This window comes from Rutidosis leptorrhynchoides, chromosome 8 (genome assembly GCF_046630445.1).
Source record: "Rutidosis leptorrhynchoides isolate AG116_Rl617_1_P2 chromosome 8, CSIRO_AGI_Rlap_v1, whole genome shotgun sequence".
Lineage (NCBI taxonomy): Eukaryota > Viridiplantae > Streptophyta > Magnoliopsida > Asterales > Asteraceae > Rutidosis > Rutidosis leptorrhynchoides.
Window position 1 is genome coordinate 140,300,818 of NC_092340.1, and position 72,089 is coordinate 140,372,906.

General features: G+C 34.1%; 1 protein-coding gene across 1 annotated transcript; it reads right to left on the minus strand.

The window, feature by feature from the left end:
- Nucleotides 1-20,849: 20,849 nt before the first annotated feature.
- Nucleotides 20,850-21,302, minus strand: LOC139863853 (uncharacterized mitochondrial protein AtMg01250-like). The gene is made up of 2 exons (XM_071852454.1): nt 21,002-21,302; nt 20,850-20,866 (listed from the first exon to the last, which is right to left on the minus strand). The coding sequence occupies exons 1-2, from the start codon at nt 21,300-21,302 to the stop codon at nt 20,850-20,852; spliced, it is 318 nt and encodes a 105-aa protein (XP_071708555.1).
- Nucleotides 21,303-72,089: the final 50,787 nt, after the last annotated feature.

The window sequence follows — 72,089 nt, forward strand, 5'->3', positions numbered from 1 at the left end:
CACACTTTGAAAACTTAGCGTACAATTCTTCCTTCCTCAATACTTCTAACACCTTTCTCAAATGTTCACCGTGTTCTTGGTCATTCTTTGAGTAAATAAGTATGTCATCAATGAAAACAATGACAAACTTGTCAAGGTATGGTCCACACACTCGGTTCATAAGGTCCATGAACACAGCTGGTGCATTAGTTAAACCAAACGGCATGACCATAAACTCGTAATGACCGTAACGTGTTCTGAAAGCAGTCTTTGGAATATCATCTTCTTTCACCCGCAATTGATGATACCCGGAACGTAAGTCAATCTTTGAATAAACAGACGAGCCTTGTAGTTGATCAAATAAGTCGTCGATTCTCGGTAGTGGGTAGCGGTTCTTGATGGTAAGTTTGTTCAACTCTCGGTAGTCGATACACAACCTGAATGTACCATCTTTCTTCTTGACAAACAAAACAGGAGCTCCCCACGGTGATGTGCTTGGTCGAATGAAACCACGCTCTAAAAGTTCTTGTAATTGGCTTTGCAGTTCTTTCATCTCGCTGGGTGCGAGTCTGTAAGGAGCACGAGCTATTGGTGCAGCTCCTGGTACAAGATCTATTTGAAATTCAACGGATCGATGTGGGGGTAATCCCGGTAATTCTTTCGGAAATACATCGGGAAATTCTTTTGCAATGGGAACATCATTGATGCTCTTTTCTTCAGTTTGTACTTTCTCGACGTGTGCTAGAACAGCATAGCAACCTTTTCTTATTAGTTTTTGTGCCTTCAAATTACTAATAAGATGTAGCTTCGTGTTGCCCTTTTCTCCGTACACCATTAAGGGTTTTCCTTTTTCTCGTATAATGCGAATTGCATTTTTGTAACAAACGATCTCCGCTTTCACTTCTTTCAACCAGTCCATACCGATTATCACATCAAAACTCCCTAACTCTACTGGTATCAAATCAATCTTAAATGTTTCGCTAACCAGTTTAATTTCTCGATTCCGACATATATTATCTGCTGAAATTAATTTACCATTTGCTAATTCGAGTAAAAATTTACTATCCAAAGGCGTCAATGGACAACTTAATTTAGCACAAAAATCTCTACTCATATAGCTTCTATCCGCACCCGAATCAAATAAAACGTAAGCAGATTTATTGTCAATAAGAAACGTACCCGTAACAAGCTCCGGGTCTTCCTGTGCCTCTACCGCATTAATATTGAAAACTCTTCCACGGCCTTGTCCATTCGTGTTCTCCTGGTTCGGGCAATTTCTAATAATCTGGCCTGGTTTTCCACATTTATAACAAACTACATTGGCATAACTTGCTCCGACACTACTTGCTCCGCCATTACTCGTTCCGACACCATTTGTTCCTTTCGTTCTATTAACCCCTGGTCCGTAGACCTCACACTTCGCCGCGCTATGACCATTTCTTTTACACTTGTTGCAAAATTTGGTGCAGAACCCCGAGTGATTCTTTTCACACCTTTGGCATAGTTGCTTCTGATTGTTGTTGTTGTTGCGGTTATTATTGTTGTTGGGATGATTGTTGTAGTTGCTGTTGTTGTTGTTGTTGTTGTTGTTGTTGGACCGTTTGTTGTAGTTGCGATTGATATTGCGATTGTTGGGATAATTGTTGCGATTATTGTTGTAATTGCTGTTGTTGTTGTATTGGTGATTCTTATCACCGTTTTCCTCCCACTTTCTTTTGACTTGTTTCACATTGGCCTCTTCAGCAGTCTGTTCTTTAATTCTTTCTTCAATCTGGTTCACTAGTTTGTGAGCCATTCTACATGCCTGTTGTATGGAGGCGGGCTCGTGTGAACTTATATCTTCTTGGATTCTTTCCGGTAATCCTTTCACAAACGCGTCGATCTTCTCTTCCTCATCTTCGAATGCTCCCGGACACAATAGGCACAATTCTGTGAATCGTCTTTCGTACGTGGTAATATCAAATCCTTGGGTTCGTAACCCTCTAAGTTCTGTCTTGAGCTTATTGACCTCGGTTCTGGGACGGTACTTCTCATTCATCAAGTGCTTGAATGCTGACCACGGTAGTGCGTACGCATCATCTTGTCCCACTTGCTCTAGATAGGTATTCCACCATGTTAACGCAGAACCTGTGAAGGTATGCGTAGCGTACTTCACTTTGTCCTCTTCAGTACACTTACTTATGGCAAACACCGATTCAACCTTCTCGGTCCACCGTTTCAATCCGATCGGTCCTTCGGTTCCATCAAATTCCAAAGGTTTGCAGGCAGTGAATTCTTTGTAGGTGCATCCTACACGATTTCCTGTACTGCTAGATCCAAGGTTATTGTTGGTATGTAGCGCAGCCTGTACTGCGGCTATGTTTGAAGCTAGAAAAGTACGGAATTCCTCTTCATTCATATTCACGGTGTGTCGAGTAGTCGGTGCCATTTCCTTCAAAATAGTTAAATGGAACAAGTTAATCATACAGAATATTAAGAGTAGTTAATAGTATTTCGTAGCATAATATGAACTCATTTATAAAAGCTTTTTCTTCATATTAGCGTTTTATAAGTTTAAATTCGGGTAGTACCTACCCGTTAAGTTCATACTTAGTAGCTAATATACAATTCAACTACTACAATTCTATATGAAAAACTGATTATAATAATATTTCGCGTTCAAACTTTTATACAATATTTTACAAACTTACAATACCGCTTATTTTACATAAAGCATGAAATATAGCACACAATAACTTTGATACAAGATAGTTGTGAAGACAATTCTAGCTAGTACACAAGTCGTTCAGCAAAGGCAATAAAGACACGTAATTCATACGTCCAGAAACAAGTCATGCATTCTGGTTTTACTAGGACTACTTCCCATCCTTGGTCTTGTGCAACATAACCGTTATGGCCGTTGATAAGACAGCGTGTTGTAACGTCATCAAAGGGACGAGGGTTACGTAATGTCCAACAGTCCCGTAATAATCTAAAAACCTCATTTCTTACCCCAATTACCGACTCCGTCACTTGTGGAAACGTTTTGTTTAATAGTTGTAGCCCGATGTTCTGGTTCTCACTTTGGTGAGAAGCGAACATTACTAATCCGTAAGCATAACATGCTTCTTTATGTTGCATGTTAGCCGCTTTTTCTAAATCACGAAGTCCAATATTCGGATATATTGAGTCAAAATAATTTCTTAACCCGTTGCGTAAAATAGCATTTGGGTTCCCCGCAATATATGCGTCAAAGTAAACACATCGTAACTTATGGGTTTCCCAATGTGATATCCCCCATCTTTCAAATGAAAGTCTCTTATAAACCAAGACATTCTTGGAACGTTCTTCGAATGTCTTACAAACTGATCTCGCCTTAAATAGTTGTGCCGAAGAATTCTGGCCGACTCTAGACAAGATTTCATCAATCATGTCTCCGGGTAGGTCTCTTAAAATATTGGGTTGTCTATCCATTTTGTGTTTTTAAACTGTAAAATAGACAAGAGTTAGATTCATAAAAAAATACTTATTAATACAAGCAATTTTTACATATATCATAAAGCATAAGAACACTATATTCCATATATTACACCACACGAATACAACTATCTTATTCCGACTCGCTCGTTTCTTCTTCTTCGGTTTTGGTTCGTTTTGCCAAGTTTCTAGGGATATATGATGTTCCCCTAATACGAGCCGTCGTTGTCCACATTGGTTTAGAAAAACCTGGTGGTCTAGAGGTTCCCGGGTCATTGTTACAACTTAAGGACTTCGGGGGTTGACGATACATATAAAGTTCATCGGGGTTGGAATTAGATTTCTCTATTTTTATGCCCTTTCCCTTATTATTTTCTTTTGCCTTTTTAAATTCAGTTGGGGTAATTTCTATAACATCATCGGAATCCGATTCATCGGAGAATTGGTAATCCTCCCAATATTTTGCTTCCTTGGCGGAAACACCATTGACCATAATTAACTTTGGTCGGTTGGTTGAGGATTTTCTTTTACTTAACCGTTTTATTATTTCCCCCACCGGTTCTATTTCTTCATCCGGTTCCGATTCTTCTTCCGGTTCCGATTCTTCTTCCGGTTCCGACTCTTCTTCCGGTTCCTCTTCGGGAACTTGTGAATCAGTCCACAAATCATTCCAATTTACATTTGACTCTTCATTATTATTAGGTGAGTCAATGGGACTTGTTCTAGAGGTAGACATCTATCACATAATATCAAACACGTTAAGAGATTAATATATCACATAATATTCATATGTTAAAAATATATAGTTTCCAACAAAAATGTTAAGCAATCATTTTTAAAGAAAACACGGTCGAAGTCCAGACTCACTAATGCATCCTAACAAACTCGATAAGACACACTAATGCAAATTTTCTGGTTCTCTAAGACCAACGCTCTGATACCAACTGAAATGTCCCGTTCTTATTGATTAAAAACGTTCCATATTAATTGATTTCGTTGCGAGGTTTTGACCTCTATATGAGACGTTTTTCAAAGACTGCATTCATTTTTAAACAAACCATAACCTTTATTTCATCAATAAAGGTTTAAAAAGCTTTACGTAGATTATCAAATAATGATAATCTAAAATATCCTGTTTACACACGACCATTACATAATGGTTTACAATACAAATATGTTACAACAAAATAAGTTTCTTGAATGCAGTTTTTACACAATATCATACAAGCATGGACTCCAAATCTTGTCCTTATTTAAGTATGCGACAGCGGAAGCTCTTAATAATCACCTGAGAATAAACATGCTTAAAACGTCAACAAAAATGTTGGTGAGTTATAGGTTTAACCTATATATATCAAATCGTAACAATAGACCACAAGATTTCATATTTCAATACACATCCCATACATAGAGATAAAAATCATTCATATGGTGAACACCTGGTAACCGACAATAACAAGATGCATATATAAGAATATCCCCATCATTCCGGGACACCCTTCGGACATGATATAAATTTCGAAGTACTAAAGCATCCGGTACTTTGGATGGGGTTTGTTAGGCCCAATAGATCTATCTTTAGGATTCGCGTCAATTAGGGTGTCTGTTCCCTAATTCTTAGATTACCAGACTTAATAAAAAGGGGCATATTCGATTTCGATAATTCAACCATAGAATGTAGTTTCACGTACTTGTATCTATTTTGTAAATCATTTATAAAACCTGCATGTATTCTCATCCCAAAAATATTAGATTTTAAAAGTGGGACTATAACTCACTTTCACAGATTTTTACTTCGTCGGGAAGTAAGACTTGGCCACTGGTTGATTCACGAACCTATAACAATATATACATATATATCAAAGTATGTTCAAAATATATTTACAACACTTTTAATATATTTTGATGTTTTAAGTTTATTAAGTCAGCTGTCCTCGTTAGTAACCTACAACTAGTTGTCCACAGTTAGATGTACAGAAATAAATCGATAAATATTATCTTGAATCAATCCACGACCCAGTGTATACGTATCTCAGTATTGATCACAACTCAAACTATATATATTTTGGAATCAGCCTCAACCCTGTATAGCTAACTCCAACATTCACATATAGAGTGTCTATGGTTGTTCCGAAATATATATAGATGTGTCGACATGATAGGTCGAAACATTGTATACGTGTCTATGGTATCTCAAGATTATATAATACAAGTTGATTAAGTTATGGTTGGAATAGATTTGTTACCAATTTTCACGTAGCTAAAATGAGAAAAATTATCCAATCTTGTTTTACCCATAACTTCTTCATTTTAAATCCGTTTTGAGTGAATCAAATTGCTATGGTTTCATATTGAACTCTATTTTATGAATCTAAACAAAAAAAGTATAGGTTTCTAGTCGGAAAAATAAGTTACAAGTCGTTTTTGTAAAGGTAGTCATTTCAGTCGAAAGAACGACGTCTAGATGACCATTTTAGAAAACATACTTCCCCTTTGATTTTAACCATAATTTTTGGATATAGTTTCATGTTCATAATAAAAATCATTTTCTCAGAATAACAACTTTTAAATCAAAGTTTATCATAGTTTTTAATTAACTAACCCAAAACAGCCCGCGGTGTTACTACGACGGCGTAAATCCGGTTTTACGGTGTTTTTCGTGTTTCCAGGTTTTAAATCATTAAGTTAGCATATCATATAGATATAGAACATGTGTTTAGTTGATTTTAAAAGACAAGTTAGAAGGATTAACTTTTGTTTGCGAACAAGTTTAGAATTAACTAAACTATGTTCTAGTGATTACAAGTTTAAACCTTCGAATAAGATAGCTTTATATGTATGAATCGAATGATGTTATGAACATCATTACTACCTTAAGTTCCTTGGATGAACCTACTGGAAAAGAGAAAAATGGATCTAGCTTCAATGGATCCTTGGATGGCTCAAAGTTCTTGAAGCAAAATCATGACACGAAAACAAGTTCAAGTAAGATCATCACTTGGAATAAGATTGTTATAGTTATAGAAATTGAACCAAAGTTTGAATATGATTATTACCTTGTATTAGAATGATAACCTACTGTAAGAAACAAAGATTTCTTGAGGTTGGATGATCACCTTACAAGATTGGAAGTGAGCTAGCAAACTTGAAAGTATTCTTGATTTTATGAAACTAGAACTTTTGGAATTTATGAAGAACACTTAGAACTTGAAGATAGAACTTGAGAGAGTTCAATTAGATGAAGAAAATTGAAGAATGAAAGTGTTTGTAGGTGTTTTTGGTCGTTGGTGTATGGATTAGATATAAAGGATATGTAATTTTGTTTTCATGTAAATAAGTCATGAATGATTACTCATATTTTTGTAATCTTATGAGATATTTCATGCTAGTTGCCAAATGATGGTTCCCACATGTGTTAGGTGACTCACATGGGCTGCTAAGAGCTGATCATTGGAGTGTATATACCAATAGTACATACATCTAAAAGCTGTGTATTGTACGAGTACGAATACGGGTGCATACGAGTAGAATTGTTGATGAAACTGAACGAGAATGTAATTGTAAGCATTTTTGTTAAGTAGAAGTATTTTGATAAGTGTATTGAAATCTTTCAAAAGTGTATAAATACATATTAAAACACTACATGTATATACATTTTAACTGAGTCGTTAAGTCATCGTTAGTCGTTACATGTAAGTGTTGTTTTGAAACCTTTAGGTTAACGATCTTGTTAAATGTTGTTAACCCAATGTTTATAATAACAAAAGAGATTTTAAATTATTATATTATCATGATATTATGATGTACGAATATCTCTTAATATGATATATATACATTAAATGTCGTTACAACGATAAACGTTACATATATGTCTCGTTTCAAAATCATTAAGTTAGTAGTCTTGTTTTTACATATGTAGTTCATTGTTAATATAATTAATGATATGTTTACTTATCATAATATCATGTTAACTATATATATAACCATATATATGTCATCATATAGTTTTTTACAAGTTTTAACGTTCGTGAATCACCGGTCAACTTGGGTGGTCAATTGTCTATATGAAACCTATTTCAATTAATCAAGTCTTAACAAGTTTGATTGCTTAACATGTTGGAAACATTTAATCATGTAAACATCAATCTCAATTAATATATATAAACATGGAAAAGTTCGGGTCACTACAACTTGGACCTGCAAATAAGAATGGCGTATAAAAACTTAAAGTCCAATTTCAATAAAAGGTCAGATGGTAAAAATTAATACCTTCATCAAGTAACCTCTTGTGGTTACCCAAGCTTCTGGCATCAGGAGTTTGATATAGTGAAGGTATCGTATCGGAGCTACTGACCGGTGACGAACTAGTAAGGTTACCGGAATCGATGGCAGGAATGGGTGCATATGATTCCATCTTCATCTACAAAATAAAAATCAGAACAACATATGAGTAATATGTAAAATATGTAACTAAGGTTACATAGTATAACGCAAAGTATAAGAGTATGATACATACCTTTTTTACAATAAGGTACAAGGTTTGGCAGAGAAGATGAACAGGGTTGAATGACTTCAAATGGAAAAGATTGTGAGATACGAAAGAGCCAAAATCCTATTTATAGAGAAAATACGAGAGTCAAAAAGTAATAAGGGTATAATCATAGCCGTACACGTGTATAAATCTTAGGCTAAACACTTTGTTAAGATGTCCGGTGCACGTTAGCATCAACAGGCGGTTGCATAATTACAATGATTACCTTTTCGGTAAACAGTGACAGTTGTCACCTCGGGTTCAGGAAATGCAGTCGAAAAGACAGTTTGGTGACTGCACGCATACATTGCATTTAATGCTAATACAGTATCCGGTTACGCATATATATTTAAATACTCTTATGCACTGTCCAGTTACATTTGGAATCCAACTAGGATTTCTAGCGGAAATATTAAGCATGCTAATTTGGTTCAAGTGTATTGTTGTGGTTCATTATGTGTACGTTTTCTTACTAGTTCGATGTCATACACTAATTTTCATTGTATATAACATCGAACTGGGGGGACTTAATGATACGCATATCCGCATGACTATGCGAATTACGCATCCAAAGCCCTGAACTGCACACAAATTGCCATGAAAGACATATGGCACGGGTATAGTCGCACTCTATGCACCTATACCATCTGATGCGAGTTTCGTATACTTGCATAATTGTCCAGTATATTCTAGAAGAATTTACGGTATAATCAATTCGGATTCTTTTCCTTTAATACGAGAGTTAGTTGGGGATAAGATTACATTTAATTAGGGAAGAGATTCTATCGAAACCCTAATTCGTGAGCCTATAAATACATAGCTCATAAACCCTAAAAACAGGTTCGGTTACTCATACGTAACAGAAAGCATACATCATTATCGTACGAACAAAGCTTCATACGATCCAAATACGTAAAGACTTTCAGGTATGTCTCGAACAATAAAACCTTCATGTCTTTGGGCCACTCAACCCCGTATGATGGGTTGTTGGTGGACTCTTAAATCGGCCACCCTGTCGGAATCGAAACGATACCGATGTGGGTTATCCATAACTAAGCGTCGGAGGTCCGAATGTTGTTAGTCCTTAAACTCTATCATGCACTCAATCGTAGGTTCACATTGACCTCGTAAAAATATGCTTGATCAGCTGGAATGGTAACCTTTTCGACTTCCTTTTTTCACCTTGGTCAATGCTTCCTGCGCCTCTCCTGTTGGGCATATTTCTTTGGCGATGTCAGCAGGAAGTGGCTGGGAAAGGTTACCAAGTTGACAAAGCAGGTCATACCACTCACAACGAGTGGCAAGCTTAGATGCTTGAGTATATGCCTTGAACTTTTCGGTCACCGGCGCGGAGTCCATAACTTTGTCGCCAAACTCGGGCAGATACTTGACAAGCTGTGAAAACTGATTTTCAGCAAATTCTGCTCTATTTTTTAGTGCGAAAGCTTCATCTTACGACTGTTTAAGCGCATCTTCAGTTTTCTTCAGTTGAAGCTCTAGTTTTTGAATCTTCTTGCGTTGAGATTGAATAGTTGCTCATTTCTTGTCATAGTGTCCCGAGATAGTGTTAAACCGTTCGACATTATCTACGGTTAAGCAAATGGTGTTAAATATGTTTTTTATTCGCTATCTTTCAGCTTTCGTGAATGTAAGTTCACTATATTTCGCGAGCACACTTCTTGGGACAAATTTGCAGAGTTTCTGTAGAGGTTGTTGGCATACTTTTCCTCTGCGACTTCCGTGGCATCTTCATCGCGATTTGATGTCTCAGCTTCAGAGGGAAGGGTCAAATCTTCATTGCCAGGAGTTTCAAAAATACCTTCAGGGATATCCCCACCTATGTTGAATACTTCCTCTGGATCCTCCGAAGAACATGAAATAACAACTAAAAGCGGATAAGCAAAAGAGAATTAAAAAATGAAATCATAATATCAACAGAAAATGCGCAGTTATGTAGAATAAAGCTAACTTACTTACTTCATGCTCCCCTATCGTGCGTAGGCGTCTCTTGCGTGGCGTGGTAACCTCATCGATTGTGGCTTTACGCTTTTCCTGGTCTTCGCCACCAGGAATGATAAAGGTATTCAGAATTGGTGCATCAATAGGGATGATTGCACCGTCACCTTCTTTTGGGCGGCGTGTAGGCTTAATAGATCGAACATCCGTTGTTCTCATTAATTGGTCAAGACCAATTTCTGTAAAATCATGTGTGCGTTAATTTTTACAAATATAACATAAGATAAAATAAAGTTTCACGTAAAAGTAAAGTATAAGCGTTATACCATTATTTGATGCGTCAATAAGTAACGCGTTGTGATCACCCCATAACCAGTATATGGAGACTCTGCCGATGTAAAGTGGAACATAGCTATACGATCGCATTATTAGGCCAGCACCTTTGATCAAGTTGAGGATCCCCTTTTCAAAATTGTCTGGGGTAATTTTATCATCTACGTGTGCATCAAGCTCAGTACACCAAGTTTTAGCGATGTTGCTGGTGCCATGAGCAGTGTTATTAATAAAGAAAAAAAGAACTACACCAGTTCCCAATCGAATCTTTGGGAGTGGTCATCACGCCATGGCGGTCGCGAAACGAAAACCACCCCGAATCGTGTGGAGTGATGCTATTGAAAGAACGAAACACGTTGAGCAGTGGCTGCTTGTTCAGCGCGTTGCAGTACATCTCAAAAAGGATGATTTTGTTAATGACGTTTAGATGCAATTGTGCAATTGCAACCTTGTAATATTCGCACACGCTAAGAAAAAAAGATGTCAATGGAAGTCATTGGTTTCCATGAGAGATAGAGGCTTCATAGATTGTGATCATATTTTTGGGTGGGGCATTGTCCCTATCTTCTGCCGATGGCGCGGTAGGAGAAAATTGAGCCAACAATGGGTAGTGTTGTTTTAGAGTTTCGATCTTTTCAGCCGTCATGTATGAAATGAAAGCAATTGGTGTGTTTGCAGATGATGATGATGATGATGATGATGATGCTATTTTGATTATGTGAGTAGATGTGATAATGAATTTGAATTAAGCAAAGTATGAAACGCTAAATTGAAGTTGGTGGATATTGGATTCGATAAAGCTGGATTGCAAAGAAATTGATTATGAAAGCATAAACTTTGCAATGCGAATCACTTTGCTATTTATAATTAAAATTGGGACGAGAAAGTTGTAAGGGTAATGATTAATTTTCAACGGTTAGAAATATACCACAACGCGTCAACGGTAATTAAATAGCCGTTACAGCATTGCTCGATTTGACAGCTTATTCAGAATTACAGCTGGTATTACGCGTTATCATTGCGAAGGTTAACGGTAATAAATTAACGGTCAAAATTATTAAAACTTGCTGCAAAGGTATTTTTTAAAACAGCAAACTTTATTTTTAGAGTTTATCATGCTACATATTTTATGCAAAATGTACCATAATAAACTGGGGGGTACTCGATCATATACATAGCATTGTATATGCATATTTTAAGTGCTAAAGGCTAAAAACAAATGTTACACGAAGTATACTTAAAGGATTTGGAAGATCCGCTGAAAATTAAGACTGCGGATCAAATTACACGTTAATATAGATTGCGGATTCTTTTCGCTAAGTCAATACGGATAATAAGATAATCCGCACACTGCGGATATTCTAAAAACTATAAATAGGGAGCTTGGCCTCTCATTTATAGGTTGTTGATTTTCTGCCATTTGCCCTATCCCTTGTAATTTTCACTTGTGACTTTGCCCAAGGAACTTTTACATTGTGTTAAGGTGAATTATGCTAATTAACAATCAAGACCGGGTCGGAGTGGTTGATCACTTGATTGATAAAGTGAAATACGATCATCAGGGCCCAAAACAATCATCAAACATCTCATTCCACCACTTTAATCTCATTGCACTCAATCCTAAATTAAGTATCTTCAATATAGGATCGATCAGTATCCCGTGAGCAACTTGGATGTTGGTGGTAAACTTGATTACATTTACATAAGTTCAATCGAGTGCACAAAGAAACAATCCAAGGTAAAGAAGCTACTGAAAGGGATATTGAGGTCATTTGTGTGTGGATCAAGTGGAAATGATGATGATGAGAGTGAGTGAGAAACTTGATGTGTGTTAAAAACATGTTTAATCTGGATTTGTAATTCGTACTTCCGTTGTTTTGGACATTATCGTGGTTGTATGACTTAAAAACTGTCCACAGACCCCACACGGTCTAACCACAGTCGACTGTGATCTCAACCGCAGTGTCCCTGACACTTCTCTTTGTATTTTCAATAAATGTGGAACAACTTCCAATTAATGCTATTCCCCTGCACACAATGACCAAATACAATTATAATTAATTGTGATTGAAAACCCTTGAATAAATTAATCTCCCAAAAGTGTGAAATGTCATTTACTTCTCAACCTCCTTTTAAGAAAGGTCATCAAGGATTTTCATGCACCCAAAGCAATGAGTTCCTCTAAACCCTTTCGATTCTCTAATTCTAAACATCACTCAAATCTGAAAGTCTCCAGAGTCATCAATAAAACCTCAAATTACTTGAAGAAAACATCTTGTAATGACTCAAGACTCATACAAGAAGAATGTGAAGTATTCTTCTATGACCATTCTACTACTCAAAAGGAGTTTGTTAAAGTAGGATGGGAGTCATTTCTCATGCCTGAGACTCATATCTTTCCCACTCTTTTCAAAGAATTCTACCCAAACTTGAATTCTCATCTAATCGTATAGTGAAATTCAAAATTTTTGATCAAGAATATCTCTTGACTCTCAAACAATTCGGGAAAATTCTCAAAGTGCCATCTAGAGGAGTTGAATTTTATACCACTCAAAATTGTATACAACTCCTACCTTGTTTCATTCCACGAAGGGCACTCACTTCTCACTTTCTCAATTCAAATCTCAAACTGAGTACAAATTGTCAAGAGGGCCTTCTTGACAGTGATGTTCGGATTGAATATGATACATGGAAGGTATTCATTCGTCACAACATCTTCTTTCGCAAAAATGACAACGACCAACTATCCGTGACTGAACTAGGACTTATGTTTGCCTAAAGCAGTCAGTACTGGTCAACATTGCCTTCCTAATAGCCTCCCAAATGAACAATTTGAAGAAGGATCCTTCACAACCACTTCTCTATAGGGCACGTCTCACAAGTATCTTCAAGTATATTGATCTACTTGTTAACTACTCTTCTTCATGTGGTACCCCAAACAACTCACACAAAGTGATGTCCTCGATAACAAGTAACTCATGCAAATGAAGCACATGGCATGTGCCATTGTCTTGATCTCATGCGAGATACTTTGCATGATGTCTTCAATAACAGTTCTTTCTCTCTATGTTTGTTTCTTTATTTGTTCCCACCATATTTGGTGATTGTGTGTGCACTTCTACTATATGGAATGAATAAAATGTTGTGTGTTTATGTGTTGTGGTTGTTATTGTTTTCCACCATGTACGATTCAAGGGGGAGCATTTGTCTTAGGGCGAGCTTAGTTCCAGGGGGAACTAAGCTTTTTGCTTCGACAAAAGGGGGAGAAAGTTGGATAAGTGATGTTAACACTTGCATGTATTTATAGATAAATGTCCACCATCACTTATGTGTTTTCCATTATCAAAAAGGGGGAGAATGTTGGGGAAGAATGTGGGTTAATATGGGATTATGCTTAATGACTATACTAATCTTAACCCATAACAATAAGTGTTTTGATGATCACATATGCACATAGCTAAAGGTGATGGTAGACATCTTGATCATCAAGTTCACTAATCCACACTTGATCTAGCAAAAGACCAAAAACCAAAGAAAGCCTAAAATGAAAAACAGGGCACACGGCTGAACCACAGTCAACCGCAGGTCAGACCGTGGAGACCTGCACCCAGATTTACGAAATCAGGGATGCTCGATCGACTCCAAGGCTGACCGTAGGTCGACCGCAGAAACCTTCTGTTCGGATTTTGATGGAAAAATGTTTGACTACTTCCGAGCATCTATAATTTATGAAACCTGTTCAAACATGCTTAGGATTGTTGCCTCCTTCATTCCCAAAGGAGTTTTGGTCACTAGAACACTAATCTTTGTTAATCACACCTAATGACACCTTAATTAAGATTAAGCCTAGATTAATGATAACACATAAGTGTTATAGGAAAACATGTACATCTAAAATGTATTTAGACATACTTAGGATGGTCACCAAGTTCCAACCAAGAGTTGCTCTTTCCTTTTACATGTGTTGGATATTAATGTATGCTTATACATTAATCTTGGAAATGCCACTTTGCAAGTAAAACTTACTTAGTATTAGTTTAATGCTATGTTATCACTATATGCTTAATTCTAAGATTACTTAATTATCTCTTACTAGTCATTACATGAATATTACTTGACTACTTATTATTAGTACATGCGTATTACTTGACTATTGGACTAAGTGCTAAATAATAAGTAATAAGTTAATATGCTTATGTATCAAACTTTTCTTGCTATTTGTTACTAGATGGAACTAGTATTTGGACTACTTCAATATATTCATGTGTTACTTGGATAAATTGTAAAATGTCATAATCTTGTAAATTTAAAAGACAATGAAACATTAACACACACATATTTACTTAAGTCTAAATTAAGTTTATGAATAAGTTTAAACTTGATTAACTTGATGTCTTGCAACATGCTTAATTGTTACTACATGCTTAATTTGTCAAGACATCATTAACACACTTAATTAATTATAAACAAGTTTAAATTTGAATACTAGCATGCTTTATGATTAAAGTGGGTTTGTGTCATCAATGACATATTGACCAACCAATAGAGATTTAGCAAATGTGTTAAATACAAATAAAGGATTATGACAAAACTGAGATTTTCTCAAATGATTATCATGTCTTGTATCTAAGAATGTTAGACTTTCCACTTTGGACATGATAAGTCACTATCAAAGCAATCCATCCAAGGTAAATGGACATTTAATGCATATAGTACTTGTATAGGAAGTTGGTTATCTTTTGCAGGTGTTAAATGAAGTAAAGTGTCTAAATAGTGATGTCCAGAACTGATTCAAACGACTATACAACAGATATATGTTTTGGAATGGAGCACGTGCGGTCGACCCACGATCGACCGTGAGTCAAGCCGCAGATAGGGCTGACCTTTTATCTCTCCATATAAATAGCAAGACTTGGAGAACTTTGAAGACTTGGACCTCTTGCTTACTACAACTCAAAATGATCAGAGAATCACAAGAACATAATACTTCTACATATGTTTGTGAGTAAAGCAAGAGAAGTTTTGTAATCTCATAGATTATAAAAGGGGTCATTGTATACTTACTTTCAAATTCCTATCTTTGTGAGTTTACATAGTGTTGTATTAATCCTTAGAATTGTCTTAGGATTATCATCACTGAAAAAGGGAGAGTCTTTGTACTTTTTAATTAGAGGCATATGCTAGCTTAGCCATCATCATCCTTAAAGGGAACTAGGGAGTTTATTAATCTCATTGGAGATTAATACTTGTCCAAGTAGAAGACAAGTTGATCTAAGTTGGAGGTAATCCTTCAAAGGGATAGAGGGATTAGGTTTGTTGTCTAAGGAGAAGTACAAGGCTTGTAAATCGAATCTCCACCAAATTTGGAGAAAAGTGCTTAGTGAAGCAACAAATCCCGATTAGTGAATCGGGAAGTGGATTAAGGTGGATTAGTTAACATCCACCCGAATCACTATAAATCCTTGTGTTTATGTTCTTTACTTTACTTTCTGTATCATTACAAACATAAACACACCACACACTAGTTTGAGTTGACTAACGTGATCAAGTATCGTTCATATCGTATTGATCATCGAAAAAGTTTTTTAAAATCATATTAAGTAACTATTCACCCCCTCTAGTTACTTACACTTATTTTATTCAAAATCATTTTTATTTCCCTCTCCTCCACGGCTCAAGATCTTCAACCGCACACCAACGAATCTGCTTCTTCTCATCCTTAATCTTCAATCTCGGTAAGATTAATCTATGAATTCTTCTTGTTCAAATTGTGTTAGTATGACGAATTCTTCAAACATTGCTTGAAGAAATCCTAATTTGAAATTCCCACTCAAATTGATGCTAATAATCAAGTGTGTTCATGAAAACCTCAAAAACCTTTGAAATCATGATTAACATTGCATCAATTTAAGACTTTGAATTATAGGGTTCATCATACAACTAGATTAGGTTTTCATAAGTTCATTGTTCACATGATTCAAACACATTGTCATTAATGAAGACTAATAATGTAGAAATTGGTAACATCAAAACATTTGTGTTGATGAAAATCAAGTTTACAATTGTGTATTAATGAAACTCGGATTTGCAAAACATGAATCTATCTGAACATAATGAAAACCACTAATAATCTAAAGTGCAAACACATTGTCACCAAAAGAGGGTGAGAATGTAAAGAATGTTAACATCAAAACACTAGGTATTGATGATGAATAAGTTTGCAAATCATTGTGTTATATGAATATTGTGAGAACACATGTTCCTATATTAGCAAACACACTCTTACCAAAAGAGGGTAAGAGTGTGAAGAAAAATTAACACTAGAACATATTTGTGCTTATGTTAGCTAAAATTTGCAAAACATTGATTACACAATTGAGTCATTTGTACATTCACTTTGATTTAAATTAAAGTGCTCTTGTATAGGAAATGGCAAGGACAAAAGACACAGAATCAAGAGGAAAGAAAGCATACGATCCTCCAAAAATGCTAAATGCCAAACTAAAATACAACGTACAATTCCTTAGTGATATGAAAATTGTTGAGGGAAGAAGAGTTGCCTACAGTCAACTACCTGAGCTTATGACCGCGTTCTCCATACTCATGTGGGAGTCTTTTCTCACTATTGATGGACCAATCTATCCAACCCTCATCTAAGAGTTCTATGCAAATTTTACCTTCGAGAATGGGATGGTCTCCCTTCATCTTCTCAACAAAAATCACACATACTCCCTCACGGACTTTGGTGAAATAATGGGAGTACCATAAGTAGGTGAAGAATTCTACAGACGTTATCATGACCTAAGTAATATTCCATACTTCCTTTCAAATGAAGAGGAAGTTCTTGTTTTGTTGTGTAAGGAAGATGCTCCACGGGAAGAGATTGCCATAAAAGGTGTACTGGGAAGACATCTAAAATCCAAGTATAAACTATGGAGTAGTGTGAGCAGCTACAACGTGTATTGTAAAGCTGGAAATCATTCCAATATTCATTTCACTCAGTTTGCCTTGCTATGGTGCCTAGAAAAGAAGAAACCTGTTAACATAACTTTTCTAATGGCTTCAAGAATGAGCAATCTCATCACTGAAACCACTCAAGGACTTCCTTATGGAATGCACCTTAACAGAATGTTCGAACACCTTAAAATCACACACCCTAATTCTCATCGACCCACGTATGATTTCATGAAAAGAGGAGGACTCTCCAAAACTCCATCTTCGAAAAAGACGAAGAATGATGATGAAGCGAGATCGAGTGAATCAAGCAGAAGGGCAGTTGAAATCTCTGACATAGATGAGGAAGCTACAGCTGATCCCGTGAACAACTTGGATGTTGGTGGTAAAATCGATTACATTTACAAAAGTCAAATCAAGTGCACAAAGAAACAATCCAAAGTGAAGAAGCTACTGAAAGGGATGTTGAGGTCATTCACTTGTGGATCAAGTGGAAATGCTGATGATGAAAGTGATTAAGAAACTTGATTTGTGTTAAAAACATGTTTAATTTGGGTTTGTAATTCGTACTTCCTTTATTTTGAACATTGTCGTGAATGTATGATATTTTGTGTTTGAAATCTGCCCACAGACCCTACACGGTTGAACCACGGTTAACCGTGATATCAACCGCAGACTCTCTGACATTTCCTTGGTATTCTCAATAAATGTGGAACAACTTTCCATTAATGCTATTTCTCTGCATACAATGACTAAATACAATTATAATTATTTGTAATTGGAAACTCTTGGATGAATCAATCTCTCAAAATTGTGAAATGTCATTTGCCTCTCCACATCTTTTTAAAGAAAGGTCATTAAAGATCTTCATGCACCCAAAGCAATGAGTTCATCTAAACCTTTACTATTCTCTAACTCTAAGCATCACTCAAATATGAAAGTCTCTAGTGTCACCAATAAAATCTCAAATGATATGAGGAAAACATCATGTGATGATTCAAGACTCATACAAGAAGAAAGTGAAGTATTCTTCTATGACTATTCTACTACTCATAAGGAGTTTGTTAAAGTAGGATGAGAGTCATTTCTCATGCCTGAGACTCATGTCTTTCCCACTCTCGTCAAAGAATTCTACTCAAACTTGGAATTTTCATCTAATCACATAATGAAATTCAAAATGTTTGATCCAGAACATCCTTTGATACTCAAAGAAATCGGGAAAATCCTCAAAGTGCCATCTAGAGGAGTTGAGTTATATACCACCCATAATCGTATACAACACCTACCTCATTTCATTCCACGAAGGGCACTGACGTCTCTCTTTCTCAATTCAAATCTCAAACTAAGTACACTCTGTCAAGAAGGCCTTATTGACAGTGATGTTCGAATTGAATTTGAGACGTGGAAGGCAAGTATTCATCACAACATCTTCTTTCACAAAGATGATGATGACCATCTATTCGTGACTGAACTAGGACTTATGTAGCGCCTAAAGCAGTCAATACCGGTCAACATTGCTTTTCTAATGGCTTCACTAATGAATGATCTGAAGCAGGATCTTTCACAACCACTTCCCTATGGGGCACGTCTCACACTCATCTTCAAGTATCTTGATTTTCTCATCAACAACTCTTCTTCGTGTGGTACCCCTAGCGATGTCCTCGATAACCCAAAATCATGCAAATGAAGCACATGGCAGGTGCCATTGTCATGATTTCATGCATATTTCACGTGAGATATTACACATGTTGTCTTCATATGTTATCTTGAATAAGAGCATTTGTTCTATGTGTCCACTTTCTCTTAGGAATGAATAAAATTGTGTGTTTTTATGTTTTGTGGTTGTTATTTTTTTCCACCATGTACGATTCAGGGGGGAGCATGTGTCTTAGGGCGAGATTAGTTCCAGGGGAAGCTAACCTTTTTTGCTTCGACAAAAGGGGGAGAAGGTTGGATAAGTGATGTTAACACTTGTATGTATTTATATATAAATGTCCACCATCACTTATATATTTGTCATCATCAAAAAAGGGGAGAATGTTGGGGGAGAATGTGGGTTAACATGGGATTACGCTTAATGACTATACTAATCTTAACCCATAATAATAAGTGTTTTGATGATGACATATGCACATAGCTAAAGGTGATGGTAGACATCTTGACATAAATAAATAAGCTCACTAATCCACAATTGCTCTTACAAAGGACCAAAACCAAAAGAAAGCTAAAAATGAAAAACAGGGTACACGGCTAAACCACGGTCAACCATAGGTCAGACCGTAGAGACTTGCACCCCAGATTTACGAAATCTGAGTAACACGGTCGACTCCACGGCTGACCGTGGATCGACCACATAAACCTACTGTCCGGATTTTGATCAAAAAATGTTTCACAACTTTCGGGCATCTATAATTTATGAAACCTATTCAAACATGCATAGGATAGTTGTCTCCTTCATTCCCAAAGGAGTTTTGGTCACTAGAACACTAAACTTGGTTAATCACGCCTAATGACACCGTAATGACGATTAAGCATTGATTAAGAAAAAACACATAAGTGTTTTAGGAAAACATGTACATCTAAAATGTATCTAGACATTCTTAGGATGGTCACCAAGTCCCAACCAAGAGTTGCTCTTTCCTTGTACATATATGATGGTCACCAAGTCCCAACCAAGAGCATGCTTTATGATTAAACTGGGTTTGTGTCATCAATGACATGTTGACCAACCAATAGATTTAGCAAATGTGTTAATTACAAATAAAAGATTATGACAAAATTGAGATTGTCTCAAATAATTATCATGTCTTGTATCCAAGAATGTTAGACTTTCCACTTTGAGTATGATAAGTCATTATCAAGGCAATACATCCAGGGTAAATGGACATTTAATGCATATAGTACTTGTGTAGGATGGTGGGTATCTTTTTACAGGTGTTAAATGAAATAAAGTGTCCAAGGAGTGATGTCCAAAGCTGATTCAAATGGCTATACAACGGATATATATATTTTAGACTGGAACACCTGCGGTCGACCCACGGTCGATCGTAAGTCAGGCCGCAGACAGGGCTGACTTTTTATCTCTCCATATAAATAGCAAGACTTTGCATGCTACAACTCAAAATCATCAGAGAATCACAAAAACATAACTTTCATACATATGTTTGTGATTAGCAAGAGAAGTTTTATAATCTCATAGATTATGAAATGGGTATTTGTAAACTTACTTTCAGATTCTAATATTTGTAAGTTTGCATAGTGGTGTAATAATTCTTAGAATTGTCTTAGGATTATAATCACTAGAAAAGGGTGAGTCTTTGTACTTTGTAATTAGAAGCATATGCTAGCTTAGCTATCTTCTTCCTTAAAGGGAACTAGGGAGTTGATTAATCTCATTGGAGATTAATACTTGTCCAAGTTGAAGATAAGTTGATCTAAGTTGGAGGCAATCTTTCAAAGGTATAGAAGGATTAGGTTTGTTGTCTAAGAAGAAGTACAAGGCTTGTAAATCGAATCTCCACCGAATTTGGAAAAAGGTGCTTATTAAAGCAAGAAATCCCGATTAGTGAATCGGGGAGTGGATTAAGGTGGATTAGTTAACATTCACCCGAACCACTATTAATCCTTGTGTTTTTGTTCTTTACTTTACATTCTGCACTATTACAAACATAAACACACCACATATTGGTTTGAGTTGATTAAGGTGATCAAGTATTGTTCAAATCTTATTGATCATCGAAAAAGTTTTAAAAATCGTATTAAGTAACTATTCACCCACCTCTAGTTACTTACAGTTTTGTCTCCCCCAATTCCCCAAAAAAATAGTCTCATCCGCATATTGTAGATGCGAGAGTGGCACTTTTTCCGAACCAATATCAACCCCTTTGAACAAGCCACTATCTACGGATTTTTTGGTAAGTATGTTTAATCCTTCCGCCGTGATAATGAATAGGAAAGGCGATAATGGGTCACGTTGCCTAATTCCTCTTTCAAGTTTAAATTCATGAGTCGGTGAGCCATTGATTAGTACCGAGATGGAAGCCGACTTAAGACATGCGAGAATCCACTTCCTCCATTTAGCACCAAAGCCCATTTTTTCCATGATTTCTAAGAGGAAATCCCAATTTAGGCTATCAAAAGCCTTCTCGAACTCGACCTTGAAATTTAACTTTTTTTTTTATTTTTCTTTAAGAACTCGATCGATTCATTGGCAATGAGAGCGCCGCCAAGGATATATCTTCCTTTTATGAAAGCGCTTTGAACCTCATCAATAAGCCCTGGTATGACCTTTCTAATACAGTTTGACAACACTTTGGTGAGGATTTTGTAATATGATCCTATTAGGCTGATTGGTCGAAAATCGTTGAGTATAATAGGATTCAATTTTTTTGGTACCAACGTGATGAAAGAAGCATTGCACCCATTTAAAATCTCACCCTTATCCCAAAACCAATTCAAGCTTGCTAATAAATCATGTTTAATCAACTCCCAATGATGCTTGTAAAAGTTCAACTTAGAACCATCTGGCCTTGGAGCTTTCGAGCTACCATAATCGTTTAATGCCTCAAGAACTTTTTTCGATAAACGACACCTCGAGAATAGCAACCTGTTCAGTCGTAATGGCATTTGTTGGAAGTTGTAACGACCCAACCCGTTATCCGACGAAAAACACGCCTAATTTTTTTTTTGTGAGACTGTGCATTTGGACGGCGTCCAGTTATCTGGACGACGTCCAGCTCTGAAGGACTGGACGGCGTCCAAGCCTTTGGGACGGCGTCCAAATGAACTAAAATATTCTGCTCAGTTTTACATTTACACGAGAGTGGAAAACCTGCTTCCCGATACTTTCACACGAAAACACTTTCACAATATGTTATAATAATTAAAACTAAGAGTTTTCCATGATAAAACTGAGTTTTATGACACCGGGCAACATCGGCCGTTTTACGACTTTCGTACAAAATCACAAGTTTTCGACCACGTGAGTTTTAACATAAACTAAAGACTGAGCATGGTGATTGGGGATACGCTACCCAATCCTAATCAAATCCAAAAGCAAGATCTTCTAATCCCCACGCTTACCCGAGCCGCCAACACGCGAACCTATAAAAATATCAACAACGAGAGGGTAAGCTAATGCTTAGTGAATGTAAAGATACTATACACATACATATGCATAAAATGACTACGCATTACCAAGCACAAAGAGTAAACACATACCACCACCGCATAGCAAGCAAGCTATAAATAGGCACATACACAAAGTAGCTACACGCTACGAAAACTCCAAGCTAACGCCACAAGATTAGCTACAACACAACAATAAGTATATACGTGCATACACAAATAAATATACTCAACAACATCAACAAGGTTAACCCCTTAACCTCAACCACATGAAGGTTGGCCGAACATCACGCGCCTTAGTGAATTCGAACATCACGCGACTCACTACCTCCAAACAATTTGACTATTAAGGATGGCCGAACTTCACGCGCCTTTATGAATCCGAACTTCACGCGATTCATACCTTAGTCATACATCACAATAGGGTTGGCCGAACTTCACGCGCCTTAGTGAATCCGAACATCACGCGATTCACTACCCGAATCATCACCACGACAAAAGCTAGCAAAACCCATCGCCTAAGGGTTTATCCAATACACTAGCCAATCAGAACATCAAGGGTGGTAACCCAAAATGCATAAGCGTATCACATGGACCCGAAGCACAAGAGGAGTCAATTCGCCCACACATACATAGAGCAAACCCGAGCAAGGGTCACTCCCCACACACGCACCCATCGTATGCATACGTACACGTATAGTAAATTTACACTCACTTTAAACGCCTCGATGAAGTGCAATCCAATCCCGCAGCCAATGGAACATACCTATTCCATTTAACACATATCAACCAACATAATTAGGGTGGATTTACAAACCAACCCAGTTAACACTTAGTGCAATTTCGACCCAAATGCACCTCCAAGCACAAACCGCGCCCAAACTAACCAATAATCACCAACACAAGTGAAAATGGTCCTAAAACACCAATCAAACCCAACCATAAGTGTCAAACACTTATCTTCCCCAAATTGACACCAAAACCCTAATTTTGACCCATTTCAAAATTAGTCAACCAAATGTGCCCAAATGGGTTCCAACACTTCCATAATCACTAACACTAGTGGTTATACCCATTATCAACGCCTAATCATGGCCAAAAGGTCAATCAACCCAAAACCCCACATGTGACCACAATAACTAGTCATCATAAACCCACTTCATCATCTAAAAGGGTTTCACAACTAATCAAGCTCAAACCCTAACTTGAATATCAAATCTAACAAGTGAAATTCGGAGTTTGAACTTACCAATACTACCACAACGTAGCCGTGAACGAGATGAACAACTTTAGAACCCGAGCTTTGGCGAGAATCCGACTTCTTCTTCTCCAAATCAAGCTCTTTCTCTCACTAAAAATGAGTTTCTCTCACTAGGGTTTGAAGAGAGTGTTTGTGTGGGTGAATGGGATCCACAAATGGTTAATGGATCAGCTTTGAAAGCTCCAAATTGACACCCAAGTGAAATTACCAATTTGCCCCTTTTTAAAACAAAACTAACAGCTGGCCCGTCAGTTATGTTGGACGGCGTCCCAAATCTTGGACGGCGTCCCACCTTTCTTTGCTGGACGGCGTCCCAAAATTTGGACGGCGTCCCCTTCTACTGAAACAGGATCAGGGTCTTACAACTCTCCCCCACTTAAATTAGATCACGTCCTCGTGATCTCCATCACTTAACCAACCGGACCAACACTCAATGGTCCTCAAACATACGTTCTAAAACGACTTCCGCCATACTTATCGTTAATCTCGAGGATTGTCCCACTTACTATATACACACGTGTACGCATGCCGGAACATGCAATGCACACAACATCCGAAATCTATAACAATCACATAGAATACACGGAACCACCATGTATTCTTCTAACTCCTATAGGCAACTCTTTTCTATGAATCGCATTTACCACTAAATCGTCATCCGCGATTTATCAAATCCACATATCCGAGCACCAAAATCTTGCTCAATCCCTCACATCGGGAAAACTCATCCAATCTCGAACCGAGATACCAATCCCTTAGCGTACCCTTACCAAGTACATTGCTAATAGCAACCATGTCTCCACCTACGGTCAACAACCCGAACGATGAAGACCGAACAAAAACGAATCCTTACGGATAACACTTATCACTAAACATCCCTTGTAGTGCGCAATACGACCAATACGCAACTATCGTAACATCATAAGCAAACGGCTAAAACCGATAGCGCCCAAAATGACTATAGCAACGCTAGTCCCAAGGTGTACAAAATCGACTATTGTCACACCCGTAAAACATGTGAGCGAAACACGGCTATCGCATCACTGATCAGACAACATGGTCCTCACGACCCCACCATTGGTGTATAAGATAACTAATAGTTCACAACACAACCACATGAATGGTACTACCATTCCGATAACATTATACCACGCAAATACAACGTTACTCCCAAGGTGAAGTTAGTGGACTGAGTCAACGACCACAACCCACCCATCGCACATGTCATGACGAAGTAGTAAAACTACCAATACCATGACACACATGTGGCCCCCATCGTACTAAGGGTAGTGAAATCCTCACGCACGGATAACACTATAGTGCAACCTCACGCACGGATACACTAACCACACCCCACACACAAGCAAATAAATTATATATACATACATATAATTATTCCACTCACATCAAAAATCTTTGCACACGCATCACACGTACGTGTACACAACGCCACCACAATCGAGCAAGAACCACCTATATCGCAAATAGGCACAAAACAATAATTCTCTAGAAGAGATTCCAACACGCACATCCCTTAACCGAGGGATCTCACCTTGCTCGTCAAACACATTCATTTATCTTCCAACGAGATTCACCCTATTACCACCTCGGTGATAATTCAAATCCGAAACCTTAAGTACAATTTAACCGAAATTGTACTCTACCACAAATCGACCAAATCTAGGTCTCGACACAAATTTCGGATCTACTATGAGCATTATCCGAAATCTCATGCTAAAACCTCCTCCTACGGGAGTGTAACTCCCCCACTTGGAACTACGTTCCATAACCGCATCGCCGTGGTAACATCATCCATGATAATTACCACTCTCCGACATACGTGACCAATTTCTCCTTCGGTCGTAATACTTGAATCCTCACGAATTCATTTCGTACATTAGAAATTGACGCACATCGTCACCCGTTGGCTTTATTAAAACAACGACACAAAACCAACACAACACACACCTTGTACAACTGTACAATGCTACCGAAAGGTAGACTTTTCTACAACTGGGTCCACGCAACCCATCACCACATCTTGCTTCAATCTTGAGCACACGAAGGATTTAAACCAATCCTTAAACACTTCGAACGAAGAGTGTACCACAAATTACGCAAACTCTACTCTCGCAATCATCCAATTGTTATAGTTTGTCAAATTTCCCATCTAGTCACTCATGTACCTAATGGTTTCTCTCTAGTACCCTAAGTACAATGTAACCGCAACACCACCGGAGTCGAATACCACGCTAGTAGGTATGAAAGAGGCACCTAACATCGCGTCACGTAGTCTTCGTTGCCAACACACATCGAGATCAAACACTCGATCCTTAGAGTTTTATCCACCCGTCGAACCTCATGGTTCGCCATCCTCAATGCAAAAGCGAACACGCTCTTAATAACTGAACACCAAATCCTACTCCCATGGCTTGGTAGAAACATTTCCCACCACTAAGTAATGCTTGGTTGCACCAAGGTTTACACCCCTCGTCCATTTATCAAAACGTCATCATATGGTATTTCCATTAATAATGTCACCCATGTCAACAATACGCACAACAAAATCGGAACCTTAAGGGTCTCACTCGAACGAGCTTAACGACCCGATATCAATCGAATGCCTGAGCACCTGAAGACTCGCACAATAAAGTCAAGGCACAACACACCACTCATACACTCTACTGAGTGCATAACAATATCATAATCGTAGGCCGACCACTCGCGACTATTATCTCCAATGGAGAATAAAATTTAGCCAAGGCCTACACTCACACTGCATTTAACACAAAAGTATGTTATGCAAAAACAACATAATTGTACCTCATCATCTCCTCGTGACGTTCGCCGTCCCTAGCACGGGACACTCCGCTTTGCGATGCCCTCTTCCACGACAATTAAAACACATAACATCACCATCACCTGACGCCGGGAACTCCCAAAACTTATTGCCTCTTTCGCCACATTTGAAACATCTAGACGCACTAGAACTCGATGTTCCTTACCCCACATCACTCGTACCTCCAGTTGCACCTTTGACTCTCTTACTCGAAGCGCCATACGAGTCAACCGTTCTCTTACTCGGAGCATTATCGATTATCTCCCAAGGATATGGCTCAAAACCCTTAGCCACGGAAAATAGCTCGGCAAACGAGTTCACTTACCCAAGGCTTATCTTCCCACGTAACTCATCATTTAAAGCCTTACGGAAGTCTTGCATCAACAACCTTTCGTTATTCACGTACTCGGGGCAAAATCGCGCCTTAGACTGAAACAACCCGACCCGTATTAAACAGGAGTAAATTTTTTTTTATATAATTAATTAAAACATTTACGCGCCATTCAATGATGTAAACCATTCCATACGATCCCTTAAATAAATATCACAACTTAAATGTTTACAAAAGGCACGAAGGCCATAAATCAAATGTATTACAAGTTCGACCCATTTAAAATGATAGTTTTAATCCAAACTACACCCGAGCATGGTTTGGGGCTAAACTACCCAAAACGCTAGGTCGGCTTCAAAAGCTTCAACACAAATCCAACATGGGGAACTAGTATCCAACAACTCCATTTCCCTTCTCCGCACCTGCATCTAAAAAGATAAACAACGAGAGGGGTAAGCTAACGCTTAGTGAGTGCAATAAGTATACGCATGCAAATACAACCTACTTACTTGCAATCACAAACACAATACCGCATACAAGCTAGCAATTTGACAACCATGTAAACATCATGCATAAACTACTATCAGTGATTCACAATAAGATAGCAATAACAATAGCATATGGTTCACAATTTAATATGATAAATACAATTCACGCAACCATGGTTAACCAATCGAACAAGGGAACGGTACTTGAAAGACCGTCGGAGTTCATAACATCCATTAGTGTTACTTAATCACTGCGCAATCACTAATCCCCTGGGTGATGTCTTGAACACCGTGACTAACTCACCCCCCATGATAATGTGGTGTCTTGAACATCGCGACAATTCCACATGTCAATCAAAACAATGAGTGGTGTCTTGAACACCGTGACAATTCCACTCCCATGACAATGTGGCGTCTTGAACACCACGATGATTCCACATGTCAATCAAAACAATGAGTGGTGTCTTAAACACCGTGACAATTCTACTCGTAACCTAGAGTGTGGTGTCTTAAACACCGCGACAATACCACATTCACACTACACAAATAAATACATTATATACATACACGCATAATTATTCCACTCACCTTAACATGTCATAGGTGATTAAACACTTCCGTATGCTTCAAAGAAAAGTACCTAATACATTAAGTACACATTCAATACACAACTTGTGGAACCAACCACAATACTTACACTTGAGCATTTAATGACCCAATTGCATTAAATAACTCAACTACACCAAAACCGCCCATAAATGGCCAAGACTCATCTTTATTCATTAAAGCTAGTGATTTAAAGTCTACTAACTCTAACTAACACAAACTTAGGGTATTTCATAACCATTTCACCCAATTAGGTCAACATTACCCATTTGACCCATTTTAACACTTAGACTTACAAATTTGGTCAAACTTAACCCATTTACAAATCTTTCATCAATTACAAGCGTAACAGTGACTAACAACACCATTTACACTTACAAATCCCAAATTACATGACCAAACCCTAGATTAACACCATTTGGGTTTCCTTACACAACCTTAACCCAAATTCACCCATAAATTCCCCAAATGGGTCTTACAAGTCTCAAATGGCCAAACCCTAGCCATAAATTAACTAAAACTCAAAATACGGAGTTAAGACTTACCAACACTATCTACTCGTAGCTAAGAACGAGGAGAACAACTTTAATTCTTGCTCCAAGGATTGATTTACAAATCTTCACTCTCAAATCTCACTATGAAATCAAATGGGTTTTATGTTTTTGATAATGCTAAAAACGAACATATATTTCATAGCATTATTCCCCAATAAAGACAAGCTTTTAGTTGCAATTGTTCTATTTACAAGTGATATTCGTTTAAATATTAAAAGGTGAAGACAAAAGACAGATTTGACGAATTGAAGACGCAAACGACCAAAAAGCTCAAAAGTACAAAATACAATCAAAGTGGTTCCAATTATTGATAAGAAACGTCTCGAAATTACAAGAGTACAAGATTCAAAACGCAAAGTACAAGATATTAAATTATTCCCAAGGACGTTCAAAAATTCGGAACCAGGACCAGAGCCAACTCTCAACGCTCGACGCAATGGACTAAAAATTACAAGTTAACTATGTATATAAATATAATATAATATATAATTAATTATATTAATTATATATATATATATTATATTTATAAAATAAATCATCGGCAAACAAAGAGCCAAAGGTGGGTGAGCTGTAAAAACAAACTCCACGACTCGCAGAGTTTGAAGAAGGAAAGGGCCGCAAGTCGCGGAGCCCCAAAAACTGAAACTCCCTATAAAAGCAAACGAATTCTGATCATTTTAAAAGATATATATATCCATCCATCTATCTATACGTAATATTTATATTTATAATTTATATTTTAATTTTAATTTTAATCCTAATAATAAGGGTATGTTAGCGAATGTTGTAAGGGTGTAAGTCGAAATTCTGTCCGTGTAACGCTACGCTATTTTTAATCATTGTAAGTTATGTTCAACCTTTTTACATTAATGTCTCGTAGCTAAGTTATTATTATGCTTATTTAATCCGAAGTAATCATGATGTTGGGCTAAAAATATTAAAATTGGGTAATTGGGCTTTGTACCATAATTGGGGTTTGGACAAAAGAACGACACTTGTGGAAATTAGACTATGGGCTATTAATGGGCTTTATATTTGTTTAACTAAATGATATTTTGTTAATGTTAATATAAAGATTTACAATTGGACGTCCCTATAAATAACCATATACACTCGATCGGACACGATGGGCGGGATATTTATATGTACGAATAATCGTTCATTTAACCGGACACTGGAATGGATTAATAGCCACTAGAATTATTAAAACAGGGGTGAAATTATGTACAAGGACACTTGGCATAATTGTTAACAAATTATTAAAACCTTGGGTTACACTCAGTCGACATCCTGGTGTAATTATTAAACAAAGTATTAAAATCTTGTTACAGTTTAAGTCCCCAATTAGTTGGAATATTTGACTTCGGGTATAAGGATAATTTGACGAGGACACTCGCACTTTATATTTATGACTGATGGACTGTTATGGACAAAAACTAGACGGACATATTAAATAATCCAGGACAAAGGACAATTAACCCATGGGCATAAAACTAAAATCAACACGTCAAACATCATGATTACGGAAGTTTAAATAAGAATAATTCTTTTATTTCATATTTAATTTCCTTTATTTTATATTTAATTGCACTTCTAATTATCGCACTTTTATTGTTATTGTATTTAATTGCACTTTTTAATTATCGCAAGTTTATTTTATCGCACTTTTATTATTCGCAATTTCATTATCGTTATTTACTTTACGCTTTAAATTAAGTCTTTTATTTATATTTTACATTTGGTTTTAACTGCGACTAAAGTTTTAAAATCGACAAACCGGTCTTTAAACGGTAAAAACCCCTCTTTATAATAATAATATTACTTATATATATATATATTTGTATTTTTATAAAATAAAACTAATATAGCGTTAATCTTTGTTTAAAGATTTTCCCTGTGGAACGAACCGGACTTACTAAAAACTACACTACTGTACGATTAGGTACACTGCCTATAAGTGTTGTAGCAAGGTTTAAGTATATCCATTCTATAAATAAATAAATATCTTGTGTAAAATTGTATCGTATTTAATAGTATTTCCTTGTAAAATATAAAGCTATTTTATATACACCTCGCACGACATCAGTTTTGAGAGGAAAAAGAGAAAGAAAATGGAAAAGAAAATGAATAAAAAGGATAAGTGGCTGAGACTTAAAGTCTCAATCAGATCTACACGCGAAAAGACAAAAATACCCTTAATTCACTCTTTTTAAAACCTAAAACGGAACCAGTTCACCCAGTGGGTCGCGGTACGACCCCATATGTCGCGGCGCGCAATGCACATAAAGCTTGAGCTGTTTAATCTGGTTCCCGACTCTTGATTCGCGTTATTTGTCGCGGCGCGACCTTCCTCTCCGTGGCGCGACAATGGTCACAGTCTGACCACCTTTCCATATTTTAAACTCACAATGAAAAACACCACTTGAACCCATCGTTCTCGCTTCTTATACGCATTAAACTTCAACCTTAAGCCTCACATGACTTAATACCCCTCCTGAACCATGTGTATACCCGTACACATATACCTTCTCATGCGTAATATAACAAATTAACACTTTAAAATGTTTAAACACATAAATGAACAAGATATAACGTTGTAACAATTAAATAAGTACCTTAAGTCATATACGAAGAAAACGGGATGTTACAACTCTCCCCCACTTGAATCGGAGCGCGTCCTCGTGATCCAAGCCGCATGACAAGCCGGAAGATAAAACAAAACAAACTCTTCGGATTCCCACGTAAATTCGGAACCCTTTCGATGTCGCCATTGGACCTTAAAGGTCCTCACCTCCTTGTTACGCAACAATTTAACCTTCTCATCGAGAATAGCTATCAGTTCTTCAACATACTCTAGCTTGTTGTTCAAAGTAATCTCATCTAACGGCACCCACGTCGAGTCATCCACAAGACACTTACGGAGATGGGAAATATGAAACGTATTATGAATTCCCGCAAGTTCTTCGGGTAACTCTAGTCGATAAGCAACCTCACCAACACGAGCCAAAACCTTGAAGGGTCCAATAAACCAGGAGCTAACTTTCCTAGCTTTCGAAACCGAATAACACCTTTCCATGGCGAAACTTTAAGCATCACCATCTCACCTTCTTGAAACTCAATCGGTCGCCTACCTTTATCAGCATAAGATTTTTGTCTATCTTGCGCCGCCTTAAGTCGAGCCCGAATCATCTCGATCTTGCTATTCGTATCCAAAACCAAATCGATACTCCCGATTTCTCGTTGACCCACTTCACCCCAACAAATAGGAGTTCGACATCTACGCCCATAAAGCATCTCATAAGGTGGCATTCCAATACTAGTGTGATAACTATTATTGTACGAGAATTCCACCAATGGTAAGTGCTCATCCCAACTTCCGCCGACATCAATAACACATACCCTTAACATATCCTCCAACGTTTGATTCATACATTCGGTTTGACCGTCCGTTTAAGGATGATACGCCGTGCTCATTTTCAATTGAGTACCCATATCTTCATGAAACTTATTCCAAAACCGAGAAGTGAAACGAGTATCTCGATCCGAAACAATAGATATAGGAACCCCATGTCTCGATATCACCTCCTTGATAAACAACTTGGACAAAGTTTCCGACGATATCGTTTCCCGAATGGGAAGAAACAAAGCACTCTTCGTCAATCTATCAACTATCACCCAAATCGTATCATATTGGGTCCTCGCCGTCTTTGGTAACTTTTTAATGAAGTCCATGGTAATGTGCTCCCATTTCCATTTCGGAACTTCCAACGGTTGTAACTTACCGTACGGCTTTTGGTGTTCGGCTTTAACTTGCAAACACGTGACACATTGTTCAACGTACTTAACAACATCATGTTTCATACCAGGCCACCAATACTCTTTCTTCAAATCATAGTACATCTTCGTTGCACCCGGATGAATGGAATACTTTGATTTATGTGCTTCAACAAGTAGCACTTGTCAGTAGCCACCCATCTTAGGCACCCACACTCTTCCTTGAAAAGACAACAAACCATGCGGGCCTAAAGTAATAGACTCCGTTTGCCCCACAATCCGCTCTTCATGTTTGTTGTGAACGTACACTTCTATTTGAATCTCACTAAGCTTTACAAGAAAATCATTAGTAATGATCATGCGTAACGACCCTACTCGTATTGCCAGATGTTGGCTCTTTTGAATTAACGCATCCGCAACCACGTTCGCCTTACCCGGATGATAAAGTATTTCACAATCATAATCCTTTACCACATCCATCCACCTACGTTGACGATAATTCAAATCTCGTTGGTTAAAGAGGTGTTTCAAACTCTTATGATCCGAATAAATCGTATACTTTGACACCATACAAGTAGTGGTGCCAAATTTTCAACGCATGTACCACCGTTGCCAATTCAAGATCATGAGTCGGGTATCTCTTTTCGTGTTCCTTTAATTGTCGAGAGGCGTAAGCGATGACTTTACCTCTTTGCATTAGAACACACCCGATTCCATTTAACGAAGCATCACAATAAACCGTCATATCCTCAATTCCTTCCGGTAATACCAACACCGGAGCTTGACACAATTTCTCCTTCAATAATCGGAAAGCAATTTCTTGCTCGTTTTCCCAATTAAACCTCACGTTCTTCCTGTTTAACTTCGTCAAAGGAGAAGCAATTTTAGAAAATTCTTGGATAAACCACGATAATAACCGGCCAATCCGAGAAAACTTTGAATTTCCGTAGGCGTAGTCGATTTTCCCCAACTCTTCACCGTTTTTATCTTCCCCGGATCTACTTGAATACCTTCTTTATTCACAATATGGCCAAGGAATTGAACTTTCCTTAGCCAAAATTTGTGACAACCCGGAAATTTCTAACCAAATTTAAACTTTAATCTTTATATGTTTCCGACACGATAAGCAATATTTGTTAAGTTAAATTTCAAGAATTTTAAACTATGTTCATACATTCATTCAACCTCGACCAAGTTCCAACGATTCACGAACCATTAAACGAATATGATTATATATGTATATGTGTATATATATTATAACTTGAAACGTAAACAAAATATTAGATTAAATACTTTATATGATTGTATCTGTTTCAAAATGTTTATCAATGGAATTAGAAGATAAGATCAAATGATTGAATTATCAGATATATTGAATTATGATTACAAGTCTATGTTGAAAGGCCCACGTTGATTTGAGAAATCTTTCTATTTTAACAATATTCGGAAAATGGTAAAGTGATTTATAAATAAGAACAAATTGTTAATCATTGAGAACTAGACAAAGGATAGTGGAAGATTGAATCTCATAAAGACTCGATTGATCTATTTAGTTTCAAACGTACAAAAACGTTTTCAGTTTAAAAAGAACTTTATTATTAAAACGTATATAACTTTTATAAATATCTAGAATCACTTTTGATAACTCATTACTTAACTAGTATGATAAAGATAACGATATTTATATTTTATTTTATTAAATATATATAATGATTTAAATTAATATTATATATATTTATACGCGTATTATACGTATTATGTAGTTTTATACTTTTACTATACTTAAACTTTACATTTACTTTATTTTTACTTTACTTTAACTTTAATAATTCACTTTAATAATTCATACTTTAATAATTCACTTTAATAATTCATACTTTAATAATTCACTTTAATAATTCATACTTTAATAATTCACTTTAATAATTCATACTTTAATAATTCACTTTAATAATTCAAAAATCTATTATAAATAGAATTCAATAGGTTTCATTATTTGATAGAAACTTGAAAATATTTTTCTCTAAACTCTCTCAATCGATTTACATATATATATTTACTCCGTATTATTTCAAGATATTATTAGTATACATAAAATATTACGACGGAGTGCTGTCCGAGTGATTTCGAAATTGTTTTTCGAGTGGGATAGGATTAAGAAAATTATGGGTTATAGCTATGGAGGTGGTTGAGTATGGTTCATGGGTATGCTCGTGAGGTCAATATAGTGTTTATCATTTCCGTTGCGTCTACGTACCTTTCCTGCAATATTGAATCTCAATATTGATACGTGAGTACTCATAATTTAACTTTTACATACTAATAGTGTATCCCTGACTAGTGCTCGAGTATTTAGGATTATGCATGCTTGTACTTTTGATATTGCCCTTAGACAGGTTAGGTTGAATCTTGAATTAGTTACACTTGCGGTTGAGATAAGGTATAAGATATGCATGTCCTTAGAAAGCTAGCGAAAAATTAATAACTTTTCCTTTAGATATCGAATGGTTTCGATGAACGGATTAGAAGTTATAATCAATTGAATTTTCGATATTTTTATTAAAAATGATTATTATTATCGTCGTTTTTATCGTCGTTCTAGTTTTATCTTATTATTATCATTATTATTATCTTTATCAATTATCAATAAAAGGGATTTATCATTAAAAATTATTTTTTTTTATTACTATCGTTATTATCGTTAAAGTTATAATTAGTATTATTATTATTATTATCCAATTATTATTATTATTATTATTGGTATTATTATTATTATCATTATTAATATATATATCATTATTTAAAAATAGTTATTGTTATTGTTATTATTATTATTACTATATTATCATTAAGATAATTATTAGTATTATCGTTAATAATGTTATAGTAACTATTATTATTAATATTAGTGTAATTAAAACAAATATTTGTAACACCTAATTATTTTGATTACTATTATTATCATTATTATGAACACGATATAAAAGACGATTAAAAGCTATTAAACGAAACGATTAGGAAATAATGGGTAAGAGTTTCATGATGAAATTAAAATATTATAAGATATTGATTTAGATAAAATTATCGTTCATATTATTTTTATCATTACTATTATTATTAAAAGTATCGTTAGTATTAAAACTATCATTTTAACAAAAATTATCATTTTAATAGAAATGTCATTGTTATTATAAAATATCATTATTATTATTATTTTAAATAGAATTATTATTTTAAAGATAATATTAAAAATTATCGTAAATATTAAAGTTATCATAATTAGAATTATCGTTTTAAAATAATATCATCCTAGTAATTATAAATATTGATATTTTTATAATAATAATTATTATTACAAAATAATACAACTTTTACTTACTATCATTATAGATATTATTTTATCTAATAAATATGTGATACAAACATATTTTACTACGTGTAATAACTTACTTTAATAATACCTATCATATTATCTTTATGATATTAAATGAACCCTATAAATTTTATTACTTAAATATATATAAAAGTATATTTTATTATATAAATTTAATATAAAATTTTATTTATTAATAAATAAATTATATTATTTACTCTAATAAATCTTTTAAAAATATTTAAAAATATAAAATGACGATATTTAAACTATATATTAATCATGTATAGATTTTTGGAAATTATTTTGAGTCAAATTTACTTTTGTTGACTTTTGCATATTAGTCTCGAGCATTAGGATTGTGGTACACTATGACTTGACCTAATTTGTTAGACAAATATTGACCAACACATAAATATATATAATTAATTTAGGTTCATGAATCCGAGGCCAACCTTGCACTTGTTCAATGACGTTATATGTATTTTTACTACGAAATACAGTATGGTGAGTTTCATTTGCCTTTTTACCCTTTATATTTTTGGGACTGAGAATACATGCGCTTTTATAAATGTTTGACGAAATAGACACAAGTAATTGAAACTACATTCTATGGTTGAATTATCGAAATCGAATATGCCCCTTTTTATTAAAGTCTGGTAATCTAGGAATTAGGGAACAGACACCCTAATTGACGCGAATCCTAAAGATAGATCTATTGGGCCTAACAAACCCCATCCAAAGTACCGGATGCTTTAGTACTTCGAAATTTATATCATGTCCGAAGGAGGATCCCGGAATGATAGGGGATATTCTTATATGTATCTAGTTAATGTCGGTTACCAGGTGTTCACCATATGAATGATTATTTTTGTCTCTATGCATGGGACGTATATTTATGAGAACTGGAAATGAAATTCTTGTGGTCTATTAAAATGATGGAAATAAATGATTATGATAAACTAATGAACTCACCAACCTTTTGGTTGACACTTTAAAGCATGTTTATTCTCAGGTGTTAAAGAAATCTTCCGCTGTGCATTTGCTCATTTTAAAGATATTACTTGGAGTCTTTCATAGCATATTTCGAAGAACGTTGCATTCGAGTCATTGAGTTCATCAAAGATTATTATTAAATCAATTTATAGTTGTATAGTGGATATTATGAAATGGTATGCATGCCTGTCAATTTTCGATGTAAAGAAAGATTGTCTTTTAAAAACGAATGCAATGTTTGTAAAATGTATCATATAGAGGTTAAATACCTCGCAATGTAATCAACTATTGTGAATCGTTTATAATGTATATGAACGGGTCCTTTCAGTTGGTATCAGAGCGGTGGTCTTAGCGAACCAGGTCTGCATTAGTGTGTCTAACTGATAAGTCGATAGGATGCATTAGTGAGTCTGGACTTCGACCGTGTCTGCATGTCAAATGTTTTGCTTATCATTTTGTGTCGAAAATTAACTACTTATCATCCTCAGGAAATTACCTGCTTATCATTTTTAGTCTAAGACACGTCTTGCTGCATTGATTGCATGAATAGTGTATAGACAAAAATTCATATCTTAGCATATCTGCTAAATCATATCTTATCGTATCTGTTACTTTAAACTTTGCCTGACATATCCCGCAAAGTCCTCCGTAATCTACGAAATCTTTTGATCTATATATATATATATATATATATATATATATATATATATATATATATATATATATATATATATATATATATATATATATATATATATATATATATATATATATATATATATATATATATATATATATTCTATGTAATTAAAATACCATTCGATAGCCGGAAAATCATTTCATATCGAAAAACCCTTTATTCAATCGTACGAAATGGAATTCGTCATTAGTTCAAGTTCCTCAGATTATGAAATGGAATCCCACTCAAGCTCCGAAAGAAGTGTGACCGGAATGGATCAATCAATCAGTCATCACCTATTCTGGATGAATTGGGGATGGGTTCGTAGCCTCCTCAATCATTGGAGACAAGAAGAAGGTGATCCCTTCCATCCACCACATTGTCCTCTTGACGAAGAACCTGAAGCACTTACCGACGAACCTGTCTGAAACACTATTTTCTCTCTCATTTCCAGAGTATCTCGTCACGATTATATACTACATCAAATTCTAGATTTTATTTATCCGCTTGTCCGAACCGACAATCATCCCGGTGTAATAGAAGAAGTCAACGAGCTTCGCGCTCGGGTAGTGGCTTTGGAGAATATGGTGAAAAGGTTACAAACACCAGCAGCAGCACCAGCAGCATAATCAGTACCACCAACATCAACGTCAACAGTACTATTACCACCCCCAACCACAACCGTGTCGTAAACCTCAACTCCACAATCTGTCCCACGAGTATCAAGGTCATACATCCTATAAATAACATGGAAGACCAACAACAACAAACGATGAAGTATTAATTCATGACTTCATCGGAGAAATATTTTACGGTGATTATGTAATCTCTAAAATTTTAGAGATTACTTATTCTAGATCTAACCATAAATCAGATGAGTGGACCGAAATGATAAAAGAAATCCTGACCAGAATGGTGCACGATTTACAAACTAGACTTGTTTTACCAACAGTATCAACAGTACCGCCAGCATCACCAGCATCGTCAGTGTTGTCAGCATCAGCATTAGCAGCACCTATAACCTCACAAGCTCCGTCAGTTCAAGAATCACCGCGGACATCATTATGAATCAACAACGAGTATATTGTATCAACGAGTTATGAAGAATTAACTCATTTCCACTGAAGGATTTATATGTATATCTTATATATAAATCTTTAAACCATAATAAATCTTTCCGTACTAAGCTATTATGTGTGAATCTTAACTACTCGGTTAATTCATATTACTAATATGCAATAATGCACGTCCTTCGTCCGCAACTTAACTATCGTTAACTACAACCTCTGTCTCAATTCAATAAATTCCAATTCATAATAAATCAAGTGTATTATTCAAATATATGTTGATTTTACACTTTCGTCATCAATGTACTCGAAACTTTTCAGATAACATCATTCGTACTTTGTGAAGTTCACAAGAATTTAATGAAAACCAACATCATGCCCCAACAAATAATGAAGTATTGATTCATAATTTCAATATTATTGAAGTAATACTTATGTAATCTCTAAAGCCTTTAAGGGATTATTCAATTCTAGTTTCAACCGTAAATTAAATGAGTTTAATTTAATATTAACTCATTAAATCGATATTACATCTGAAGAAAATATGCATATATATATATACATATATATATATATACATATATATATATATATACATATATATATATATATATACATATATATATATATATACATATATATATATATATATATATACATATATATATATATATACATATATATATATATATATATTTTCAAAAAGACTGTAATAAAAATTCTTTTGTACAAAATATTAATTGTGAAATATTTTTTTAACGGGTAGGTAATACCCGAGAGATATATAAATTCACAATTAATATGTTACATTCTTCGAATCTGATTCAGCAATCATCAACTATACTCACTATTTTCTCAAACAATATATATTCTTTTATAGAAATCAAAACAACCATACTCATTCAAAATTTAATTGCATATTCTGATTTTGAAATCTCAGAATTCAACTCGAGATATGACCGAAATCATCACTCTTAGATCCTTACATCTTTCACAAGCTATACTTTGACTTCAAAACTGTGTTAGAACATCATATGTATATTAACGATTACAATCTGTGTTCAAAACCCTTCAAAATTCCTGAAGACACTTCAAATAATAAACAATCGAGATGATGATCCAACCACATATTAACCACAGTCTTGCATCTGAAAAGCTCTCGAAACCAGAGTCATAATTTAACACGTATCCGTGTCAGACCCTTTGGCATTTATTAGCAAAAATAACTTTGCGATTCCTTTTCAAATTAGTCAGTTTTGTCACAGCTTTAGCAAGTCAACTTCGACTTTTCAGTTGAAACAGTCTTATTATAACCTTGATATAGACGTTGCCCTTTCGTCATCGTTACCGGAGAACCTTTTATGTCTCACCACATTAAAAATAAACTTACCAACAACTTCACTGATCTTTGACTTTACGAAAAGTCATTATATTTATCGAAACCCCATCATTTACTCATCCGCATCTTGTAACAAGAATTGTCATGCCAATTACTGGGAATCAGCAATTAGTATTTTGAAATCTTGCAGCATGTCTCTGCCAACAGTTATAGGTGTATATATAACGTCTATCTCCTAGACTTATATACTTTGAATGTGAAGTTTCTAAAAAAACACCCTAAACTGCGAACTAGTTCTCCGAAGTTTGGAAAATGCTGATGAAGCAGCAAAAGCTGTAAACGACCTTTACAGTCAAAAGTTTGATAATAAAAGATAGTGTGTTGGAAAAGCTTAGGAAAAGAGAAGGTTTGGAACTGGAAAACGGATTAAGCAAACCATGAAGGAGGCTATGGACAAATCACAAAGACTAAACCTTCCTTCAAAGAATCCAAATGATTCAGTGTCTGCTGAAATTATTATCAAATACCTTACTCCTGACTCTAAACCCTTGTGAATAATATTCTTCATCATCCTTTGATCTTAGATATTCTAAAATATCATCATATCTTTCATTATAAATATCCTCCATATTTCTGAAGATATTTTCTTAATTTTTCTTATTTGAAATCATTTACCTCTTCGCGCTATCTGTATTACATCATAAAAGAAACTATTTTAGTTTATAAATTCTGAAACATTCAAGTTTAAAATAGAAATATTTTGAAGTAGTGTTGGGAACTGAAGCATGAATTAGTATAATATAATGACACTTGATCAACGTGATTATATTACAGTAAGTCATGCTGAGTTTCTAAATGGAACGTGATGATTCACAGATCATAACATCATCATGTGCCATGTTATACGACTCTTGTATTCTATTTAACCTCTAAAATATCAAGAAAATATTTTTTGATGATTCGGCCTTTTCCAAGGTATTCTAGTAATTTGACAAGTCAAGATCATGCCATCACAATTTCCTTCCTAGAACATTAACAATGTTCATTTCAAAATTCATATATGTGAATTCTGGACCATTACAAGCGGTGCTTAATCGCAAGAAGAAGAAACGAAAGGACAAAACTCCGAAATAGAAATTGGGGTATAAATTGCAGCAAATAAAAGAGAGCATTAATTGTGAATGATAATGATTATAGAAGACAGAAGCAGAGACTTTGAAATATAAGGGAACATATAAATCCCAACGATAAAACATAAATTATAAACCATATATATCGATGCATATAGCAATATAAAGACACGGGAGAACTAGAAACACTATAAACCCAAGAGTATAGTAGAAGTAAATAGATTCTTCCGGCGGTAGATAAAAAAGAAGAATGACCGATATGAAAGTTAGAAGTATATCGAGAATCAGAACTGGATGGAGCATATTGATGAATACTTTAAAATATGAGTTGAGGGGGAAAGAATAGAAGGTGATGAAACATGACTAGGAACTTAGAAATCAACAGATTTAACTCACACAATGGCGGAATAAGTGAATCAAATCCTCTAGTGAATAGGTTAAGTTTTTTTTGATTAATTTAGTCAAATCACAGCTAAATCAAGTGTGATTAGATCAACACCTAGAGCTATTATTCACCACCTGGGTGATTTGGACTGAGAGAGAATCGGAGGAGCTCACTAGATCCGAGTGTGTGTTACAAATGAGAGGCTTAACCTAAAATGAAGAACATAAGACTTTATATACCCCTGCTGTTGACTCACCCATACGATTCATTCATCACACGTACGAGTTGGCTTCATCAGCCGTACGGGTGATCACTCACTCGTGTCTTCTTATTTAGGTCGTAATTGTGACTTAGCTCAGCATCAACCATGCGTATGAGCCTATCAGCTGTACTAGTGAGGCTTCACTCGTATGTCTGACTAAGTCTAACATAGTCAAACATCTAAATCTCGTTCCTGTAGTTCCTGTAACCACATACAAACACGGATAGTATAATAACGAACAATCATGGTGGCCTGTAAACTGTTGTACCTGCAATGGACGTGGGTAGATGTCTAGGGACTTGCATAAAATGCATCAACAGAAGGTGTGAGTTGTAAGGAAACGAAGGAGGTGAATTTATAAGAAAATATCCGACAGAACAATTAAAATAGACGATCGCATTTAAAGCGGATCCTAATTCCCTTGATTACCGGAGAGTCAAATCTTATTAAGAAGATTTTCTTCAAATCCCTTGAAATCTGGGAATCAATCATATCTACGTCAAATGATAAGATGAATCTACACTTACTCATTTCACTCTTCTATGTTAGCTTCATTCGTACTCTTCATATAAATGGATTGTTTATCCAAATTATTCGCTGATAATAAAACTCTAATTTTCAGCCCGTATGCATCATGAAAACATACTTATTATCATTCACGACCTTTCCACTCAAATTTCGGGACGAAATTTCTTTAACGGGTAGGTACTGTGACAACCCGGAAATTTCCAACCAAATTTAAACTTTAATCTTTATATGTTTCCGACACGATAAGCAATATTTGTTAAGTTAAATTTCAAGAATTTTAAACTATGTTCATACATTCATTCAACCTCGACCAAGTTCCAACAATTCACGAACCATTAAACGAATATGATTATATATGTATATGTGTATATATATTATAACTTGAAACGTAAACAAAATATTAGATTAAATACTTTATATGATTGTATCTGTTTCAAAATGTTTATCAATGGAATTAGAAGATAAGATCAAATGATTGAATTATCAGATATATTGAATTATGATTACAAGTCTATGTTGAAAGGCCCACGTTGATTTGAGAAATCTTTCTATTTTAACAATATTCGGAAAATGGTAAAGTGATTTATAAATAAGAACAAATTGTTAATCATTGAGAACTAGACAAAGGATAGTGGAAGATTGAATCTCATAAAGACTCGATTGATCTATTTAGTTTCAAACGTACAAAAACGTTTTCAGTTTAAAAAGAACTTTATTATTAAAACGTATATAACTTTTATAAATATCTAGAATCACTTTTGACAACTCATTACTTAACTAGTATGATAAAGATAACGATATTTATATTTTATTTTATTAAATATATATAATGATTTAAATTAATATTATATATATTTATACGCGTATTATACGTATTATGTAGTTTTATACTTTTACTATACTTAAACTTTACATTTACTTTATTTTTACTTTACTTTAACTTTAATAATTCACTTTAATAATTCATACTTTAATAATTCACTTTAATAATTCATACTTTAATAATTCACTTTAATAATTCATACTTTAATAATTCACTTTAATAATTCATACTTTAATAATTCACTTTAATAATTCAAAAATCTATTATAAATAGAATTCAATAGGTTTCATTATTTGATAGAAACTTGAAAATATTTTTCTCTAAACTCTCTCAATCGATTTACATATATATATTTACTCCGTATTATTTCAAGATATTATTAGTATACATAAAATATTACGACGGAGTGCTGTCCGAGTGATTTCGAAATTGTTTTTCGAGTGGGATAGGATTAAGGAAATTATGGGTTATAGCTATGGAGGTGGTTGAGTATGGTTCATGGGTATGCTCGTGAGGTCAATATAGTGTTTATCATTTCCGTTGCGTCTACGTACCTTTCCTGCAATATTGAATCTCAATATTGATACGTGAGTACTCATAATTTAACTTTTACATACTAATAGTGTATCCCTGACTAGTGCTCGAGTATTTAGGATTATGCATGCTTGTACTTTTGATATTGCCCTTAGACAGGTTAGGTTGAATCTTGAATTAGTTACACTTGCGGTTAAGATAAGGTATAAGATATGCATGTCCTTAGAAAGCTAGCGAAAAATTAATAACTTTTCCTTTAGATATCGAATGGTTTCGATGAACGGATTAGAAGTTATAATCAATTGAATTTTCGATATTTTTATTAAAAATAATTATTATTATCGTCGTTTTTATCGTCGTTCTAGTTTTATCTTATTATTATCATTATTATTATCTTTATCAATTATCAATAAAAGGGATTTATCATTAAAAATTATTTTTTTTATTACTATCGTTATTATCGTTAAAGTTATAATTATTATTATTATTATTATTATCCAATTATTATTATTATTATTATTGGTATTATTATTATTATCATTATTAATATATATATCATTATTTAAAAATAGTTATTGTTATTGTTATTATTATTATTACTATATTATCATTAAGATAATTATTAGTATTATCGTTAATAATGTTATAGTAACTATTATTATTAATATTAGTGTAATTAAAACAAATATTTGTAACACCTAATTATTTTGATTACTATTATTATCATTATTATGAACACGATATAAAAGACGATTAAAAGCTATTAAACGAAACGATTAGGAAATAATGGGTAAGAGTTTCATGATGAAATTAAAATATTATAAGATATTGATTTAGATAAAATTATCGTTCTTATTATTTTTATCATTACTATTATTATTAAAAGTATCGTTAGTATTAAAACTATCATTTTAACAAAAATTATCATTTTAATAGAAATGTCATTGTTATTATAAAATATCATTATTATTATTATTTTAAATAGAATTATTATTTTAAAGATAATATTAAAAATTATCGTAAATATTAAAGTTATCATAATTAGAATTATCGTTTTAAAATAATATCATCCTAGTAATTATAAATATTGATATTTTTATAATAATAATTATTATTAAAAAATAATACAACTTTTACTTACTATCATTATAGATATTATTTTATCTAATAAATATGTGATACAAACATATTTTACTACGTGTAATAACTTACTTTAATAATACCTATCATATTATCTTTATGATATTAAATGAACCCTATAAATTTTATTACTTAAATATATATAAAAGTATATTTTATTATATAAATTTAATATAAAATTTTATTTATTAATAAATAAATTATATTATTTACTCTAATAAATCTTTTAAAAATATTTAAAAATATAAAATGACGATATTTAAACTATATATTAATCATGTATAGATTTTTGGAAATTATTTTGAGTCAAATTTACTTTTGTTGACTTTTGCATATTAGTCTCGAGCATTAGGATTGTGGTACACTATGACTTGACCTAATTTGTTAGACAAATATTGACCAACACATAAATATATATAATTAATTTAGGTTCATGAATCCGAGGCCAACCTTGCACTTGTTCAATGACGTTATATGTATTTTTACTACGAAATACAGTATGGTGAGTTTCATTTGCCTTTTTACCCTTTATATTTTTGGGACTGAGAATACATGCGCTTTTATAAATGTTTGACGAAATAGACACAAGTAATTGAAACTACATTCTATGGTTGAATTATCGAAATCGAATATGCCTCTTTTTATTAAAGTCTGGTAATCTAAGAATTAGGGAACAGACACCCTAATTGACGCGAATCCTAAAGATAGATCTATTGGGCCTAACAAACCCCATCCAAAGTACCGGATGCTTTAGTACTTCGAAATTTATATCATGTCCGAAGGAGGATCCCGGAATGATAGGGGATATTCTTATATGTATCTAGTTAATGTCGGTTACCAGGTGTTCACCATATGAATGATTATTTTGGTCTCTATGCATGGGACGTATATTTATGAGAACTGGAAATGAAATTCTTGTGGTCTATTAAACTGATGGAAATAAATGATTATGATAAACTAATGAACTCACCAACCTTTTGGTTGACACTTTAAAGCATGTTTATTCTCAGGTGTTAAAGAAATCTTTCGCTGTGCATTTGCTCATTTTAAAGATATTACTTGGAGTCTTTCATAGCATATTTCGAAGAACGTTGCATTCGAGTCATTGAGTTCATCAAAGATTATTATTAAATCAATTTATAGTTGTATAGTGGATATTATGAAATGGTATGCATGCCTGTCAATTTTCGATGTAAAGAAAGATTGTCTTTTAAAAACGAATGCAATGTTTGTAAAATGTATCATATAGAGGTCAAATACCTCGCAATGTAATCAACTATTGTGAATCGTTTATAATGTATATGAACTGGTCCTTTCAAAATTCACATTTGGAGAATTTAGCATACAACTTCTCCATCCGCAACGACTTCAAATCTTCACGCAAATGGTGCTCATGTTCCTTCATACTCTTAGAATAAACAAGTATGTCGTCAATGAACACAATTACCGACTTGTCCAACATAAGTTGGCACACTCGGTTCATAAGATCCATGAATGCCGCCAGTGCATTCGTAAGACCAAAAGGCATAACTACAAATTCAAAATGCCCATAACGCGTTCGAAAAGCCGTTTTCCCTATATCTTCCTCACAGACCCGCACTTGATGATAGTCGGACAGCAAGTCAATCTTAGAAAAATACGTTGCACCTTGGAGTTGGTCAAACAAATCGTCAATCCGAGGCAATGGATAACGATTCTTGATCGTCACTTTGTTCAACTCCCGATAATCGATGCACATCCGCATGCTACCATCTTTCTTTTTCACAAACAAAATCGGAGCACCCCATGGCGAGGAACTCGTCGAATAAAACCCTTTTCAAGTAACTCTTGGGTTTGATTTAACAACTCTTGCATTTCCGTCGACACTAAATGATAAGGAGTTTTAGCGATGGGAGTAGCTCCCGGAACCAACTCAATGCGAAATTCGACTTGTCTTTCCGCCGGAACACCCGGTAACTCATACGGAAAAACGTCTTTAAATTCATTAACCACCAGAATTTCACGAATGGATGTTGGCTCATCACGAGTATCAATGACATGGGCAAGAAAAACCATACCACCACTCTTAAGAAAACGTCGCGCCCGTGCATAAGTGCATAATGGTACGAGTCTTCTTCGTTTATCGCCATGAATAATCAACTCTCCCCCACTTGGGGTCTTGACACGAATGAATTTATCATGGCATGCAATATTGGCTCTATAACGATCGAGCCAATCCATACCAACAACAACATCAAACTCACCCAAAGTCATCGGAATGAGATTAATTTTAAACGTTTCGGTACCAAATACAACATTACAATCCTTACACACATCAACCCCTAGCACCGTCTTACCATCCGCTATTTCAACTTCTACCGAATGACTTAACTTAGCTAGCGGTTCGTTAAGATTAGACACAAATCGAGGTGACACAAAAGACAAACTAGCACCGCTATCAAATAATATCCTTGCCGGATTAGAGTTAACCATGAAAGTACCTGAGACAACTTCATTGGATTGCTTGGCCTCATCATTGGTTATCAAATAGTTTCTCCCCTTAGCCGTGCCCGCCACCTTCTCCAACCTCTTAAAATTATCATTATTCAAATCGGGACACTCCGGCCTTCGGTGCCCTTATTTACCACAATTGTAACAAGTAAGTTTGGTTGTAGTAGATGGTTTGGTGTAATCACGGGCCATATTCCCCTTTCGTCCACAATTATGACAAGAATACGGAAAATCTCCGGAAGCACTTTTCTTCAGACTACCAACACTCTCGGAGCCCTTCTTGTTCTTCTTGTTTGAAAAGTTCAAATGACTAGTAGCTTCAAACTTCTTTTTGCCAAAAGTAAAGCCACTCTTTCTCAACACAAACTCCTCAAAACTTTTGGCCATATTGAACAACTCATCAAAACACTTCACCACATTTACACTAATCTTCTCTTGATAACTATCGTTCAAGATTCGATAGAAGTCTTCCTTCAACATTTTATCATTCCCGACATACTCCGGGCAAAATTGGGTCTTGGATAAAAAAACGGATTTGAGAGTGTTCAAATCCATCGACCCTTGCCTCAAGGAACGTAATTCCTCCTTAAGCCTTGTAAGATCGGCCGAAGTTCGGTATTCGTCGAAAAATTCTGCCTTGAATTCATCCCAAGTGAATTCCATGCATTGTTCTTCACCATAAACTTGGATCTTTGCATCCCACCATAACTTGGCATCGCCCCTCAACATGCTACAACCGTACCTCATCTTTTTATCAAGAGGGCATTCACAAGTGCGAAAAGCTCCCTCCATGTCGGAGATCCACCGGGCACTCTTAAGTGGGTCTCGTTCGCCCTCAAAAGTAGGAGGTTGAGCATCTTTGAAATTCTTATAGAAAAAGTCTCGTCTTCCAACATTGTCCTCTTGAAGGACAACTTTAATTTACTCCTTTACTACGTTGACTAATTGCTTGTCAATCGTATCTAGAAACATCTTCTAGGAAAGACGCATGATGACTTTTCAAAATGGCCTCAACCTTGGCCGTAAACTCGGGGTCCTCACTCGTGCCCCCATTATCGGTGTCGTGTCCATTTCTCATATTCATTCTATAAAACGAAAGAGGTTAAACATCAAAACGAAAAGACATGACATACATTTATACACATATACACCTCAACACCTCATCTTGTTCAACAATCATCGTACATCGCTTGTTTGACACGAATTGCACCCGTAATAATGGTAGCTAGTCATTATTACGCAAGCACTTCGCATTAACTCACTAGTACAATGTCTATCTCGCTTGATGATTGCAAATACAACAAAAAACACTTAGCGCAAGGTTAGATCACATAAACCTAAGCACTAACGATTCCTGATCCGACCCGAAGTCCTACAAGTCCCGCATAAAGCGCACACACAATAAAGTCTAAGTCTAGGAACCTATCTCAAATCGCCTAAATCCCTTAGACCATGCTCTGATACCACTTGAGACAACCCAACCCGTATTAAACACGAGTAAAAATTTTTTTATAATTAATTAAAACATTTACGCGCCATTCAATGATGTAAACCATTCCATACGATCCCTTAAAACAATATCACAAGTTAAATGTTTACAAAAGGTACGAAGGCTATAAATCAAATGTATTACAAGTTCGACCCATTTAAAATGATAGTTTTAATCCAAACTACACCCGAGCATGGTTTGGGGCTAAACTACCCAAAATGTTAGGTCGGCTTCAAAAGCTTCAACACAAATCCAACATGGGGAACTAGTATCCAACAACCCCCTTTCCCTTCTCCGCGCCTGCATCTAAAAAGATAAACAACGAGAGGGGTAAGCTAACGCTTATTGAGTGCAATAAGTATATGCATGCATATACAACCTACTTACTTGCAATCACAAACACAATACTGCATACAAGCTAGCAATTCGACAACCATGTAAACATCATGCATAAACTACTATACGCGATTCACAATAAGCTAGCAATAACAATAGCATATGGTTCACAATTTAATATGCTAAATACAATTCGCGCAACCATGGTTAACCAATCGAACAAGGGAATGGTACTTGAAAGACCGTCGAAGTTCATAACATTCATTAGTGTTACTTAATCACCGCGTAATCACTAATCCCCCGGGTGATGTCTTGAACACCGCGACTAACTCACCCCCCATGACAATGTGGTGTCTTGAACACCGCAACAATTCCACATGTCAATCAAAATAATGAGTGGTGTCTTGAACACCGCAGCAATTCCACTCCCACGACAATGTGGCGTCTTGAACACCGCGACGATTCCACATGTCAATCAAAACAATGAGTGGTGTCTTAAACACCGTGACAATTCCACTCGTTACCTAGAATGTGGTGTCTTAAACACCGCGACAATACCACATTCACACTACACAAATAAATACATTATATACGTACACACATAATTATTCCACTCACCTTAACACGTCGTAGGTGATTAAACACTTCTGTATGCTTCAAAGCAACGTACCTAATACATTAAGTACACAACTTGTGGAACCAACCACAATACTTACACTTGAGCATTTAATGACTCAATTGCATTAAATAACTCAACTACACCAAAACCGCCCATAAATGGCCAAGACTCATCTTTAATCATTAAAGCTAGTGATTTAAAGTCTACTAACTCTAACTAACACAAACTTAGGGTATTTCATACCCATTTCACCCAATTGGGTCAACATTACCCATTTGACCCATTTTAACACTTAGACTTACAAATTTGGTCAAACTTAACCCATTTACAAATCTTTCATCAATTACAAGCGTAATAGTGACTAACAACACCATTTACACTTACAAATCCCAAATTACATGACCAAACCCTAGATTAACACCATTTGGGTTTCCTTACATCAACTTAACCCAAATTCACCCATAAATTCCCCAAATGGGTCTTACAAGTCTCAAATGGCCAAACACTAGCCATAAATTTACTAAAACTCAAAATACAGAGTTAAGACTTACCAACACTATCCACTCGTAGCTAAGAACGAGGAGAACAACTTTAATTCTTGCTCTAAGGATTGATTCACAAATCTTCACTCTCAAATCTCACTTTGAAATCAAATGGGTTTTATGTTTTGAGAGGAAAAGGAGAAAGAAAATGGAAAAGAAAATGAATAAAAAAGATAAGTGGCTGAGACTTAATGTCTCAATCAGATCTATACGTGAAAAGACGAAAATACCCTTGATTCACTCTTTTTAAAACCTAAAAGCGGAACCAGTTCACCCAGTGGGTCGCGGCGCGACCCCATATGTCACGGCGCGGCAATGCACATAAAATTCGAGCTGTTTAATCTGGTTCCTGACTCTTGATTCGCGTTATATGTCGCGGCGCGACCTTCCTCTTCGCGGCACGACAATGGTCGCAGTCTGACCACCTTTCCATATTTTAAACTCACAATGAAAAACACGACTTGAACTCATTGTTCTCGCTTCTTATATTCATTAAACTTCAACCTTAAGCCTCACATGACTTAATACCCCTCCTAAACCATGTGTATACCCGTACACATATACCTTCTCATGCGTAATATAACAAATTAACACTTTAAAACGTTTAAACACATAAATGAACAAGATATAACGTTCTAACAATTAAATAAGTACCTTAAGTCATATACGAAGAAAACGGGATGTTACATAGACATAAAGGTAGCCCGTAGAGTATTTAGGTCCATAGATCCTTGTCTCAACACGCGTATCTCCTCACGCATTATTGTCAAGTTGGCTTGTGTTCGGAATTCTTCAAAGAATTCCTTCTTAAAATTGCCCCATGACAAACTCATGAACGGTTCTTCGCCGACCGTATCAATCTTACCATCCAACCAATCTTTCGCACCATCTCGCAACAAACTAGTAACGATTCTCGTCTTCTTGTCTGGAGGACACTCACTTATACGAAAACATCCTTCGATCGCCGAGATCCAACGAGTACTCACTAACGGATCCGTTTCTCCATGATACATAGGAGGTTTAGTCGCTCGAAACTCCTTGTAACTAAACTCCTTCATACCATTACCCCGAGGCTCGATAAGCCTTCTTTCAAACTTTTCTCGAATTGTTTTCACTTGTTTTGCAACCTCGGCCTCAACCCTCGCCGCAAACTCATTGTGGTTATTTCGTTCTCCGCTTGATGTACCATTTCCCGTCGCCATTCTAAAGAATGCAAAAACGATTAAACACGGGTAAAAGAAATAAAACCACACGCACCAAACCGCCCCATCTTGCTCAAAACTCGTCGTACATCACTTATTAGACACGATTTGCACCCGTAATAAGATTTGCAAGTCCTTATTACGCACACACGCTGTATCAACTTGTTAGTACAATGACTATCTTGCTTGATGATATTCGCAACGCAAACAATAACAAAACACAACGCAATAGTATATTAATAATATCCGCATATTAATATAAACGTTAGCCCACCTACAATTAAGGCACTAACAAATTTCCATTCCGACCCGAAATCCCTACAAGTCCCGCGACAAATAAGCACACACAAAAGTCTAAGTCTAGGCAGCTATCTCAAGTCACCTAAATCGATTAGACCATGCTCTGATACCACTTGTAACGACCCAACCTGTTATCCGACCAAAAACACGACTAAAAAAAAAAAATTTGTGAGACTGTGCATCTGGACGGCGTCCAGCTCTGAAAGATTGGACGGCGTCCAAGCCTTTGGGACGGCGTCCAAATGAACTAAAATATTCTGATCAGTTTTACATTTACACGCGAGCGGAAAACCCGCTTCCCGACACTTTCACACGAAAACACTTTCACAATATGTTAAAATAATTAAAACTAAGAGTTTTCCACGATAAAACTGAGTTTTACGACTTTCGTACAAAATCACAAGTTTTCGACCACGTGAGTTTTAACATAAACTAAAGATCGAGCATGGTGATTGGGGATACGCTACCCAATCCTAATCAAATCCAAAAGCAGGATCTTCTAATCCCCACGCTTACCCGAGCCGCCAACACGCGAACCTATAAAAATATCAACAACGAGAGGGTAAGCTAATGCTTAGTGACTGTAAAGATACTATACACATACATATGCATAAAACGACTACGCATCACCAAGCACAAAGAGTAAACACATACCACCACCGCATAGAAAGCAAGCTATAAATAGGCACATACACAAAGTAGCTACACGCTACGAAAACTCTAAGCTAACGCCACAAGATTAGCTACAACACAACAATAAGTATATACGTGCGTACAAAAATAAATATAATCAACAACATCAACAAGGTTAACCCCTTAACCTCAACCACATGAAGGTTGGCCGAACATTACGCGCCTTCGTGAATCCGAACATTACGCGACTCACTACCTCCAAACAATTTGACTATTAAGGATGGCCGAACTTCACGCACCTTTATGAATCCGAACTTCACGCGATTCATACCTTAGTCATACATCACAATAGGGTTGGCCGAACTTCACGCGCCTTAGTGAATCCGAACATCACGTGATTCACTACCCGAATCATTACCACGACAAAAGCTAGCAAAACCCATCGCCTAAGGGTTTATCCAATACACTAGCCAATCACAACATCAAGGGTGGTAACCCAAAACGCATAAGCGTATCACATGCACCCGAAGCATAAGAGGAGTCCATTCGCCCACACATACATAGAGCAAACCCGAGCAAGGGTCACTCCCTACACACGCACCCATCCTATGCATACGTACACGTTCAGTAAATTTACACTCACCTTAAACGCCTCGATGAAGTGCAATCCAATCCCGCAACGCGCCAATGGAACATACCTATTCCATTCAACACATATCAACCAACACAATTAGGGTGGATTTACAAACCAACCCAATTAACACTTACTGCAATTTCGACCCAAATGCACTTCCAAGCACAAACTGCGTCCAAACTTACCAGTAATCACTAACACAATTGAAAATGGTCCTAAAACACTAACCAAATCCAACCATAAGTGTCAAACACTTATCTTCCCCAAATTGACACCAAAACCCTAATTTTGACCCATTTCAAAATTATTCAACCAAATGCGCCCAAATGGGTTCCAACACTTTCATAATCACTAACACTAGTGGTTATACTCATTATCAAAGCCTAATCATGGCCAAAACATCAACCCACCCAAAACCCACCATGTGACCACAATAACTAGTCATCATAAACCCACTTCATCATTTAAAAGGGTTTCACAACTAATCAAGCTCAAACCCTAACTTGAATATCAAATCTAATAAATGAAATTCGGAGTTTGAACTTACCAATACTACCACAACATAGCCGTGAATGAGATGAACAACTTTAGAACCCGAGCTTTGGCGAGAATCCGACTTCTTCTTTTCCAAATCAAGCTCTCTCTCACTAAAAATGAGTTTCTCTCACTAGGGTTTGAAGAGAGTGTTTGTGTGGGTGAATGAGATCCATAAATGGCCAATGGATCAGCTTTGAAAGATCTAAACCGACACACAAGTGAAATTACCAATTTACCCCTTTTTAAAACAAAACTAACAGTTGACCCGTCAGTTATGTTAGACGGCGTCCCAAATCTTGGATGACGTCCAACCTTTCTTTGCTGGACGGCATCCCAAAATTTGGATGGCGTCCCCTTCTACTGAAACAGGATCAGGGTCTTACAGAAGTTGGTTCGATCCTTGAGCAAATTTCAATCTATTCGAACTTTTTTTTTAAAAGGTGTTCATAGTGATTAAAAATTGCTTGCTTAATGTCAATTGGATCTTCGTTCCACACTCCATTGATGTTCAACCCCCTAATGTTTTGTTTCAGTGCCTTCTCCGAATCGAGGAGTGAAAAAACTTTGTGTTGTCGTCACATCCATTTGATTCTCGATTTTTGCCTTGACATATTTGTTCGAACCTTTTCCTTTTCTATCCACCTTTTTAGGATATCAAGCCACTCAAGTCTTTCAGGTTCGGTTAGCAACCTAGATTCGGTAACACCTTCCCAATCAGAGGCACTTTTCTTTAATGACTCGATAAATGGATAAAAAAGTTGTTGCTCATGTTAAGTACCTGGCGAATAGAGGTAGTTTTAACTTAGTTTTTTTAACGGCCAAAACTGAATATCAATAAATGCTCTCCAGCAAGGTGCTAAGAGAGAAATTTACAAAGGATGTTGAAGCCATAAGTTCCAATTTGAAACTACATTACCTCTATTTTTAAGCCAACGAAAAGAAAATAATTTAATTACATCAAACAAGCTATTTCTACTATAATAAGACTCGTTAAAAAACACCGTTCCGAAACTGCCATAACACCCATAGAAGAGTAGTTACTACCGAGATGATCCGATTCTTATACGTTGCTGAAGAATGAAGGCCATCGATCAAACTCTTTAAATCAACCCAAGAACGAACGCGAGGTAAGCCGCACTCAAGCCATACACAAGACTTACACCATATGTCTGACACCATTGCGCAGTCAAAAAACAAGTGTTGTAAATAAGTTTTTACTTAGTAGTATGCGATTTATCTGGGTATCTCATGATCGTTACTGACCTTTTTCTATTATCATCACATGGTATGATTTTAATAAGGTTTGAACATGAGATCTCTTTCATCCAGTTATCGTGGGATGGTTGTCTTTAGTAAATGGATGAATTGATAAGATTTTTTATTTTCAGACGGGTTTGAGAAATGAGAGTATATTTACTCGGATGTGGACAAACATGTAAATAAATCCTAAGTAATAGAGTAATATTTTTGGCCAAATTCTAATGCTTTAATAGTTTAATTAGCGTCATACCCTCAACTAGGGCCGGGGGTAAATATGACTTCACAATATCACAACACAAGTATATAAACGAGAACGACTCTAAATGAGACATTTTATTAAATCAATAATAATTTCAGCAGAAACGAAATAATGTTTTACATGATAAACCCAAATGTAATTAATATTTGTAAATGCTAAGACATAAATATGTGGACTTCAATGCATCGGCTAGCAAGCAACATAGGGCAGTACATAAGCTAATCTTCACTTGAGACAAACATGCTTAAAAATATCAACACAATGGTTGAGTGAACATCATAGGTTTAATAATCAATAGAGTTTTAGACCACAAGATTTAATTCAAAACATTAAAATATCAATATGCCATGAGTTATAATATCGAGCTAAACATAAACCCCTGACACTGTGCGGGTGTCGGGAATCATTATTATGTACCCCTTTGACGATAGGTCAATGGGTAGAGACGTCACTCTCAATAGGCCTACTCACAATAATTAAGCTTGCAACATTTCAATTCTAGCAATTAACGATATTATGGTGGGGATTTGCATGTAAAGATATAATCAATACAAGTTAACAATAGTCTCACGAAGTTGCATATCAAAAAGTTTAGGCACTTGTGTCTAAATTGTAAATCATTTAAAAAGCAAGCATGTGTCTCACCCCAAGATTTATAAAATTCAATAAAATATGTAAAAGCGGGGCTATGAAGTTCCCCTTAGAATATCACGGCGAAAGATGAACGAGAGTATATGACCAGGTCTTCAACTTAGAGATATACTGACTTAAATCAGAAATTTATCCATATGACAAATTAATATCCTAAGTGAGCTTAAGAGTTGTTTTACAAGTGTTTGTGCATCCACCATAATCAAGTTTAGACCTTGTACAATTTATACAAACCTCGATGCTATCAAATAAGTCTGAAATGACCAGATGTAACCGGGGGCCCAGGACTCTTGACCAGAATCTAAGTCATGGCATTCGAGATCCACAAGTTATGCCCATAAACGGTAACCTAGACATCATTCTCTTACGACCGTGAGTAGCGGTGAAGTTCGTATATTTTGTACTTTATCTTTTGAATATAACCTTCACGTTATAGGTGTATAAACACAATTCATTAATATATTATTATTATACTTAATAGTTTAATATTAGTGTCTTATATACTATTATTAGTCAAGTATAATTTAATAATTATATTTTAATTGAATTAAAGGGTTACTATAACATATGTCTATGTATTATTATATATTTATCATCTTATATATATTTTTAAATGATTAGATAAGTTTTAATCTCTTCAAGCTTTTCTTTATCACCTCATTATCCTTTAACTTGTTTCTAAATTACCATTATCTTTTATCACATCATCTTAACTTTATTTTCTTATCATAATCATTATTATCTTTAATCCATAATTATCCACTTAAATTACAACTCATACTTATAATAATCTAATTTATAGTCTTAATAGCAATAATATTTAATCTTATTAAACATAATCATTATTTAATCAAAATTTTACACTAACCATATTTATGTTTTTAAATTCATATACTTTTATACATAATCATAATCTTCCTCAAGTTTATTCATAATAAACATACATATAACTCATATTAATATCCTATAATCTCTTATTAATCATCTTCATATCTTATTCATTAAACATATTCATATTCTTAATCCTTTTATTCATCTTCATGTTTACATTTACATGATCAATATTAATAACATAATACTTTAAGAAGAAACAACTTAAAAAGTATAATTAAATTAGGGTGTTTAGGATACCTCAAAGTGGGTTAAAGCAAGAAAAGATGACGGATGATGGTGGTGATTCTGACCCTAAATAGAAACTGACAACGCAGCACGATACAGCAGAAAATAAGCAGCAACAATGCCGACTTGTGGCTGTTTTAGGGTGGCGAAAAACAGCAGAAACAAAAGAGTTTTGATAGTCAATGTAGGCTGTAAAAATTGCAGCAGGAGGGCTGTGATGATGGCAATTTTTAGCTGCAAAAAGACAGCACGTTTGGGTTGAATAACAGCAGCAAAAAGCTGCTGTAATAGGGCGGTTTGGTGGTGGTTCTCGACTGCAGATAAGCTACAGAAGGGTGGCGTGGGAGGCTGCTATAAACTGTAGCAGAAAAGTGGCGATACGTGGGCTGTTTGGTGATGTTGGTGGTCGATTAAGGTGGTGGTGTGGGGGGTGAAATCTGCCGAGCAAAAAGACGGAAAGAAAGAGAGATTTGTGAGTTAAATTTTTGTGATGCACATTATGGAGCCTAAGGGTTCTTTTATAGTGTAATTTGTTAGACTTAGATTAGGATTCGAATTGCTCCATGGATTGATCTAGAACTTGTAAAGATAAAGATGAAATTTGGAGTTAGGATAGGAGTGAACTAGCTAGATTAATGGAGTTAGATTGGAGTTAGGAGATGATAGAAAAATGGATAGGAATTAGTAATTAGAACATGTATAGGATTAGTTTTATCTTTTAATTAATTTGTATTACTCTTTTTTTTTCTTCTTGGCCGAGATATACAAACATATATACATTTTTATTTTTATTTTTATTTTTTTATATTTTTTTCTTCGACAACTAATATATATTTATATAATTTATATATATAAATATATATATATATATATGTATGTATGTATGTATGTATGTATGTATGTATGTATGTATGTATGTATGTATGTATGTATGTATGTATGTATGTATGTATGTATGTATGTATATACATATATATATTATATATATATATATATATATATATATATATATATATATATATATATATATATATATATATATATATATATATATATATATATATATTACTAATTGATAAGTATCATTAATTTATCATTTTGTTTCTACAAGTTTAATGAATTTTATTTGTTTCCCAATTGTTTCTATAGTTTAATAAAAATGACACATTTTATTATTTACTTATAGTTTAGTACTTATATTTTAGTTATAAAGATATTTATATAACTATATATAGTTTTGTTACAGTGCTATATGTATTTATATACACACATAATAATTTGATTAGAGTTAGGGTTTATAATTTTAGGGTTTATATTATTAATTTAATATTAGGGTTAGGGTTTAAGGTTTTCAATTACGAGGATTAAATAATAAGCATTTAATATATCTGGATAACAACCCTAATGACAATACACAGGATCAGACAATGAAACCCTAAGGTAAATTGGTAAATTCAAAATTGATAAGTGAGGGTTGTTATAGTACCTCCCCGTTAATTTAAACTTTGTCCCGAAGTTTCAGATGCATCAGCGGTTGAGAAGAGATGGGGATATTTCCGCTTCATCTGGTCTTCACGTTCCCAGGTATACTCGGGGCCTCTCCGCGAATTCTAACGGATCTCAATAATAGGAATAATACTTTGCTTTAAACGCTTGATCTCACGATCTATAACCTCTATCGGTTCTTCAACGAAATGCATTTGATCATCAATGCGGATATCATCCAAAGGAATAACTGGAGTTTCATCCCAGCAGATTTCTTCAAAAAGAGAAGATGATAATGCTATTCACGCATTTCATTAATTCAGATACATGAAATTTCAGAAACATTACTAAGCTCATTTAAAACCTTGAGCGTTTTATGCCACAACACTAGGGCAGACAAACAGATAGGAGTTTGCGGAGATCACAACCATGAAGTTTGATGCATGGCTTGTGTTTGTTAGAGATAGTACCAACTTCAAATTCCAGAAGGTAACCATAGACATTATACCTTTGGTTTTCAAGAAATTCCTAATGTGAATCGACGAAAGGAGATGTCAGCTGACGAGTCACTAATCAGGCTTATATACAAGTATGCCATAATTATTAAGATGCCCTCAGGATGGTATGAGTGATTAATGAATGATGTCATTCAGTGTATTATAATACATGCGAACTTATCCTTGGAAATAGTTTTTGATAGCACGTTGTAGAATGTAACTTTATGATCATGATTTCAATTACATGTCAAATCAGGGATCAAAACTTGACTAGGATAACATCCAGTTGCAACCCACGAAGGAAGAAATGTTTAGAGTAACCACATAAATGCCATAAACTTTTAAGGTAACTCCTTTAGAGAGGATAGCAAGGATTTTAAATTATATTTCTGATAGAAAACCGCATGAAAAGGTGTGATCTCTTAATGAGAAAGACGTTCTCGCACAGATAGCGAGTTGATCTATCATTCACTTATGAGTTTAAGTGCAGATGTAAATCATTAGCTATAAAGAATTGTTTCCAACAGGTGAGGAAATCTTCAAAAAATGCTTTCTCGTGCCAAAAAGATATTAAATCATAGAATTGATGTTTACGAGGATGTTGTGGTTTAGCCGTGAAATATCGGAGGTAGAAACTTCTCAGACGAGCTTAGTGAATCTTTATCCGTGATACCAGTGTAATAACAATTAGAATTGATACCAATCTGAAATACGGTTGCAGTTAAATTCCCACACAGTGTCTCCCTTAAGAATAGGTGTGACCACTGTGCATATCTCAGACACTGATTTCACAGCCCGCATTTATGCTACAGCCAATCCCTAAAATGAATAGTTGATGAGCGCAAGAGGTATGTTTTGTTCTTGCTCAGAGGATAAGAGGAACTGTGATCCAATCATATTGTGGAGTAATGCGAAAATTTTTATATAATAAGTCAAAGTAATTTTGAAAAAGTTGAGACATTTTGATAATGAAACGAAGTTCTTAGTAAAACTGGAGTTATGTGTAACGTGTACTATTTTAAGAAAAATAACCTTTGAATTCATATGTAAAAGAATTGATTTGTAAAAGTGTAGGTATAATTTGATATGTACTAGTCAAAATAAGTAAGGGTAAATTTTATTTACTTTATTATATACGATTTATAAAATTTGCACGAATGACAATAAATAAATTTATTTTATAAAATTTTGAGAGGATAACACAGTAAAATAGTGTGTGTAAAATTTTGGTAAACAGAATTTTCATATTTCGAAGGTTACGAATTGGAATAGGACTGATGACGATCAATTGAATGATTTTTGAAACTTTCGGGTGATATTAAAGCAACAATGTTACAAGATAATGAAAACTATTGTATTTAAGTGTGGTTGATGACTAACTATTGTATTTAAGTGTGGTTGATGACTATTATAAGTTCTTGGAATTCAAAATGTTCATGTGTGAAGCTGTTGCTGTCAAGTGAGATATGAATGGTGGAGTATGAGAACGTGAAGTTAATGTAGTGACCCGGAAAATTTCGGTTAATTTTAAACCAAACTCTTGATACGACTTAATATTTTCGATACGATAAGCAAAGTCTGTAATGTTGAGTCCTAAAATTTTTGAACTGTTTAGATGGATTCATTTGGCCTTTGACTACTCCCGTCGATTCACGAACAGTTGTGTGTAAATAAATATGTAAATTATAAATATATGATATTATGAATCTATGAATGATATAGATATATATAATTCAGTAAATATCATTATATAAAATAATATTACATTTAAATGCAAGATTGAAGATAATTGTTTTATTAATTTTATTATCATTACTTTTATTGATATAAAAATTTGTATAATTAATATTATTATATCTAATACAAAATATATATATACATAATTTGATATGTATAAGTTAGTATCATCAATATTATTATTATCATTAATAATATTAATATTATTATAAGATTGTTATTATCATTTTAAATTTTTATTAGTAATTAAAATATTTAAAATTATCATTAATTCTAGTAATAATATTATTAATTATCAATTATTATTACTAGTTACTTTATTAATAATATTAACATATTTATACTTGTTAAATATCAACAATTTAAGAATTTAAAATATACATATATATAGACAAGATATATAAATACAGATATGTATATATATACATATATATGAATACATATACAGATATATATAAATATGTATTACAATTGTATAGATAGATAAATGCACATACATAAATATATAAATATATAAATACACACTATATATATAAATACATATAAAAATACGTATTCAGTTGCAAGTAGCTATCAATCTTTTAGATGATTTTGTTTCTGTCTCTAAACTAAATTACAGATTGAATCATTCCAGTACAATATAAACAAAATCTGTTAGGAATCACTATCACAAATCAATTTAATCCCTCCTTTATCTGTTTAGTCTGTACCCGATTGAAATTAAATTCTCAATACAAACAAAAGCTGATCAAATCATCTCTACTGACTACAATTATTGAGTACCATTTATATTTGATATTATTATGTAATGAGAATGAATGAGAAGAAAAACCAAACACATTTTTTTTATTTCCTCTTCGATGAATCACTCCTCAACCTTGAACCCACTTAAACCACCTTATTTTCTTTTTTCTGTTTCGTTATGTTTATAACCGAGAACCTACACCACATTTAAAACCAATCAACATTACATTTTTCTTCTTCTTCTGTGAACTCGACAACCATGCCACCACCATGTCAACCACCACGAGTAACCATGGTTCACCAACCTGGAAACTATCACCACCACCGATCACTATATTCGTTCGATCAACCAAACCGCCAACCCTACAACACCAAATCATCGAAACCATCACCACCTTGTTTTCCATTTTCAAACCAAAACAACCACCAACAACCACTCCTACTCGTCTTCCGTTCCTGCTATTAACTGCTATATATTTTTCCTGGTAACACACCTCACTCGCCACCTTAAACAATCGACTAATTTTTTTTCTCTTCCTTTTTCTTGAGACAACGAAATATACAATGAATATAAATGATTAAGGGGGACATGAGGATTGATTGCTATCATCCTGTGTATAAAATATAAGAAAGCAAAAAGTGTTGAACCCACCAAATGGAAATAAATGATAAAAGTTGTTTGAACGATTAATTGTTGGTATTCCTGTTTTCGAGCATTATCTTCTCTAGTTGGGGCCATTATTTTGCTTTGGGTCGATTAATTGCTTTGGGTCGATTAATTGCTTTGGGCCGATGGTTTCAGTTAGGCCAAGAATGTTTATGTTTGTCTGATGGGCCGAGGTCATTTCAAAGGTCTGTTGGGCCGTATGCTAATGAAGACGATTGAGTGAGGTTATTAAGGACGAGAATTATAATGATTATGGTGATGTGATGATAATGATTAGATCATGTTTATGATGATGTTTTCTGTGAAAATATAATGAAAAAGATTGCTACATAATAGTCAAAAGGATTTAAGAAACGAATAATAACAAATAATAATAGATAGTGAGATGGTTAGGTGTGTAGTATGTTAATACGAGGGGTCCTGAGTTCAAACATAGACTGCTGCAGTTTATTCAATTTTTTTTAAAACAGCTGCACAAGTTGGGTCAAGCGAGTTGGGCTTGTGAGTACGTGGACCGTATATCCTCTGTTGGGCCGGAGTGATTTTGGGACAATTTTGATACTAGTAACGAGATTTAAGTGATGACAAATGATTAGATGTTATATGATATAAAATTAAGATGAAGATGGTTCAAGTAATTAAACGTGGGGATTAATTCAAGAAACAAGAGAGTAGTGCAGTGGATAGAAGAGTGTATTGGTTAGCGAAAGGTCTTGGGTTCGAATCGGGGCATGTGTGTTTATTTTTTAGGCTTATTTCATTAAGGTAGTTTTTCTAAATTTTTATATGTTATTATTATTATTACTGATTATTATCATTGTTATTATTAGTTATTATTATTATTACAAGTATAATAGTTACTATTATTATTAATGTTAAAGTAGTAAGTATCATTCTGTATTATCATTATGATTATAATTAAAATTGTAGTTAATATCAATATTATTAACATCATTAAAGAATATGATTTTTTTTACCATTTAATTCTTGTAAGAATAAGTATTATTATCATTATTATGATTATGATTATTATTATAATGAAAATAATAAAATTTATTATTATTATTATTATTAGTAACATATGTAATAATATAAATATTATCATTATTATTATTAACATGATTATCATTTGTAATATTGTTATTATTATCATTATAATAATTTTTACTAAATTTGTTATTTTGTTTTTCATTAAAATTATCATTTTTATTATTAGTACCAATATTATCTATATCATTATTATTATAAATAATTACGTTTATAAAAATAAAAGTTTTAAAGATATTATTAAGGTTATAAGTATGTTTTAAATCATATTACCAAAATTTATATAAATATCCATATATAATAAGTTAGGATTTTTATTAAAATACTAATCAAATATATATAACTATATTAATACTAAACATTTTGAACATATACACAAATTAAATATATATAATATATAATATAATATATAAACTTATTCAGTTACGATTATACATTTTAATATATATACAAATGATATAGGTTCGTGAATCCGAGGCCAACCCTATATTTGTTCAGTGTCGTTCTATGTATTTTTACTACAAAATACAGTATGGTGAGTTTCATTTGATTCCCTTTTACTCTTTACATTTTTGGAGCTGAGAATACATGCAAAAGCTTTATTAACTGTTTTACAATATTTATATGCGTGAGTTTCATTTGCTCCCTTTTACTCTTTATATTTTTGGGACTGAGAATACATGCACTGTTTTTACAACTGCTTTATTAAATGCTTTTGAAATATATTTTGGACTGCGAATACATGAAATGCTTTTATAAATGTTTGACGAGATAGACACAAGCAAAATATTCCTCGAATGAATTATTATACAGACAGAAGTTCTGCGGATTATTATTTAATTATGTGGACATGATAATTGCCACCATTAAATTATGTGGACATTGAATTATGTGGACATGATAATTGCCACCAGTTGATATGAATGTTATGTATCGAGAGAATGATTTTATACACAGGTTATGTGTATGTTATTTTTGTGCACAAGATATGTGTACGGTTACTATGATTTATGAAAATGGTTTCGTACACGAGAAAGATGTACTGTATTTAAAAGATATAGCATGTACATTACAGGTGGGTATAGGATTCGGGCCCATTTGTACCATGCAGCATTTAAATTTTGTGGTCTATCAAAATGATGAATTTTATTGTCTAAGATAAACCTATGAACTCACCAACCTTTTGGTTGACACTTGAAAGCATGTTTATTCTCAGGTATGAAAGAAATCTTTCGCTGTGCATTTAACCATTTTAAGGACATTACTTGGAGTCGATCATCGCTCTGGGATCAAATGTTGATGACTTCGTCCAGATGGATTAGGAAGGGTCGTTACAGTTGGTATCAGAGCGGTGATCTTAGTGAACCAGGTCTTGCATTAGTGTGTCTAACGGATAGTTGTTTAGATGTATTAGTAAGTCTGGACTTTGATCGTGTCTGCATGTCAAAAGTTTTGCTTATCATTTCGTGTCAAAAAATTTCCTGCTTATCATTCTTAGAGAATCACTTGCTTATCATCCTTAGTCTAGACACATCTTATTGCATTAATTGCATGATTAGTGTATAAACAAAATTTATATCTTAGCATATCTGCTAATTCATATCTTAGCGTACCTGTTATTGTTACCGATGCCTGACAGTTTTCGTAGATTCCTCCGTAACTTATGGGATTTTAATATTATATATGCATATGTAAATTATGTATTGTAGGGTACTAATCTATATCCTATAATTTATTTCTTATCGAAAATCCTTCATCTGATCGTACGGGATGAATCCCTCAATCAGTTCGAGTCCCTCAGATTTCGATAGCTATTCTGATAGTTATTCCGACAGTTAATCCGATATGGATTTCTACTCGAACTCCGAAAACAGTATAACCAGAATGAATCAACCAATCAGTCATCCTCAATTCATCTGATGGGTTTGTAGTTGACTTAATCCATGGAGACGCGAAGAAGGCGATCATTTCCATCAACCAAATTCACCTCTTGGTGAAGAACCTGAAACACTTACCATGCGAACCTGTCCGAAACACCATTTTCACACTCATTTCTAGGATACCACGCAATGATAATATGATATCAAAAATTCTAAAACTTTATTCATTCACTCGTTCCTACCGACAATCATTCCGGAGTAATAAGTCAACGAGCTTCGCGCCCGAGTTGTAGCCTTGGAAAAATATGGTGCAAAACGTACCAGCTTCAGCAACATCACCGGCACCAACAGTATCACCAATATCAATACCAGTACCATCAACAATCCATGCCTCAACATCTCATTCTGTACCTCGAGTATAATCATCATTCTACGTATTGTTCTACATCAATTATCTTCGTTCTTCATGGCGATTAAATAATCTCTAAATGTTTTAGAGATTATGTATTCTAGTTCTAACAGTAAACCAAATGAGTTTAATATCATATTAACTCAATGAATCCATGATTACATCTGAAGAAAATATATATGTATATATGTTTGATAAAGATTGTAATTAAAAATTCTTTCGTACAAACTGATAATGGTGAAAATATTTTAACGGGTAGGTAATACCCGAGGAATATTCAGATTTCACATTAATAAGTTACATTGTACATTCTTTGAAGCTGATTCAACAGCCGTTTACTATCCTACTTACATCCACCGATATACAAATCGGTTCACCACAGAATAACCATTTTCATTCAATTTCATATTTGGATTTTGATTTATCAGAATCCAACAAGTGGCATAATGAAGAAAACATATAACAAAAATAAAATTTGTTAGAAACAGACTAATTAACTATGAGAAATTGCGTTAAGAATCCACGCTAACTGTTCCTAGCTAATTGTTCCTAGCTAACTGAGTACAATTTATTTATCGCAATTTACATTCTCGCAATTTTATTTATCGTCATTTAATTTCTGTTAATTACTTTACGCACTTTATTTATCGTTATTTAATTTCTGTTATTTATTTTACGCACTATAAATATCGGGACACGTATACAAGGTTTTGACATATCATATCGACGCATTTATATATATTATTTGGAATAACCATAGACACTCTATATGCAGTAATGATCGAGTTCTCTATACATGGTTGAGATTGATTCTACAATAATATATATAATTTGAGTTGTGATTGAGTCTGAGACATGTACACGGGTCACGATACGAATTAATTAATTCGAATATTATATATGAATTATTAAATTGCTAACTGTGGACTATCAATTGAGGACTACTAACATTGGACAATTAAAATGAAATAAAATATTGATTATAACATATGAAACTAAACGATTCTTCAAGTTTGCCACTTGATTTCATCTTAAAGCTCATTTGTATTTTGACGATTACAATCTACGTTCAAACCCTACATAATTCTTGAAAAACACCTCCATCTAGAGGATGAACCAACCACAAACCATCTATGAAGAAAAGATTGATGCATATAACTATTCACCTGAGAAATACTCGGCAACTGAGTAAACGTTTAACGAGTAGCTGTGCTAATTCCTCTAGCGTTGTTATTACCGGAAACAACTTTGCAATTCCTTTTTAAAGTAGCAAATTTTGTCACAGCTCCAGCAAGTCAACTTCGACTTTTCGTTCAAAATAACCTTATTATAACCTTGATATATATATGCGTGCTCTTTTATTGTTACCGGGGAACCTTTCATATTCTACCATATTACCAGCAGACGTACCAGCAACCTCGTTGCTTATTGATTTAAATCCCTCAGACAAATCACTATATTTATCTATTGAAGTCTCATCATCTACTCATCTGCATCTGATAACAAGAATTGCCGTACCAAATACTGAGAATCAGCAATCAGTATTTTGAAATCTCCCAGCATGTCTACATCAACATTTATATGTAAACATATAACATTTATCTCTTAGAATTATGGTCTTTCATTCTAAAATTCTGAACAGCACTCAGCCTACAAATCAATACTTGGAATGTTGAATGAAGCAGCAGAAACTGTAGACAACCGTAAACGACCTTAATCGTCGAAAGTTTAATGATAAAGAATATTATGTTGGAAAAACTCAGAAAATGTTGGAACTAGAAAACGGATAGAGTTAACCATGAAGGAGACCGAGGACAAATACAAGGACCATACCCTATATTCAAAGAATCCAGATAATTCTGGATCCGTTGAAATCTTTAGTGAATATCTTGCTTTTTTACACTTGCAGACAATAGTTTCTATCATCCTCTGATCTTGGATACTCTGCGATATTATCGTATTTTTCATTATAAATATCCTCCATATTTCTGGAGATATTTTTATAACTATTCGTATCTGAAATCATTAATCTCTTCGTGCTATCAGTGTTACATCATATAGAAACTGTTAGTTTCTATATTCTGTAAACTTTCGAATTTAAAATATGAATGTTTTTGAAGTAGTGTTGGTAACTGATGCATGAGTTAGTATAATATAATGACACTTGATCAATGTGATTATATTACAGTAAGTCATGCTGAGTTTCTAAATGGAACATGATGATTCACAGATTATAACGTCATCATGTGTCATGTTACATAACTCTTTCATTCTGATTAACTTTTGAACATATCAAGAAAATATATTCTTGATAGTTCTATTCTCAGTGATTCTGGTAACTTGACAAATCAAATCGTGCTATAACGTTCTTTCTTGTTTAGAACATTAGATTCATTCAAAACTCCATATCTACGAATTCTGGACCATTACCAGAGATGTTCAATCATAAAAAGAAGAAACGAAGGGACAAAGCTCCAAAAGAAATAGAAAATTGGAGTATAAATCGCAGCAAAATAGGAGAGAGCATTAACTGTGGATGACAATGATTATAGAAAACGGAAGCAGGGGTTTAGAAATATAAGAGAAAATATAAAGCCCAATAACAACACGGAGATTACAAACCGTGGATATTAATAAGAATAGCAATATAAAAACACGGTATAATTAAGAATAGTATCACCCCAAGGTAATAGGAGAAGTAAACAGATTCTTCTGGTGGAAGATTGAAAAGAAGGATGATAGAAATGATAATTAGGAAAATATCAAGGATTAGAACTGGATTAAGCATTTTCACAATCTTTGGACATATGAACTAAGAAGGAAAATATAGGAATGGTGAGGATAATGGAATGGAAGAAGCTTAATTTATAATGAAAATATCAGACAGAGTAATCAAGGTAGATCTCCGTATTTAATTATAGAGATCTTAATTTCCTTTCTCGCCGAAGGATCAAATCTTTTAGATTTTGAAGATTTTCTTTAAATCCCTTAAATTCCGGAATTCAACCAAGACAACATCGAAAGTTAAGACGCACCTTATTTTCTAAATTCAACCTGACTACATCTAAAGCTAAGACAAATCTTTATTTCTCATTTCACTCTTCTGTGATAGCTTCACTCGTACGCTTCGAGTAATCGAATTATATTATCCATATTACTCAACCGTAATAAAACTATATTTATTAACTCATATTCGTCATGAAAACATTTTTATTTTTAGCCATGACGACCTCACTCAAATTTCAGGACGAAATTTCTTTAACGGGTAGGTACTGTAGTGACCCGTAAAATTTCGGTTAATTTTAAACCAAACTCTCGATACGACTTAATATTTTCGACACGATAAGCAAAGTCTGTAATGTTGAGTCCTAAAATTTTTGAACTGTTTAGATGGATTCATTTGGCCTTTGACTACTCCCATCGATTCATGAACAGTTGTGTGTAAATAAATATGTAAATTATAAATATATGATATTATGAATCTATGAATGATATAGATATATATAATTCAGTAAATATCATTATATAAAATAATATTACATTTAAATGCAAGATTGAAGATAATTGTTTTATTAATTTTATTATCATTACTTTTATTGATATAAAAATTTGTATAATTAATATTATTATATCTAATACAAAATATATATATACATAATTTGATATGTATAAGTTAGTATCATCAATATTATTATTATCATTAATAATATTAATATTATTATAAGATTGTTATTATCATTTTAAATTTTTATTAGTAATTAAAATATTTAAAATTATCATTAATTCTAGTAATAATATTATTAATTATCAATTATTATTACTAGTTACTTTATTAATAATATTAACATATTTATACTTGTTAAATATCAACAATTTAAGAATTTAAAATATACATATATATAGACAAGATATATAAATACAGATATGTATATATATACATATATATGAATACATATACAGATATATATAAATATGTATTACAATTGTATAGATAGATAAATGCACATACACAAATATATAAATATATAAATACACACTATATATATAAATACATATAAAAATACGTATTCAGTTGCAAGTAGCTATCAATCTTTTAGATGATTTTGTTTCTGTCTCTAGACTAAATTACAGATTGAATCATTCCAGTACAATATAAACAAAATCTGTTAGGAATCACTATCACAAATCAATTTAATCCCTCCTTTATCTGTTTAGTCTGTACCCGATTGAAATTAAATTCTCAATACAAACAAAAGCTGATCAAATCATCTCTACTGACTACAATTATTGAGTACCATTTATATTTGATATTATTATGTAATGAGAATGAATGAGAAGAAAAACCAAACACATTTTTTTTATTTCCTCTTCTATGAATCACTCCTCAACCTTGAACCCACTTAAACCACCTTATTTTCTTTTTTCTGTTTCGTGTATGTTTATAACCGAGAACCTGCACCACATTTAAAACCAATCAACATTACATTTTTCTTCTTCTTCTGTGAACTCGACAACCATGCCACCACCATGTCAACCACCACGAGTAACCATGGTTCACCAACCTGGAAACTATCACCACCACCGATCACTATATTCGTTCGATCAACCAAACCGCCAACCCTACAACACCAAATCACCGAAACCATCACCACCTTGTTTTCCATTTTCAAACCAAAACAACCACCAACAACCACTCCTACTCGTCTTCCGTTCCTGCTATTAACTGCTATATATTTTTCCTGGTAACACACCTCACTCGCCACCTTAAACAATCGACTAATTTTTTTTCTCTTCCTTTTTCTTGAGACAACGAAATATACAATGAATATAAATGATTAAGGGGGACGTGAGGATTGATTGCTATCGTCCTGTGTATAAAATATAAGAAAGCAAAAAGTGTTGAACCCACCAAATGGAAATAAATGATAAAAGTTGTTTGCACGATTAATTGTTGGTATTCCTGTTTTCGAGCATTATCTTCTCTAGTTGGGGCCATTATTTTGCTTTGGGTCGATTAATTGCTTTGGGCCGATGGTTTCAGTTAGGCCAAGAATGTTTATGTTTGTCTGATGGGCCGAGGTCATCTCAAAGGTCTGTTGGGCCGTATGCTGATGAAGACGATTGAGTGAGGTTATTAAGGACGAGAATTATAATGATTATGGTGATGTGATGATAATGATTAGATCATGTTTATGATGATGGTTTCTGTGAAAATATAATGAAAAAGATTGCTACATAATAGTTAAAAGGATTTAAGAAACGAATAATAACAAATAATAATAGATAGTGAGATGGTTAGGTGTGTAGTGTGTTAATACGAGGAGTCCTGAGTTTAAACCTAGACTGCTGTAGTTTATTCAAATTTTTTTTTAAAACAGCTGCACAAGTTGGGTCAAGTGAGTTGGGCTTGTGAGTACGTGGACCGTATATCCTCTGTTGGGCCGGAGTGATTTTGGGACAATTTTGATACTAGTAACGAGATTTAAGTGATGACAAATGATTAGATGTTATATGATATAAAATTAAGATGAAGATGGTTCAAGTAATTAAACGTGGGGATTAATTCAAGAAACAAGAGAGTAGTGCAGTGGATAGAAGAGTGTATTAGTTAGCGAAAGGTCATGGGTTCGAATCTGGGCATGTGTGTTTATTTTTTAGGCTTATTTCATTAAGGTAGTTTTTCTAAATTTTTATATGTTATTATTATTATTACTGATTATTATCATTGTTATTATTAGTTATTATTATTATTACAAGTATAATAGTTACTATTATTATTAATGTTAAAGTAGTAAGTATCATTCATTATTATCATTATGATTATAATTAAAATTGTAGTTAATATCAATATTATTAACATCATTAAAGAATATGATTTTTTTTACCATTTAATTCTTGTAAGAATAAGTATTATTATCATTATTATGATTATGATTATTATTATAATGAAAATAATAAAATTTATTATTATTATTATTAGTAACATATGTATTAATATAAATATTATCATTATTATTATTAACATGATTATCATTTGTAATATTGTTATTATTATCATTATAATAATTTTTACTAAATTTGTTATTTTGTTTTTCATTAAAATTATCATTTTTATTATTAGTACCAATATTATCTATATCATTATTATTATAAATAATTACGTTCATAAAAATAAAAGTTTTAAAGGTATTATTAAGGTTATAAGTATGTTTTAAATCATATTACCAAAATTTATATAAATATCCATATATAATAAGTTAGGATTTTTATTAAAATACTAATCAAATATATATAACTATATTAATACTAAACATTTTGAACATATACACAAATTAAATATATATAATATATAATATAATATATAAACTTATTCAGTTACGATTATACATTTTAAAATATATACAAATGATATAGGTTCGTGAATCCGAGGCCAACCCTATATTTGTTCAGTGTCGTTCTATGTATTTTTACTACAAAATACAGTATGGTGAGTTTCATTTGATTCCCTTTTACTCTTTACATTTTTGGAGCTGAGAATACATGCAAAAGCTTTATTAACTGTTTTACAATATTTATATGCGTGAGTTTCATTTGCTGCCTTTTACTCTTTATATTTTTGGGACTGAGAATACATGCACTGTTTTTACAACTGCTTTATTAAATGCTTTTGAAATATATTTTGGACTGCGAATACATGAAATGCTTTTATAAATGTTTGACAAGATAGACACAAGCAAAACATTCCTCGAATGAATTATTATGCAGATAGAAGTTCTGCGGATTATTATTGAATTATGTGGACATGATAATTGCCACCATTGAATTATGTGGACATGATAATTGCCACCATTGAATTATGTGGACATGATAATTGCCACCAGTTGATATGAATGCTATGTATCGAGAGAATGATTTTATACACAGGTTATGTGTATTTTATCTTTGTTCATAAGATATGTGTACGGTTACTATGATTTATGAAAATGGTTTCGTACATGAGAAAGATGTACTGTATTTAAAAGATATAGCATGTACATTATAGGTGGGTATATGATTCGGGCCCATTTGTACCATGCAGCATTTAAATTTTGTGGTCTATCAAAATGA

Bases quoted from the DNA above. Each gene is read 5' to 3' on its own strand.
- LOC139863853 (XM_071852454.1), bottom strand. From the start codon at position 21,302: ATGGGCTTTGGTGCTAAATGGAGGAAGTGGATTCTCGCATGTCTTAAG.